The sequence below is a fragment of the Dipteris shenzhenensis genome, chromosome 1 (assembly GCF_047967505.1).
Source record: "Dipteris shenzhenensis isolate YYH24624 ecotype China chromosome 1, Dip_SZ_1.0, whole genome shotgun sequence".
Classification (NCBI taxonomy): domain Eukaryota; kingdom Viridiplantae; phylum Streptophyta; class Polypodiopsida; order Gleicheniales; family Dipteridaceae; genus Dipteris; species Dipteris shenzhenensis.
Genome location: NC_141596.1, coordinates 69,862,617 through 69,923,564, shown reverse-complemented (window position 1 = coordinate 69,923,564; position 60,948 = coordinate 69,862,617). Strand labels below are relative to the sequence as shown.

General features: G+C 43.0%; 1 protein-coding gene across 5 annotated transcripts; it reads left to right on the top strand.

The window, feature by feature from the left end:
• The first annotated feature begins 319 nt into the window (after positions 1-319).
• Positions 320-38,456, top strand: LOC147906297 (elongator complex protein). Of its 5 annotated transcripts, none has more exons than XM_087384123.1 (9): positions 320-692; positions 777-881; positions 9,806-9,957; positions 10,053-10,099; positions 31,964-32,033; positions 36,624-36,850; positions 36,932-37,021; positions 37,107-37,182; positions 37,369-38,456. In XM_087384123.1, exons 1-9 carry the CDS (start codon positions 526-528, stop codon positions 37,575-37,577), a joined length of 1,143 nt encoding a protein of 380 aa, XP_087240249.1. In that variant the 5' UTR covers positions 320-525; the 3' UTR covers positions 37,578-38,456. The 5 variants fall into 5 exon arrangements, with proteins under 5 accessions (XP_087240249.1, XP_087240262.1, XP_087240254.1 ...); XM_087384136.1 differs by having other exon boundaries at positions 10,050-10,099; positions 37,125-37,182; XM_087384128.1 differs by having other exon boundaries at positions 10,050-10,099; positions 37,113-37,182.
• The last annotated feature ends 22,492 nt before the right edge of the window (positions 38,457-60,948 follow it).

The window sequence follows — 60,948 nt, the reverse complement described above, 5'->3', positions numbered from 1 at the left end:
GTTGAGACGTGGTCATGGGATCTAATCCTGGACGGATATTTTGATTGGCTACGTGAAGGCGGACGCTCACTTGGGCACCGCGACTAGGCTACCCAAGAATTCATGCATGCTCGGGCGTGACTAGGATCACACGTCACTTTTTTTAAATTCACGGGCGATTAGGTGTGAAGGCGTTTAATAGGCGGGGCTCACACCATCCGCCCATTTGCAGGCAGACCCTCCTTAGCGGTGGGTGACTTCAAGAGAGCTACCTCTCAAAAAAACACTACAATCAACAAATCTAAAACCAGGATGGACTACTTTAGCTTTAACTTAGAATTCAGACTTACTCATTCCATATTGGACATACCATTGCATACATTTACGTATAATGCACACTAACACTTAACAGCTACAAAAGGCATGGTGGTTTCCCACCTCGTTGGTTTTCATTTGTCTGCGATGACATGAGAGCAGTGCTAAACATGTGTCATAACTTATCACGAGGAAGAGAAGGCCAAGAATAGTGACGAGACCAGGGAAAACATGGTAGACAGCGTAGCGAGAAACCTGAGAGATGGGGTTGTCGAAGGAGAATGTGCACCTGCAATCATGATTTATGATTCCCTACAAATCATAGGAGGAACCGCAACTTTCCTCTACTTCCTTCACTCCCTTGCTTCCAACATTGCCGCTGGCAGAGCTCAGTCCAAGTAAGGAAGTTGCGGTTCTTCTTCTTTTTTCGGACTAAGCTGGTCCATAAGCGATTATGTTTACAAATCTACGATTGAATGCAGAGTTTTAGTGCTGATTGCTACCGATAGGCGCCCGGAATGCTATCGATCCCTTCTTGAAATCGGGAGAAAAGAACCTTCGTGGTTTGTTTTTCTTTTGATTCTTTTGTGAGTTCATTCAAGGTGTAACGGAATTAAACATATTCGCTGTTGACAGTCTTTTGATTCTCTTCCTAGTTAACTTTTAAAATACTTTTGAACGTGTCTCGTTTTGCCAACTGACTCGTAATCCTTGTTGTGTGCCTCTCACCGACGAATAAACCAAATTTGGCAAATAGCTGTACAAATAGATTGCAGACCTCCATTGCTAGAGGTTGCAAATCCCTAAACATCGCTTCTATGTGTCGGATGTTTGTTTGTTGTCCCTAATTCAAGGATCCCTTAGAAGCAAGAGAGCTCTCAAACCATGCACGTTTTAGCTCATTAACGTTAACACTTTATGCCGTGGGAGGGTCCAAAGTGCTCTTTGCATTCCAGCTGGAATTTGCTAATTAAAGTATAGAGATGATTGAGAGTTTCAAATGGGTGGGTGATATTGTTGATGTTGTTGGAGAACACTCGCGTAGCAGTTTACTTAAACTATGAGCAATGATGTTCACATTCTCAAGGAATATAGATAGATAGATAGATAGATAGAGAGAGAGAGAGAGAGAGAGAGAGAGAGAGAGAGAGAGAGAGATTAACGTCTTTGGGAGGCTCACGAGCAAGGTACAGTCGGGAAAGTAACTCATACAAGCCACTATAGGTTGAAGCGAGGTCTCGCTTTGCTGAGTGCTATTCTAAGAAGCTGAAGAACTAGAGCTAGGCTTTAAAAATCAAAACCCAAAAATCGTGAGAGAGTAGGAGATGTGATTGACTATCAACTATGATCTTGGTGCCATGGCAGTCCTCCACTGGGATATGAAGATGTGCCTTGTGTGTGGTCAGTGTGTCTTTGGATCCACAACTCCACGTCGTCTCATCCCACTAATTTGCTCAAGCCCTCATATAAGCTAGCTCCTCCTCCTCCACTCCACGGCGTCCTAGGTCTGACTCGAATGTGTAAAAGTCTATGACATGTCGCTATGTCTGGTCTAGCTCTATCCCTTGTCTTACCGTTGCCTCCTGTTGTTTGATCTATCTCAGCAGGGTCTCTTTGCATTGCCACATCTCGATCAAGTAGAGACCAATGCAAACCTAGTCAAGAAAGTGGCTTAAAACTGTGTCCCTCTTGAAAGGGCAGTGGTATTGTCCACAAATCTCATATTAGATTGGGCATGTACATAAGAACTACTCCTCTGTCTCCACCTCCTCTAGGGAGCATAGCTTGAAGATTTATTGCTGTCTAGGTGTGCCTGTGGCTCCCCTGTCTCGATCCCTTGACCTCAACTAGTAAGACGATGCCTGTAACTACCTAATGGCTATCCTCGGGTACTCTCAAGAATTGCTCGTGATAGAATTGGATTTTGGTGGGGAAGGTTTGGTTCCCCCAAGCCTGTGAGGTATAGAGCTGGAGTAGATCCAACTGTATGATACGTTTGATCTTATCTCATGGGACCAGGGTGGACGAGGCATCTAGATTGTATTGAAATTAGGGGAGTCGATCCATCTGAATACCCTGACTAGCAAACCATCTGGATATACGTGCATACCAGGCCGTACTAACCTTCTATTTGCCAGTCGTATGGATGATAGTAGTGCCAATCTTAGTAGCCTAGCTAGACAAAGCCCAAACCCCATGAAGGTATGCCAGTGTCTGAAAGTGGCAACGATTCATGGGTTTAGGCTGTGTCTAGCTAGTCTCAGATTCGGAATGGTGTCATGGCAAGCTCTGCGTGTACCAATTGAGGGCTTACTGATCTATGGGACTGGTGATCAATATTTACATCCGGTAAAAGAAAATACTATTTACTTGCTATGTAGCTAGTACTTGTTGAGCTAGCTTGTGTGCTAGTCCAAGTACCTTGTTGCGGTGATGCAAAACTTCTTTTAGGTAACTTCCTAGCTTTGTAGCTGGCTGCTCTAATAGATTTTTCAGATTACCTCTGTTGTCATCTTACTTTCCCCGATGTATGTAGGCATGACATCTTAGGAGTAAATGCTGCTCATTTTCCGTCTCCCCTGTGGGGAAGGTTTTGCATATTCTTTTGGGACCCTAGGTCTTGCCCACCTTCCCTTATCTGCTTCTAGATCATGTGAACTGGTTCTCAATTTGCATATTAGATGCCTTTTAAACATTCATATGTCTTCCCCAAGGTTATTTTGCATTCCATCGCTTTCCATTGGATAGATTTCCTGCTAGTAGAACTGCATCTTTGCCCCTGGGTCTTGCCATAATTTTTGTAGCATCTTATGTGTCACTAACTCCCTGCTCGCACATGTATCCTCTGGTATATCAGCAGCTGTTATACTCCATAATTCCATCCATTTCATCTGGTCTCGATGCCATCCGATGGTTTGTATAGCTTTCAATGCCTTTTGAGTAATCCTGCTGGTCTCCTTCTTCTCAACTTTATTGAGGCAAGCCATGAATTGGCATAATGGTTCCCCTTCGAGAGGTATCATGCTCGTGTCTCAGCCAATAGGGGGGGGAGAGAGAGAGAGAGAGAGAGAGAGAGAGAGAGAGAGAGAGTCTATTAACGTCCACTGGAGACCAAAAGGTCTATGGGACAGCAATAAACCTTCTAGTACATTTGCTTTAGGGAGGGCGCATGGCAGCTCCCAATGAGTGCAAAAGCAACCCCAATTTATTTATAGTACCTACATTGAAACCAGCCTTAACAACGTAAAGGGTGGTAGGATCCATTTAATTACAACAAACACAGTAAATTGACAAATAATTATGCACCATAGATTAAATCACAAGGGAGCAAGAGCGCTCCTACCCAGATACAAGGACACTGATTGGCCCCAAACGTTGGCGCCCCTTGCGGTATTTATTTAACATTCATTTGAAGCCAAGCGGCTAGGTCTGTGGGAAGCTGCACCATAGGCAAACCAACGCCCGCAGACTCCCTGTCCAGCCCATCTTGTAATTCCTTGCTCAACTCCAAATGGTGAAATGGTATCCAATTACTAGACAACCCTGTGTCCTCAGCCAACCAAAGCATGCAATAGAGACCCCAAAAGCATCCAATGTCTCTGCCACACCTGCAATTGCACAACTAAGTGCCCAACCAGCTAGACACGGCTGCACAGCTGTAAGACAGCTCCCACACAGCTAGATTCTGGTGCAATCAAACCAAATGGCTATCCCAAAACAAGTGGAAATCAACCTGGAGCCTTCCTGGCCACAAACCACCGCATAAATCCACCTTCCCCATGAGGAATCAATTCCAAACGCAATAACCAGCCAACAACAAGTCCAGGAACGGCAAAAGCAAGCAAAGAAGAGCCTTCCTTCGCCAAGAATCCTCTGAAAACAGGTCACCGGGGCTGGAAAACCCTAAATCCAGCGAGAAATAGTAGATCCAGCTTTGGCCCAGCCTAGAAACAGCGCAGGAGAAGTCTTTCAAGCTTGGAGAACAGAAAAACCAGCGACAACAGCCCAAAAAGCAAGCAGAAAACAGGTCGAAATCCCTGAGCAGCTCCTGCTCAGCTCCAAAACAGCCCGCAACACCTGCAGTAGCTCTTGTTGGAAAGGTCACCTCCCCATCTGTAAGCCCCCATATGAGGAGATCATGGGGGAGGGAGACCTAGGGCATGTGCCCAAAAGAAAAGGTAAGGGAGGGGGCTGCCACATGGGCAGCACCTCACAAGTAAAGGACAGCCACTGTGTGTATGGGCTGGAACAGGCCCCTAACAGAGGCACATAGGAGGCCGGACTGAGGCGGCATGTGGTGCAGCAAAGGTGCACACGTGTGGGCAGGACAGGGTATTGGAAAGGGGCGCAGCAGAGGCGGGTGTACTAGTAGGAGGGTCGGCCATCTTGGAGGGGCTGGTTGGAGCCAGCCAACCAAGCCTTATATAGGCAGACAAAAGGGGCTGGGATCCTGCCTTGGAAGGAGAGCTAAAGCCCTTGGAATGTGGGCCAAAGGCTCTGGAAAAGAGAGAACCCCAAAAGGGGCATTTTGGGGCAGTAAAGTTGGTCAAGGAGGGGCTGAGTGGGTCGGCCAGATCTCCCCCTCCTGGTCGGTTTTTGCAGAAAGGCCTTGGGCCTATAAGAGGAGAGGCTCTGGGCCTCATTCATCATCCAACCATCTAGCAAGAGTAGGAGCAGACAGGAGCAGCCAGAAGCCACTCCCTTGGGCCTCACACTGGGGGTGAAGGAGAGTGAAAGGTGTGCTGCAGACTGAGTTCCCTAGAGGCTAGACCTTGGCTGTCTTCTAGGGCAGCAAGGTGTTGTGATCTGGACGGAAAGTCTACTTACGCTCGAGGTGGAGCACGCGGGCTCGAGTCTAAAGATAACCGGCAGATAGGAGAAGGACCTTGTGGTAAGATCAGAGGACCACACCATTGGTGGGACTTTGGATCTATCTCTTTTGTATTGTGTCTATAGCTTTGGACGGAAATATATTATTTTGGTGGTTTCTCTATCTGGCTGGTTCATGTCTATTGATGAGTCTACACATCTATTGTATGCACTTAAGTTAAGAAGTTTGTGATTCCACACCCCACACCACACTGTGTGAGCTTCTGGGCAATTCTATCAGTCTTCCGCTGTGCGTACCCTGTGTTGGTCCATTTCTAAACAGCTCCTGGTTAGCCTAAAAGTAAATCGCATCAGCCTGGACAGCTCTTGGACCACTGCAAAACTCCCTTGTAGGCTCTTGGACAAATCACAATTCCTTCTACAGATCCTTGGCAGTCGCCGTCAACCCCTGGTAGATGGCAATTTCCTGTGGCAGCTCCTGGTAGCTCCTAGCAGGTGGCGAATTCTGTTCTCTCTCCTCCTGCTCTGAATTTGGCCTCCTGTGCCCAAAAGGCCCTTTGCCCTTTTTGGAGTCTAGTGCTAAAAAGCAATTTTTGATTGCACCACTCTTTTGGCCCCCTGTTGCACACTTTGGCCCTAGGAATTAATTGCCTAGTAATTGGGCGCACATTCACAATTCCCAAGGGCCCACTAGGGAATTTTAATTCCCCAAGTCCCGCACACATGGCCGGACCCTCGTGCCCCAGAGGCTCAAGGTAGTCACGCGCAAATTTCGGGAGTCGCAAATCAAAAGTCCCATAATTTCACGTCCTCGTGACATACATAATAGTCTGAAAGAGTAATCAATCATACATCAGTTTAAGACTGAGAGTCTTTTGGTTTTGATTAAAACTCTCTGATTAGGGCTACACCTTAACGGTAAACTGCCCGTTTTCCATCCTTTCTGGCAGCCCCGACTTTAGCTAATTTAGTTGCCTTATTCTTGAGTTGAGCTTGTGTAAGCTCCTCAACTATTCATACTTTGGTACCCTTCAGCTTGTAACATTGTCGAAGAAGTTTGATTCGCATATCTTTTGACTTCAGTGTAAGGATTGCATGACCTTTAGAGTGCGTAATAGAAGCTGGCCTGGAGTTGTCATCAAGGAGCTCATTATCATCCGTCCATTCAATGTTGGGCAAGCCTTGCTTTGATCTTTGTCAATATTTCACTATAAGTGTCCTCCTCTTTGTACCAATCTTTTGGGAGTCCCCCTATTCTAATCTAGCTTTGTGTTCTTTAATCTTTGCTTGAATATCAGACTTACTTGCTTTGGTATCCACTTCTACAATCACTTCCTTCTTAGCAGTTTGTACTTCAACGTGAACAAGATCTTTGACTGTAGAGACTAGCTGTGGGATAGGGGGGGATCCTTACAAGATTTTATAGCCTCATCAATTACTGCCTGCTCGCTAGGCCCTTCCAGAATGTGAAGTCGAGCCTTACTTCTGCCAGTTCCAATTGTAGCTCTCTCATTGCTTGCTGTAGATAAAAAATCCGATCCTGTTGCCCAAGGATGGGTCGTTTTGAGCCTTCTTGTTGGTAATTGCGTGCATACAGAGAGGCTGTCATGGTTGCAACTGTAGAGTACCGAGTCCTAATGGAGGTTGAAGGAGTTGAGGGGGACTTGGAGGAGAGGGTAGGCCAGTCCATAATCGGCCATTTGTAGAACCCCCTAGCTGAACCTAACGCCCCGGGTCGGTTGGGGGTTTAGCCTAACTCGGGGTTAGGGTTAGGGTTAGTTTGTTGTTTGAAGAAAACAAGGGGGGGTTTTTTGTTGTTGACGACAGGACTGGGGGGTTGGCGGTTGATGGCTAGCGGCTACTGGTTGTCGGGGGCTTTTGGCTGCTGGTGGCAGCCCTGCTAGTTAGTTAGCTAGGTGCAGCTAAAGCTGCTGATGGGAAGGTGGGGTGGTAGGCGATAGGAGCGATGGGATGAAGCGACGAGGGGTTGGGGCGACGGAGGGGATGGCGACGAGTGACGACAGCTTGAGCGACCGGACGGGCGACGGGGGGGAGAGAGAGAGAGAGAGAGAGAGAGAGAGAGAGAGAGAGAGAGAGAGGCCAAATTCATCGTCTTAATCTCATGGCAGTTACCCACAAGGTTTTAAATTGTATACTCCATCACGCTTAGCAGGGACTAGGTGCAATGATATTCCCTGCTAATTCTGTTGTGAGACAGATGAATCCAAAAAGTGAGCGAACGAATCGTCACAATGAGTCAATGCAGATTTCAGCAGAGAGAGAGAGAGAGAGAGAGAGAGAGAGAGAGAGAGAGGCCAAATTGAGAGAGAGAGAGAGAGAGAGAGAGAGAGAGAGAGAGAGAGGCCAAATTCATCGTCTTAATCTCATAGAGAGAGAGAGAGAGAGAGAGAAGAAGAAGAAGAAGAAGAAGAATATATTATCGTCCTCTGAAGACCAAAAAATCGGCCTATGGGACCTGAGCAATACAAAATCCTCGTACACAAAGACTCCTCCCTTGGAGGGGAGGGTATTAAGAGAAACTACCTTTATGTCTTAGGTGAGTTCCTGTGCTTGAAAAGCTTATAGACAAACGTTCCTAAAGCTGGGGGTGACCCGCTATGTAGCATATCAGCCAGTCTGTTATGTCCCTCGAGAAGAGAGCTAAATGCTTTCCGGATGTGAGTATAGTAAGGGCATATCATTACCATGTGTTCTTCAGTTTCTGCCATTCCCTGGTCACATAATTGGCATATTCTGCTCTCTTTTGGCATATCTTTCCATCCTCCTATTTCAATCTGCAGCTGGTGTGATCGGGTGCGAAGTGAGGCCAAAGCTCTTCGCTTATGTATTGCCATAGGTGTGCAAATGTACTTCTGCGTGGCTGTTTCTCTTCCTGTATAAGTAGCCCAATATTCGGGGTTAATAAATGTACGGTAGTACTCAAACTTATCTCTGTTTTCAGCTGTTTGCCATTTCCTGTGTAGTGCATTCAGCAGGTCATGCTGAAAGGCATCCTCATCTACTTCCTGTGGAGAGTAGTCCAAGTACCTCTCTACCTCCCATTTTGAGGTAAGAGAGTACGCCTCAGATTGGTCACAACTATCCAAGATCTGCTGGAGACTGTGCAAAAGACTGCCCAAGATCTGCTGAATAACTGACACCAACCATGGGCTGGAACTGCGCTACAATGTGTACAACACCAGGGCCGAATGGCCCTATATATAGGGGGAAATACCTGCTGAAATGGTCCGCCAGACAGACTGATCTGATCGACTGGGCCGACCAGGTCTGGTTGGCTGACTGGACCTGGTCTGGTCAGGTTGGCTGACTCAGCCCTGGTCAGGGCCCCAAACCAGCTTCAAACGGGCCTGTATACTTGCCCATACCGTGGGCTCATACCAGGCCTAAACCCAGCCACAACCAGGCTCAACTGCTCAGCCTCTAACCCTGGCATTGTGCCCTGGCTAGGCCCCTATCTAACCTGCAGAAACACAGTGAGAAGGACCAAATACTGGTCCTCTCTCTGTTGGTCCCAAAGCTCAACTCTGGTTTTTCCTCCCTGGGATTCTGGTGCAGTGCTATGTACTCTCTCTCTCTCTCTCTCTCTCTCTCTATGTTATCACGTAGGTACTTTAAATAATATGGACCTGCCTTTGCGCTCCTTGGGAGCTGCCCTGTGCCCTCCCTAAGCTGATGTACTAGTTGGTTTTCAAGTTGTCTCATAGACCTCTTGGTCTCCCGTGGACGTTAATAGACTTTCTTTCTCTCTCTCTCTCTCTCTCGATATAGCTATGCTCAATTATGACACCATTGCTTGAGGTCTGGAAGGGAAGATGTTGAGATGTCACACCTCGATGCCAAATCACTCTCAAGACATTCTCACCTTGATGTTGGTAATGGAAGATTGTCCCTTTGTCTCTTGGCTCTTCTTTTTGTGCCTCCTATTAGTTGGCCATCTTCGCATCAAAGCTCCTCGATTAGATGGGTGTCCTTTGGTAGTGCCATTTGATTAGCCCATGATACCGTTGGTGTCACAAAATGTAATTTATCATGACCATAGTAGGAGTGTAACCTATACCCGCCACATTTCTAGAGGCTACGATATTTTCAATTGCCCCTAGAATTGCAGCTCATTAGCAATTGCTTTGTAGGAACCATTATAGGTGCATTGACTATAGCCATTACTCATTTTAAAAATTGATTATCATAACAGCAAGACTCTCAGTGTGCTCTAAGGTTTTTAATGTTTAGGCTCTTTGTAAATGCCAAGGGTGCCTCCTTCTAGTTTTACTTTTCTAATTGCTACGCTTTTATTGTCATGACATTATCTATGTGGCATTTGGCATTCATATTTCTTTGCTCAGTTGGTGCTATAGTCATCTTTGGTTTCATATCATCGATTGTCTTTTATTATTATTATTATGTCATTGATTATGGCCTCCCAACATTGTTGGCATTCCATTCCATTTTACTTATTTGCTCTGTTCAATCTCTTGTTGTATAGACACAGCTTTTCTTTGAGTAAGATTCTCATCCAGAAAGATTTTTTTAATGAGCTTAACTTTTGTAAAATATTCTATCCCATTAGTCGTAAAAATGGCTCTTTGCTTTCTTAAAACTGTTAATTTCATTAGCTCAAAAGGAAGACTCATATTTTCTTCCATTTTTCATCATTTTTCAGGCTGCAATTGGTGGACTGTTTCAATGATCCTCTTGGGTGGGCGAAGGTTGTTGATGAGGACCAAGGTGTCAAGGAAATCAAGCAAGGCTTGCCCTCTCATGAAGTGGGAAATTTGAAATGCTTGATGTCAACTATATTCAAGCTAGGCCGTGGTAAGTTTGTACTATTTTTTTGTGACTTTTATGACATTTTTGCGAAGGTGATTATTGATGTTGATCTTGGTATTGGGATTTTTGATTTGCAGTAGGGTGTGGCAGCGGCAAAAAGGCCTGCTTTTCAATTGCAATAGATTCGGTGTAGTGCATCTCTACATGCTTTTCTTCTTTAGAGAGTAGATCAAAGATTTCAAGTGTTCATTTTGCTACTAGTTAATTTCTTGATTAAAGAAACTGAGTTCTTTTTCCCGGCCCTACCCTTTATTGTTTACAATGAAAATCAATACAGTATCAGCTATCCATGAGAAACTAGCCATAGTTACCTGTAACTATGAAGGAAAATTGGTTCTTTGGTAACTTTGAAACTAGCTGCCTTGCATCCTGCATGCCACAACCAATGTGGTGGGCCATACTGCCCAACGGATTTCTTGATCTGTGAAAAAAAAAACATATAGGCTAGGCCTTGCAGAAATATGCATGATGCATAGGAGTCTTCTTGGAACCTGTGTACCTTACGTCCAAATAGTTACATATACCATAGTCGCAAGGCATATATAACCTCCCAGCATATGTTGACCAAATTGGCAACATTTTGAAACCCTCCTCAATAGCTACAATGTGCCAGCTCGATGTTCCTATCAATAACAGTCTCCCAAACAATTGTCCTCTAGAATATTTGAGGTACGGTTTCTATTTCTCTTGGCATATATCTCCCTAGTCGCCAAGTGGGCAAGGGATATCATCTCTATATAGAAAGTGTGCCCTCCCACACAGGAAATTGCGCTAGTGCGCACCAAGTGCCTGAGCTGCCCCATGCATCCCTTGTGAAAACAGAAGCAAGAGGCTATGTTCTATGCTGTGGCCAGGAGGACTTGGTTGGCCACGAAGGCTCACCTTGCTAAGGAGACTTTGTCCGAACTCCAATGGCTATCTGCTACTCAACTGAAATGTTAATGCCCATGCTCACGTAACAGCCTAAGTACCATGCTGTCTGCCCCCGCAGGCTCTAGTGGGAGCCAAGAGAGGTAAGCCTTTGCCACGAAGAGGAATAAGAAGGGAGTGAGAAGATGGCCATGGCGAATTGAGTGGCAAAGAGAAAAGGCCTCCTCCAAGAAGTATAGACCCACAATAAGCATCTGTTTGGTACTCCTCTTATATAGGGTCCCGGAATCCACTAGTCTGAGAAACCCTCCTTTGCATACTGCTCCCCAAAAATCCCACTCCACCTTGTCGTAAGCCATCTGGAAATCCAAGAGAAGGACTGCGATAGGCTGAGACTCCTCTCGGGCCCAATCCAGTCTCCCAAAAGGTGGAGATGTTTTCCAAGGTGCTGCGTTCTTGGACAAAATCTGTCTGAGTATGGTGAATAATGTCACCGAGGTGGGAATGTAACCACAAACTCAAGTCCTTAGCTAAGATATTTTATGTGGTGTCTAGAAGGGTGATCGAAGAATGGGCTGCTTCATAGGAAGCTAGAACAGTCCTTAGATGGCTGTTATAGACTCTGCAGGACATTACACTTTCAGCCCCTCTCTCCAGTAGGACAAGGGTTGGTTCATGACAGGAGGATCAAACTTTGTTAATTCAGCTTGGATGAGTTCACTGTATGATACAGAAGAACCAAGCAGTTTTGAGGATGCACAAGACAGCGAGCATTTGATGAAGGCCATGCAATAGATGGGAACTGGGCAAATTTGCCCATAGGGAAGAAAGGTATTGCGACAAAGCGGGTTTACAAGATTAGAAGAAGATTTGATGGTACCATTGACAGGTGCAAGGCAAGGTTGGTTGGATGAGTTCACCGTATGATACAAAAGAAATGAGTTCAGTGTATGCTGTAGAAGAACCAAGTAGTTTTGAGGATGGGCTTCGTATGAGAAAATTCATACATTTTTAAACCAATCAGGGTCTATAGAATAGTCCAACTGAGGGTACCCTTTATGTCAAGAAAGACACGAAGGATTTGTTGATTATCATCCTGTATGTGGACGAATGCTAGCTCACAGGCACAAATGAAGAGAAAATTGCAGAATTCTAGAAGGATCTTGAAGATTCATTTGAGATGTTTGATTTGGGTTTGTTGCACTATTTTTTTGGTATAAGACTTATGCAAACAGATGAAGGCATTGTGCTCAATTAGTCAAAATACATTCAGGGACTGTTACAAAGGTTCAATTTTCAGGACTGTCGAGCATATTTCAACTCCCATGGAGCTAGGGTTGAGGCTGTCTATTCAAGATGCAGGTGAACCATTTGATGCAGGCTGAATGGTAAATTGCAGAATAAGTATTCCTTGCCAGTGTTGGATTGCTCTTGCTGCCCGGCATGGCTAGAGCAGCACATCCCTGTATCACATGCTTGTTTTGGATGCTCTTGTTGCCCGGCATGGCTCGAGCAGTAAATCCATTTAGTACATGCCAGTTTGTGTTTGATTTGAACCATGAGGCAAGGATACCAATCTAGCATAGATTGGCTGAACTGATGGTGATGCAAGTCTGAAAGGACATCGCGTACCGGGATCTATGTTCCTAGGATCCATTATTGCCATGTGTGTGTGTGGTTCAAGTTATTGGAGGCGAGTGAACTAGCAGCTTTCACTCAGAGTGTTGTAGTCCACTTAGTTGTTCTGCTTTGAGCTGACTTCGGTCGTAGCTCCTTTAGGCTCAGCGGAGCATAGGTGTAGAGCATTGCTTGATGCTCAAGAGGGGGGTAGTTCCTCCACTCCCTTGTCAATAGACAGGCTCACGGTATCTAGAAGTCGCTTGGTGACACTGTATGTCTCACCCGAGGTATTGTTTGCTGACAATACATCTGCTATGGAACTTCTATGATGAGTGTACTAGTCACTCCACACGGATGAGGCAGTGATATATGGATGGACTTGTGCGCTCTCCTAGACCATATCATTATTGCTGGTGGTTTATGTTTATAGCAGCAAACTCGATAGTGCTGTTTCAAGAGGAGGGCATGTCACAGATTCGTGAATTTATGCACCGTGACTAACTTTGGCTTAGGGGACTAGCCCGGGGGAAGCGACACTTCCCAGAAGTCCCTAGGTGCACACACTAGGCCTACATGCTAGGGGCAAGGCAAGGTTTAGAGGGGTCATAAAGTTAGGCCCAAGGAAACCAATGTTTCATTGGTTAGAAGGGTTAGAACTCTATTGTGGGGGCAAACGAATGTTCCATTGGTTTTGTGGGGTTAGAGCATTAATGAGGGGGCCACATGGCAGGCTCTCATGCACACCTACCCCCTTCCTCTCCTTCCAAGACTAAGGTACGGGATGTTTTCTCTCGTCTTGTTTTTTTTCTTCACGCATTTTTCAAGATTGCCTTCCCCCCACGTTCCTCGTTGTTGCACGCATTTCGATCCAATCCGTATGGCTGTACGGACTGCAGGTGCTGATCCCAAGGTGGATGTACGGCTTTCTTGCTTTGAGTGGCATTTATTTTGAGGCATCTTCAAGGTTGTACGGGATAGTACAGTTGTCATGCATGCTTCCCAAGACGGGCTGTATGGGTAGAACGTTTGAATTGGCACACAAATCAAGGCAGCTGAATTGCAATAATTGCTGGCTGTACAAAAGAGGCACGAATCTTAAGGCTGCTTGTACGGACGATTGCACGCATATCGAAGTAGATTGGTGCTGATTTCGAGACTGATGTACGGCTGTTTTCTGCACATTGTTTCGAGGTGCAGCTTCCCTAGGCGGATCTTGCAGGTTGCGCTGATCTCTTCCTCCTTCTCCTGCACGCTCTCTTTCTCTCTCTGATTCCAGCCCGTTTTCTCTCTTCCTTCCCCTCTCTAAGCTGCCATCTCCTCCTGCTACCTCTTGCTTGCTGAGTCTGCTGCCCGTGGAGGTGTTCTGGACTGGATTGGAGCTCCTTGGAGCTGATCTGGGGCTGGATAAAAGTCGTTTGAAGCTGGTTTGAGTTCTCTTGTTGCTATCCCTTTCATGTTGATTGGTTGGTTTGAGTTCTCTTATCGCTATCCCTTTCATGTTGGTTGGAGCTCCTTGGAGCTGATCTAGGGCTGGATAGAAGTCGTTTGAAGCTGGTTTGAGTTCTCTTGCTTTCATGTTGATTGCATTGGGTCATTTTGGAAGCTTGTCGTTGCTCCATTTGATGTTGGAAGGCCCTCTTGGCCATTCAAGCAGTGAATAGGCACCCAGTCACAGAGGGTGTAACAAGATTGAATTCAAAGGGGCGATGTGTGGATTTTCTTTCTGTATTGAGGTCACTTGTTTAGTCTGAGATTTGTGTTGATGCTTGGTCACAGAGGCTGGTCATTGGGTTGTGAGTTTGCCAAACCTGTTGAGCAAGTTGGATGCTTTGTGGAATGCTTGGACACCTTTACAGTTGGTCATGGACAATGGTGAATGCCTTAGCCTTGCCTTGGCACTTGGGTACTAGTGTGTGCACTAGGATGGAATGCAGGTTATAGCCAAAGTTTGTCTTGGACAGTGGAATTGCTAGTGGGGTAGAGCACAAGGGTGAGCCCTTGTTGTACGTACAAATTTCATTCCTAAAGAAAGAAATAAATACCGGGAGGGTCGCCAAGTGTTTGGGGCCAGTGTGGTGTCTTGTACTTGGTTTCATTGAGCAGGGGCACTCTAGCCTCCATCCAGTTGTTCCTCAAGTTGTTTCTAAGTGGTATTGTTTCAAGTGAAGTGGCTAGAAATGATGGAATGTGGCTATGAATAATGAATATGCAATGATAGTTACGGTCTACTGCCCTTTAGGAAACTGAAGGCCGGTTACAGTGCTAGATCAAGGGAGAATGTTAAGAAATAGAAGATCATAGCGTCCAATACCAATTGGGCTATGTGTACCTGAGTGGAGTGGGTTGTCTAAGGTTCTAGTTGTGTGCTAGGCTTGTGACACATGTGGGTACTATGTGGCAATAATTGTAATCACCTCGTACATGTGAGACCCTTGGAGGTGGAGTGCTTAGTGTAGCACAGTTGGACTCTTCCATTGCCTATTTAAGGTCTTGTACGTGAGTGTGTGAGACATCTCCATGACTTGTATTTTTGTTGTGAACAATAGAAACTTTGTGCTGCTTTGTGACAATTCTCTCTCGCTTGGCCTGCAAGAGTCTTCTACATCTTCACTCTGCGAGGGATTCGCTGGTTGTATAGTCCCCCCGCTTGGCTTTTAGCCCCAGTGCCAGAGATTCCCTAGGCAGTGAGCTAGGTTTCTTTGGAATAGGCCGGTTTTTCTTTCAACCTTTTCCTAGTTTTTCCCCATACTCAGCACCTTCGGGGCTGTTGTTTTGTATGAAGTTTTTCAAGCATTAATAGAAGGTTCCTTTCTTTGAAAAAAAGAAGATGAAGATAAATCGTTTTAAAAATATGATAGAGGTTATGGATAAAAAAGAAACATATTCAGTTGAGCTTCTTTCATTGTCTAGCCTCTCCCTTCACTTTTTCCTTCAAGACAAGGTATGATCACCCTCGATGTAAACTATGGATTAAGAACCCTTAAAGTGATTTCTACATTCTGTATGAGCTTTTCTCTCTAGCACTCTCGCTCTAGCAGCTCCATCGTAACTCCGTCGTTGTTTCAGCCTTGTGCCATCGTAGCTACATTGTCGCTCCATTGTAGCTCCATCTCTCTCGCTTTCCAAGAGGGGGTTTTCATTGCTGATTGTCAGTTTGTTGCTGATCGTCGTTGAAGGGGGGTATTCGTTGCTGATCGTTGTTCAAGTCCAGCTCATCGTCCGCTAATGATCGCTGAAGGGGGTTCCTCCCTTGATGCTAATTGTTGCTTCATCGTGGCTTGCTGAAGGGGTTCTTCACTTAGGTTACCTTAGGCCTAGAAGTTCGTTGCTTAGCATAGGCTCAAATTTTGTTTCTTAGAGAGAAGGCTCAGATTTTGCTTCTCAGATAACAGTTTCCTTCTCCGTTCCCTAACCCCGAGCTGGGTTTGAACCCCCAGCGGGGAGAAGACAGAAGCTTTTCCCCTCCCCGGAATAATGTATTAGAAGGCAACGCTAGGCAAAGCGGTTCCCCTGGGGATGGAGTAATGTTGCCTCCATCTCAAGTTTTTATCGCATCGCTAGTTTAATAACCGCTGAAGAACCCAACCTAGAGTGGAATCGTAGGAACCTAGAGCTTTTCCTGGAACCTAGAGCTTTCCCTCGGCAATATGAAGCTTCCTTCTCTCGGAACCTAGAGCTTCTCCCTCAACGAACCTAGAGCGGAAGCGCTGGAACCGGCAAGCAAGCGTCTTTTCCTCCCTTCAAGCGTCTATTCCTCCCTTGAAGCAATCGTCTATTCCTCCCTTGAAGTAGCGTTGCGATACTAAGATTTTCGTAAAAGCTATGAATATAATATGGAAAAACTTCAAGCCCATAGCCCGGGGTAGCCTCAGCCAAGGGGTGACGTTTAGATATGGCTCAAATGGGATGGCCTCTCTTAGAGATCTCCTCTACTGTAACTTAAACACTAGCAACTTCTATCAGGAAACCTCTTTATTCCTCAGTTGCATGGACACCCTCTCCCTATGCATCGGGGTGGTTTTGACTGATTCACAGTACGATCAGATTTATTTTCTACAACAACACGTGAGAGATCTACAGTGACAAGTGGACGAACGTGCAGCTCGAGTCTAGGCTCTCGAGGGGCCTGGCAAATAGGCTGTGATTGACGAGGTAATGCTGACATGCAAGGCTTCCCCTCCTAACCCTCAACTAGTCTCTACAGTCAAGGATCTTGTACAAGCTGAGGTACAAAACATTAAAAAAGAAGTGATTGTAGAGGTAGACACAAAGGCAAGCAAGATTGATATTCAAGCAGAAATCAAGGAGCATGAAGCCAAATGAGATAATGCATTGAAAATTGTAATGAAGGGGAGAAAGGGGCTCTTTAGAGGACCTTTAGAGGCCTCTTAGGTGGGAAATGTGGAGGGACTATATAAGTCCCCATACACCCCTATTTGTACACTTTTTTGATGTGACATCTAATCCTATCTACTCCCACCTCCTTCCTCCTATGTGCTCTTTACACTCTCTCCCAATCTCTCTCTATCCCTCTTTCTCTCACCCCTTTTCTCTCTCTTCCTCTTCCTCTATCCCTTTTCCTCCTCTCTCTCTCTCCCCTTCTCCTCTCCCTTACCCTCTTCCCCCTTTTCTGCCATTCTTGGCCTTTCCCCTCCTCCTTTGTTACATTGGTATCAGAGCCCTTTCTTGGGCCTGCTATTCAAAAGAGCAGGGATACATTGCTACGTGTGGTATCAAAGGAGCGGGATAATCTCAACAATCTTCATTCGGAGTTGGTGGAGGCTCCAATTGGTCTCATGAACGCTGTTTGTCAAGCCATCAAACTTGAGATGTCCTTCTTTGATTATGTGAACTTCAAGCGTGATGATGCCTGCACTTCCGGAGGTTACACACACATGAATTATGGAGCAAAGGATATCAAGGACAAACTCATAGTGCATAAGTTCAAAGGGGACACTCGCACACCTAATGAGTTGGAGGAGTGGCTTACGAAGTTTGAAGATTATTTCAGCTTCCCCAAAGTAGGATGAGGACCGCATAATCTTTGCGGGTATACACATGCAGGATTATGCACATACTTGGTGGCGTTATATGAGGGACTTGCCTCAAAGGCCAGCCTCATGGAAGGAGTTCAAGGAGTTGATGATCACCACATTTGTATCCCCGCTCATACTGGAGCAATATCTGGCTGAATTCTATGCATTGTTGCAGATTGGTACCGTCCAAGAAAGAAAGAGTTTATTAAAGTCTTCGGAAGACCGATGGGTCTATGAGATTGTGAAAAAACCTGATACAATGAGTTGTGGTAGTGGAGCTACTAAACGAGCATCCACACCAATGAAGAATGCGAAAAATGCAAAATGGCAGTACTAAGTCCGAAGTACAACATAGTACAACATAGTCATGTCGATAGTCGACTATATATCATTCTCAACATCATCATCAACATCATCATCATCATCAGTAGCAGGACATCAGGATGGATGAGGCAGTGTAGGCATGAGGTCAGCACTAGAGTGTTGTTGGCCCCTCAAGGGTGCAGTCTTGGTACGTCTCCTGGTCGTAGCTCTGTGTCTAACCAGGGCCACTGTGACCCCCGTCGGTCGGGCTCTAACTCAAAGAGGGATGTCCCCAAGTATGATTTGTGTGTCAACTGTCTGTCTGAGCTGTCAGGTCACAGGGTCCGGGTCACGGTCATCTCGAGGTCTTGTCTTGTGGGGGTCTATGTGATCTGGTTGAAAGAATTGCGTGATAGAGCTCTGAGAGGTATCAGTCGATGAAGAAGTCTGCTCTTGTCTCTGTGCTCGGAGTATCCTCTCGTGGTGTCTAAGCACCTCATGAATGAAACCAGCCAAACACTGCCCGTTTGGGTAGGAGAGGAAACGGGCCAAAACCCCATAACTATCTTTGAAGAGGTAGTAGAAATGCCCTCGGATCTCATAGTAAACAGGACACCTAAAGAGGAAATGCTCCTCTGTCTCAACCTCCTGCATGTCAGACAGTGTGCATATGCGCCTCTTCCTGGTAACCGCTCTGCTCTGCCGCTCTCGATACAAAGTCTGTGTGAAGAGACCCGGAACTGCCCAAGAGAGATCCTCAGCGAGTTGAATCTGCGTGTATCTTGGTGGATCAATGAAACCTTCCATTGTGATATGTAAGAATTGATCTCTGTAGAAGCCCAGCTTCACTAGAAGATCACTCGGGCCCAACCAAGTCCGGAATGTGTGTAGCTGTAGTAGATCCTCACGAATAACTTGGTTGACCTCGTGTGATAGGAGGGGAGAGAACGGAGCATTCATGCTATACTAGAATGGAGGTAGTCTTTCCATGTGGAGCCCTAGTTCCTCAAACCATCTCTCTGTGCATGCATACCAACACCTCTGGTCTCCCCCTGCTGCAAGTGCTATAGAAGAGGACAGTGCTAGCCATGGTATCCTTCTATGCCCAGAGATGTAATCCCCATACTCCTTGACTCGGTACATATATGTGATGACCTGAAATGCAGCATCTAGCTGTAATGGGGGTGACCGAAACTCCGCCTGAATGATCTGGTGAGGAACGGATGGCTCACCACGGATCATCCGTGATAACATGAGAACCTGTAGCCACTCCACCCTGACCCACTCTGTATCCGACACGTCTGGTCCCTAGCATGGACTGCCATACATCCCTGTTGGGCGGACCAAGGAGTCAAAAAGCAACCCTATTAGTCGTGCATGCATCACGGGTCTCATAGTGAAGATGGGTCCGAAAAAGAGGACCCCAAGATAAGTGTATGATGAGACTACCTCGACAGGGGACCCATCAAATGCAAACTGCTCTTGGCGCATGACGGCTTGAGATGTATTGAAGATCATAACCTTGGTTTTACCCAAGTTGACCTTCAAATCATGAGACTCACAAAAGGACTGTAGTGTGTCAAGGTGTCTTCGAGCTCCTCTGCTAAGGAAGACAAGAGAGCCACGTCATTTGCGTAAAGCAAGATCCGGATCAGCGTGTCCGCGAGAGAGCAACCTACCCCCCCTGTGTCTGCATCATTGTCTTGACCTCGTCAATGTAGAGGCCAAACAAGGTAGGTGATAATGAACACCCTTGTTTGACCCCGATAGTGCTCATGATCTCGTCTGTCTATCCAGATCATGTCCAGACTCTGCTTGAAACTCGCTCATAAAGTGCCATGACAGTCCAAATGATCTCCTAGTCGTAACCCAAATCTTGTAGGCATCATATGAGGTGGGCTCTCTACACCGTGTCAAATGCCTTGCGGAAATCCACAAAGCAACAATAAACCTTCTACTTCCGTGCCCTCTCCTCCTCAATGATACATATGAGCGCGAGAATGTGGTCCATGGTTCCATGATCACGCCTGAAACCGGCTTGTTCTGCTGTTCTAAGTCCTCGACACTCCGCAAATCTGCTGATCTCAGAATCAAGTATTGATGCATAAATCTTGGACATGACATGTCCGATCATAATGGTCTTGTAGTTCTCCGGGCTCATGGGATCCCCTGCCTTGTGAATGGGTGAGATAGTGTTAAGGTGCGTGGAAACCCCAAGCAAATAGCTTCATTAAATAGCTTTGCTAAGATTGGGGCTAGGAGGTTAATCCCATATGCAATGAACTGAGTGCATAGTCCCTTATGATCCTTTGCTCGGCCATTATGAAGTTTCATTACGGCATCCTTTACCCCTCCCCCCCCCCTACTGAAGAGTACTTGCAGCGCTTTTGGAGACTTTCCTTGTTTGTACAAGACGTATCTGAGAGAGGGAAGTTGCTGCGTTTCATCCAGGGATTGAGTCCTTCTCTCGCTGCAGATGTGAAGGCACATAACCCTCAAACAATTGAGCATGCAGATTAATTGGCAGAGGTGTTTGAGCCCAAATATGCCAGCAAGTATAAGATGGCAGTGGGCAGCGCTATGGGAATGCAAATGAGGCTGAGAAGAAGCCCAAGGTGGCTGATTGGTATGATAGGAAATTAGTAGCAGCACCATTTCCAAGGTTTCCCATTGTTACAGGCAGCAAGATGCCATATGCTAAGCCATGCATGTCATTTGATGCTAAGCCAGGAGCTAAGCCAAGTGTTGGAAATGAAAATCAGAATTTAAACAACACACTAGGGCTATTATGGACAGCAGAAAGCAGGCAAACTTATGCTTTAAGTGTGGTGAGAAGTGGACTCTGAGCATTGGGAAGTTTGCAAAATGCGTAACAGTTGTATTGCAAAACTCAGCATGATTATTGAGATATTGGATGATGAGGATTTAATGGATGCTTTTGAGACTTTGGATGCCACTCATGATGATTCAGAGGGTGCACAAGACGTGGAAGAAGCTCTAGGTTTTGGATCATGAAGGGGGCTGATTTCCCCTTTGATCCCGGTGGTGCTAATGAACATAATATGCATGGTATACAATCTGATGACACTCAGCCCACATGTAACATGTGAGGTTGTTGGCCTAAAGTCTTTCATGTCGAGCATCAGGTTGCTATGCCTTTTCATGCGCGAAAGGATGCAAGTGGAAATGCTCCTGTAGAAGAGGAGGAGATCTATTGGGATGCGTAGCTATCTCTTTTCATGCCTTGATGGGTGCCAAAAGTGGTGAAACTATTAGATTGAAAGGGCAAATTAATGGCAAGACTGTTCACATGCTTGCGGACAGCGGTAGCACTCATGGTTGCATCAATTCTAAGACATTACAGAAGGTCGGCTTGATTGCTAGTGAGATTGATCATGGGCTGAGAGTAGAGGTGGCAAATGGACAGCATTTGATCAGTAAATTTTGTTGCCAAGATGCAAGGATCAAGCTCTTTGCAGATTATGAATTTACTGGGGATCTCTTGGCACTGGACATCGGCCCAGTAGATGCTGTCTTGGGATGTGATTGGTTGAAGTCATTGGGCGAAATCAGCATGGACTTAAATGTCCTGTCACTCAGCTTTGTCCACGAGGGTGGAATTGTAGCATTGAATGGCATTGCCACTCCTAAATTGTAGGTCATTTCAGCAAGGCAGTCGGCCAAAGAGCTCAGGAAGGAGCATGCCCTCTATGCATTGAATGTGTCGGTATCTCAAGGGGGTAGCATTCCCCGTGTTGAGGATTGTAATATGCAGCAGTTGCTCTCAGAGTTTTGCTGATGTATTTGCTGATATGCCATCCCAGTTGCCTCCCAAGAGGGATGTGGATCATGTCATTGTTCTAGAGCTTGGCAGTAAGCCCATAAACAAATCCCCATACCGTCTCTCTAAGGTTGAGTAGGCCGAAGTGGCAGTACAGGTGCAGGAATTGCTTGAGAAGAACTTCATCTCTCATAGCAATTCTCCTTTTGCCTCCCCAGTGCTTCTTGTGAAGAAGAAAGATGGATCGTACCACATGTGCATTGATTACAGGGATATAAATAAGGCCACTATCAAGTAGTTTTCCAACCCCTAGGATAGATGACTTGTTGGATGAACTCAAGCGTGCTCAATTTTTCACGAAGATAGATTTGAGGTTTGGTTACCATCAAATCAGGGTGAAAGAAGAAGATGAGCACAAGACGGCCTTCTTCATAGAACGGGGCTTGTATGAATTCAAGGTGATTGTTGGAGCTATCGGAGTCCTAGCGTGTGTGGTCCTAGAGTCCTAGGAGTGTCCTACAGTTGTGTGAGTGTGAAGAGCCTTGAGGCCACTTGTGCCACCTCATGTGGTAGGTGTGATTCCTCCCCTAGATTATAGGATCTAGATTCTCTTGTGTGTCACCTCATCTATGAGGTGTCAGTGTGGGAAGATAAGGCTTGCCCAGCCTATAAATGAGGCCATGTACTCGCTACGATTAATCCATCTATCAACATCAGCTATTGTGCGTCAGCTCTCGTCTCCAATCATGTGATGAGTGTCTCTCACCCTCTCCCCATTTTCAACAAATGGTATCAGAGCTCGGGTAGCTCCACGTACTATTTCTGCCCGCCATCGCTCAGCCGTTGAGAGTATCCTGCACCACGATTTTGGAAGAGCAACACGCTGTCACGATTTCTTCTTTTGCCATGGAGAAAGTCCATGCGCATTTCTACATGCTCCCCTTCTCAGTTTGTCGCCTGCTTCTACAACTGCGTCTTGTGGAGATGAAGCCACATTGAAGCAGTCGGCCTCCCTCGCAATCTGCTCACGCATCCATCTCGGCCAGGAATTCTGCCCGCCATCTTCACGTTGCTGTCCAGCAGGCCGTTCCAGTTTTGCCCGCAGTCTCTATCCCAAGATTCATGATGGCCGCTTCAGTTCTGTGTTGGGGAACTGAAGGGAAAGCATGAAGTGAACACAAAATGAGAATGCTTGCTTATAGAATGAAGAAAGGTGAGGTCCTTATGTAGGCACCTCTTACATGATCACTGACAACACTGATGACCTCTGAGCTCCACAATCATCTCCTCAATCTGCTCCTAGATTCTCTCAATCATCCTATGTGGCATCTACCACCACCTAACAATGCTTATGGGCACCTTACTGTGCCTCTAGCGCACACACACATAGAAACCAAGGTGTGCCTAGGGCATACACCTTGAGATATCCCATCATACCCCCCCTCAAGGGAATGCCTCAGGCTATGTCAAGGATACATCTAGTCTCATAGTTTCTCATGCCATCTCATGGTGGTCAAGGATAAATCTATGGCTAGGTTCTCATGCTAGCAAGGGGTTCCCAAGGGTGTGAAGTAAACAAAAGGGATACAAAAGACCTTCCAATGGTTATCTCCCCTGCATGTACATGCACAGTGTGAAAGCCTTTACCATTGAACTTATCCATATTCAAGATGGTAGCCATGAGAGGGTCTAACCCAGAATGGGCAGTGTCTACTCTCTTACAAGGGTAGAAAGAGTTGAAGAGCTTCAAAATACAAGCATTTAGAGTAACAAAGGCTTGCAACCAAATTCCATGCTACAAAACATAATGGAAATGATGTTTTCATTTGCATGCTTCATAGAGGTGGCTAAATGAAAGCATTCCAAGCAAATCCAGGTATAGCAACTTAAAGCAAAGCTGTAGCCACAGTTGTACTGACGCTATTCAACACTTTAAAACATCAGAAATGCTAAAGTAGCATCTAATGTAGCATCAAACACACAACCTTGTCAAAACTGTCCAAAACAGAGGCCTGAACTTGGAGGGATTGTATCTCACTCTTCAAAGCAAAGAAAACAGGGCTTTCTGAAGCAAAAGAAAGCTCATATACCAGAGAAGATCCACTGAGGAGGAGAGGCGCAATTCCACGTCACGTCGCCATAGCTAGCTGCTTCAAAGTTGACTGGTTTTTCCTTGTTTTCTCCTTGAATATGCAGCCATTGCTGCTCAAATTTCAACACAAGATAGCCCAAGGTATGGAGAAGCTTCCCCTAAAAGGAATTAGAGAAAGATGGAGTTGAAACAGAGAAAACGCAGAAGAAAGGTTCGACGATTTTCAGGAAATGGCGACCAGCAGGTGAAGGTTCGCCCATTCGAGAGGTATCTCCAGCAGGAAGGGCTTGGAGAATGGCGGAGAAACGAGGGAGAACAAGCTCTAGCAAGATTTGGGAAGAAAGGGAAGAAATGGTGAAGATGGAGAAGAAGAAGATGATGTGGCACAAATGGGCTCAAGGAGGATCAAAGTGCTCTGATACCATGTTGGGGAACTGAAGGGAAAGCATGAAGTGAACACAAAATGAGAATGCTTGCCTATAGAATGAAGAAAGGTGAGGTCCTTATGTAGGCACCTCTTACATGATCATTGACATCACTGATGACTTGTGAGCTCCACAATCATCTCCTCAATCTGCTCCTAGATTCTCTCAATCATCCTATGTGGCATCTACCACCACCTAACAGTGCTTATGGGCACCTTACTGTGCCTCTAGCGCACACACACATAGAAACCAAGGTGTGCCTAGGGCATACACCTTGAGATATCCCATCATTCTGCCCATTGCTGCTGTCGCCTCTCAGCTCTCCTCCTTCCGCCCCTGATCTGCGCAATCTCCAGCAGCAGCATTCTGCCCCAATGCCCTGCAAACAGCCCGCCGTTCTTTGCTACGATTTGCTGCCCTGACTGCTCGAACTGAAGTCAGGCCCTTTTACTGCTGCTGTTGTTCGTGATCAAATGTCTGCTCCAGCTTCATGCCCACGATTTGCTCCAGCAATCTGCCCCTGGTCTCTTGATCGGTTCACGAATTATCTTGCTCCAATTCATGGCTGCCCGTGGATTTAGTTCGTGGCTCCCTGCTTCATTGGTTGCTGCTCATTTCCTGCACGAGGTATTGACTTTCACAAGGTTCCACCTTTGAATTTACTTGTTGACCCGATTCTCTACTATGATGTTTGCGCCACGCTGAAGCTCTTATGACGGGCGACTCTCTCACGTTGCTATATACCTACGCCATGCCATGCTTTCTGAAGACGCTATCCAAGTCTGCATTTTTCAGCCACGATTAGCCTAGCTACAGCATCACCTACAGAGGCATCTTCTCCTCTTAATGCCGCTTCTGCTGGATCGAACACTGAAGTGTTGACCGTGAACTGAAGAAGGTGCTGTTTTTAAGCTATTGACGAAGCATGTATCTAGTATAGCTCCATGTCTTCCAAATCCATTCCTGAAGTTATGCTTCTGAAGGCTGAAATCAGCATTCTTTCTTGATAATCTGAGGTCTCCTTTGTGCCTTTTTTTTTTTTTGAGTAAACATTGTAAGGGATTTAGACACTGGCTGTAATAACAGCTAAGACCTTCCCACCAATGGATAGCATAAAAATCTCCTCGTTCATCGAGAAATTCTCATGGATCAATTTCCCAACTTGGCAGACGAAACTACGGCTTCTTCTTATGCGAGAAGGCATATGGAATATCACCAATGGCAAGGAGCCAAAACCCCAAAGTGATGATGCTAGAATCAGTTGGTGGGAAAACCAAAATGATAAAGCAATGGCTATCATTGGCCTAGCTTTAGCTGACAACCTTATCCACCATGTGGATTTTGATAAGACTGCAAATGACGTTTGGGAAAAATTAGAGAATTTGTTTGGAAATAAGATCAATAATTCCAAAGTCTTTCTCAAACAAAAACTCTTCAAGCTCAAGATGAAGGAAACTGAAACCCTCAATGAACACTTGAGCAATCTTGGGTCAATTCTCCAACAATTATCTGCCATCCGAGCCATTGTTGAAGATGATGATCAAGTTGCTGTACTTCTCTCAAGTATTGAAGACATTTCCAAGTACAGTGAGATCCTTGCTGTCCTAAGAATCAGCCGCAATATGAGCTTTAAGGATATGGTAGCTCATCTCATTGATGAGGACCGTAGGCTTACAGAGAAAGCAGAATCTTCCTTTGAACCTGACAAAGCATTCTTTCTCAAGAATAAGCCCAAGAAGAAAGGAAAACCTCTTAAATGTAATTACAGTCAGAAGCTTGGCCATACAGAGGATCGTTGCTTCAAGAAGATGGCAAAGGTACAAGCCAAAGAACATGCCACTCTGGTTGCGGAGCAGAGCGAGGACGAAGACGATGAAGCTACACCTTCTGGACCTGAGGAACAAGCCTGCACTGTTGCTGTTTTTGGTCTATCCCTCCATGAGGTGATAGATGAAGAGTGGGCTTTCTAGAGTCATGTGTGTGTTAGGTACTCTGCCTTGGGTAGTCCCCCTAAAATGATGTAATAATTTGTCATTTTGTGTGTCTCGTCCTATAAAAGGCTCCACTTATTTCCATGTACCCAGTTAGGAGACAGGGGGGTTGTTATGTCTTTCCTTTATTAGGCCTAGTCGAGTTCTAGGATGTTGGTGTACTCTCTAGACCTATGAGTTGGTCATGCATCCATGCTTAGATTTGAGTCTCTGATCACGTTGACACCTAAGCCATGAGAGTGCTTGGTTCAACCTCTGAATTATGCTCAGCTGTTAGCCTCTGAGATTGCCTGGGATGCACACTCTGGATGATGTCATAGTTTCTCACCCTAGCTCCGAAGGGGGGTTTGTTGGAGCTATCGGAGTCCTAGTGTGTGTGGTCCTAGAGTCCTAGGAGTGTCCTACAGTTGTGTGAGTGTGAAGAGTCTTGAGGCCACTTGTGCCACAGGCCATGTACTCGCTACGATTAACCCATATATCAACATCAGCTATTGTTCCTCAGCTCTTGTCTCCAATCATGTGATGAGTGTCTCTCACTCTCTCCCCATTTTCAACAGTGATGCCTTTTGGATTGATTAATGCACCGGCCACTTTCTAGGCGCTGATGAACAAGATATTGCAGCCTCTTCTTTTCAGATGTGTGCTGGTTTTCTTTGACGATATCCTCATTTACAGCAAAGATAGACAGGTTCACATTAAGCATGTGAAGTAGGTGTTGGAAATTTTGAGGATGCATCAGCTTTATGCAAAAGCCAGCAAATGCACTTTTATGGCAAAGGAGGTTGAGTACCTGGGGCATATTCTGAGTAGACGTGGCATTTGGGTGGATCTTGCAAAGGTGAAATGCATCAAAGATTGGCCACAGCCACAAAATCCCACCCATTTGATAGGATTTTTATGTCTTGCTTCCTTCTACAGGTGCTTATTCGCAAATTTGCCAAGAGGGCAGCTCCTGTGACTGACCTCTTGAAGACGGATGCTTTAAGGTGGTCAAAGGAAGCACAATGCAGCGGTCATGCGGGATTCTAATTGCATAACGGGCTGTTGTGGTGCCAGGATTTAGTGACAGAGTCAAAATATAGACAGCTGGTTTTGCAAGAAATGCACTCCTCTCCCATGGCTGGACATACGGGTGTCACTAAAACATACGACACAATCAAGCCGAGCTTTACGTGGGAAGGCATGTGGAGGGATGTGGTTAAATACGTGGCTGAATGCTTGCCTTGCCAACCGAATAAAGTGGACAGCTAGTTACCCGTAGGTCTCTTGCAGCCATTACCCATTCCCGAGGGCAAATGGACGCACATAGCAATAAATTTCATCACAGGATTGCCTTCTACAGAGAGGGGATGGGACAGCATCTTAGGATGACAAAACAAGCCCATTTCATACTCACTAAGACCCGGTATTCAGCATCACAGGTTGCTTGGCAATTCATTGAGCATGTCTTTAAGCATCATGGTTTCCCTCAGGCAATTGTTAGTGACAGAGATGCAAAATTTATGGGTCACTTTTGGCAGGAGTTATTTACAGCAGTGGGTACGTTACTCACACCTAGCATTGCTTACCATCCTGAGACTGAGTAAGTGCCTCAAATATTCCTCCACCCATTTGTTCACCCTTTCCAACTGTCCATCATAAGTCTTGGGATAAATGGTTGGCACTTGCCGAATTTTGCTACAAGAGTACCAAGCATCTCTCCATTGGCATGAGCCCGTTCGAGGCAATGTACCGATGCACTGCAGGGATGCCTTCTTTAATTGCTGACATGGCTGTGAAAAATCAGCAAGCACGGAATGACTTGGAGAGGATGGATGCCCTTCTGTAGTTGGCAAAAAAGAATATGCAGGATGCCTAAGCCAAGCAGAAGATATATGCGGATGAACGCAGGAGATATTTGACTTTCAAAGAGGGAGATTATGTATATTTGCATACAGATATTTGGGCTGCCAGGTCGACATGGGTTCTCTCCTTTGTAGCAGTTTGCTCATGTGCTGGAGTGTATCATGAGAAAACTCCTTTTTAGGATTTCAGCTAGACTTGACCTTTCTTCCAGGGTGATAGTTGTTAACCAGGTGCTGCTGGCCATGGCCTAGTTTATTTGTTATTGTTTGCAGGGTACACATCTTTTGTATCAAAAGACCTATAAGGAATTTCTTGTGGAGTGGGCTAGATGGTTTGGCAGAAATCAGAGCCGGAGTGGCCTTGGGAGACTTAGATTCTCCCCACACAATAAGGGGGCCTCAATATTATTGATCTAGATTTGCAGTATAAAGCCTTGCTTTGCAAGGTTGTGGTGAGGGGGACTTTTGCCAGGTCTGGAGCCTTGGAAAGAATTCTTCATTCATTGTATATAGTCCTGCTCTCCTTATTCGGATGGGGATTGGATTGGTAGTACCAGGGGGATCTTGAACTCGACGCATATTAGGGTTTCTTCCTCCCCTCTTATGGGTGCCATCTAGCTTGGGGCAGCTTCAAGATTAATCTTCGGAGAATCCCTCAAACTTCTCTGGAAGAGATTGATAGGCAACTTGTCATGTAGAATGACAGCATACTTGATGATCATGGCAGACCTGTTGGTGAACTTCTAGTCACATGCAATGGTCCAGATGAGAGATAGGACCCTCTTCGTCAGTGGGTTCTGGAAAGGATTTCAAAAACCTTCCAGATGACGGCAAGCTTGAGTTGGCAAATCATCTCAAAGGAAAAGAAAGAAGAATTGAGTAGATTGATGCAGCCCTACCCCTATCTTGGATTTTCACGGATGACAGACCTTACCATCACTCTACATGGCTTGGAGCTTTTATGAGATCATGTATCCCACTTCAGGTCATAGGGGTTCGACGACGTTCATACGGGGATGCCTTGGTTTTTTATGTTCACTTTGGGTGTAAGTTGTCTAGGTCGAGGGATTAGGATATCCTTGTCGGTGTTGTTTTTGAGCGTGTCGGGGTTTTGGGTCATATAGACTAGTGTTCCTAGACTTCAGGTTGGTACCTATCCCAAACCTGGATCGCGTTCCCCTGGGTACATGGAGGGTTTATTTTTATGGAGATGCCCCCATAAAGTATTTGCAGTGGAACCTTGGGAAGTGGGGATGGATTGATGTAGGGAACCATGAGAAGAGCCTCCTCCCTTCTTTTGCTACACGGTTAGCAATGCTAGGAGGGTTCAGCTCAAACTTAGGGACTGAAAGCTCACTAGAGCTCCTCCTTGGGAGAATTGTCAGATTTCTACAATCTTGCAGAAATCTTTTGGAGAAGACTTTGGTTTCGCTTTCTATTCATGGAGGGATTGCAGTGAACTTTCGGAGTTCAAATTTGGATAAGCCCGTAATTGCCCTTGTTGCCTTTTTGCTAAGGAGTCCATTGAGCATTGTTTATGGGATTGTAGACAAGCGAGGTTTATTTGGAAGGGTTTTGCTAGAATTTTGAGTACTTCTGTTCCCTCCCCCCTTCTTCATGACCTTGGACTCCGTGGCCTAGCTCTCTCTCTTCGGGGTCTCGGATCTTTTATGAGAGGCATGACTCTTCTTGGGTTATTTCGGGTCGATGACATTTAGTTGAGTCATGCTCTCTAAAGAATGTTCCCAACTCTTCTTGCAGACTTGCACATGCCTCGGTGGATACTCTTTGTGAGATTTTAGCAAGCATTTCAATGTGGCATATTTGGAGCTCTAGATGCATACAGGCTCTTAGGTCCACCCTTCTCACAGATTAGCTAGTAGTTGGATAGACACTGTACACTGTTTGGTGGTCATTCGGGTGAGCACGTAGGGGTCTTCCTGTGCGGCATCTATCAAGAGGACTATTTTCCTCAAGGAGTGGAGTGGCTCTCCTTTATGAGATTCTCAGAGTCACCACAGGTTTGAGGTGGTACATCTCAGCCTCAGCCTTGGTGCTTCACTAGCTCTTCTGATGAGCATGTTGTTTCTCCAATCAGGGTATTTTGTTTTTCATGCTATGCATGATGTATTTCTGCTATGAGCATTCCTCTTGGGTTTTTTTCGATACTTAATAGAACTCTTTTTATTGAAAAAGAAAAAGCTTTGACTTGCGTTCTTATAATTGGTAAATCCGACTTACCAACATGAGTACCCTACCTCCTTTCCAAACCCAACCCCACCCCCTACCTAAGTTTTTGAAGGACAATCGAACAAGCCTTGAGGTGTCACCAAAGTTCAAGTGTCTATAATGCCTCTGATGCCTCTAAATGTAAGGGGCGTGTTTCAGGTCCAACTATGGGTTCCGGGTTGGGCTAGTAAACCCATGTCACACAGTTGGGGGGGGGGAGCCCACAAGAGGAGGTACATGCATAGGTGAAGGGAACCCTGCAGCCCAGGGGTGGCGCAAGGGGGAAAGTTTGAGGGAAGCCGTTTTGGCTTGGGTCGAATAAATGTTTTTGGTTGTCCTTCTAATGTGGATAACATGTTGAAGGTTCTCATTGAAAATCTTTACGGATGATCAATTATGAGTGGCATAGAATCAAATCTCAATACCAAACATTATGTGCTTAAGCAACAGACAGCAAAGAAGACCTTGAAATGAGGTGGAAGAAAGAGTGTCAGTTTGCTAGAGACAGCAGCCCAAGACTGTGCATTCCTTGTATCAAATGATTGGTAAAGTGGGAGCAAGCCTACAAAAGAAGGAAATGGTTTCAGAGGGTGGCTCTGAGATTGCTGCTCCTGGGGCAAGGGGGGGAATGTGGCCATTTGCGACAGGCAGAGGGGGGCCAAGGGGGCACATCCAGGCATGGAGGACGAGGGATAACTTCTGTACTTGAAGGCATAGTCGTTTTTGCAGTTACAACTCCCCATTCTTCAGTAGCAGTATATTAATGCAGTTAATATGCTTCCCAAAAGTATGCTTTCAACAGGCTGTATTTGACTTCAATTTTGAACATATGGACCGCCTCACACATAGACAAAAAGGACAAATTAGGTGTATCGGCCTTAGGTATGTTTAGAATGATTGAACATAAGCTGAAAACAAAAAGTGGGGAGCTGAATAGCCCGTTTTTCTTTTAGTTTCAACAGTATGCTTGTGCTTTATGTATTTTTGCCTCTTTGTAGAAACGATACTTAAGTGTAAAGGGCCATTTAGCTTTTTATGTTTTAAATAAGAGAAAGAGAGAGAGAGAGAGAGAGAGAGAGAGAGAGAGAGTTTTTTGGAAGATTTTGTTTCTTGACTTGCTTGTTTATTTTTGCTTAGTCACCTGCTTCGTTTCTTCTCTTTTGTTTATTTGATGTATTTTAGTAAGCACTGGGTTTGCCCAAGAGACTCCGCGGGTCTTTAGAAACCCACTATAGCTGCTTATGCTTGGGCACTGATGACGACATAAGTGTTGCTTTGCTTGCTAAGTATGTCTTCCTTTTGTTTTTTTGTTTACCTCTTTTTTCTTCTCTTTCATTTTCTCTTTTATATTCTTTGTAGATTTTTTATCTTTAGAACAACAAAAAAGCTAAATTTGTATGATTGGACTTATTCTAGTCTTACAAAGGTATATTTCTTCGATCATTGTCACAAATCCATAATTGTCCAGCTTATGTCTGATTTCTTGGATTACTGAACTTGTTGGACGAAACATCTCAAAATGATCATACCAAAAACCAAAGAAACACAACATGTTTTATCGATTGGAATTGTCTGGCTACTTTAAGTCTATAAGCATGTCCTTTAATTTTGAGATCTAGTAGCTAACTCTTATGCAATGCTCACGACATTTAGATGATGAGCAACGAAAGTTGCCAGCTTTTGATGAGAAGAGTGAGACAAGAAGAAACTGTGCAAGAAAGGGAATCAAATTGTGCTTTTTCTTTGTGGCTTGCGTTCTGGTTCTGGTATTGGTGATTTAAATGTGCTTCTGTTTTGCAGATTAGCTCACTTCTACGACAGAATTCTGTGCAGGCAATTGCAACATTTCTTAGCAATCTTCGATCTCATGGTTAGCACATGTGAATGCAAATGATAATCATATTGTTTGTACCATACAATCTCTTAATTGCATGAAAAGCTGAGTGCTCGTATCATCACTGTGTGTTGCTATTGAATACGTTCCGGAACTATATTGGCAAAAAAGGAGGTAGAATTTAAAATCGTCTTTCTAGCAGATTTTCCGTTCCTTCAGCTTTTGGAGAGCAATGTTTGAAGGTGTGAGTGCATAAGCAACACCTTGATGTCACATAAGACTCCAACGTACATTGCAAAACTGCATGTAAAACCAAGGAGAAGGTGAAGATCTCTATCATAGGGTTAAATTTTTTAGAGGATATGGTGCACATATCTTGTGCATCTAGCTTAAAGTATTATTGTTAGTAGGGGTTTGATGTGGGCAATATCCAGATTAAAAACTTGGAGCTCCTTTTGGCCTTAAGAGTTCGCAGAGCAATACGTTTTATGGGAGAAAAACAGTAATGGGAGTATTGGTTAAGTTCATCCATGTTGATTGCAACCAATCTACACCTTCAAGAATGGTGGAGATCTCATAGGTTCATTGATGGTGAATCCAATGTGTGTTCAGGACGTTTGTTAGAATGTGTGGGTGATGAAGAGACTAGTAAGGGTACATGTTAATAAGAATTTGTTTAATTTAGTGTCGGAAGTACCTGATGTTTGCTTGGAAGATCCTGGAGCTATGTCCCCATAAAAGAGCTCTTTTCACAAGAATCTAGCTAGGTGACACACCAGAATGGAAGTAGTTTGGGCTACATGTGCTCCTTTGTTTTGGCTCTCAAGGCAATATCTAGAAAGATCTCCTAATGGCATGCCCCTTTTTTTTGTGGAGGGCAGAAAAAGTGACCTTCTATACTAAGATTTGAAAACATTATACAAGATCGTGAGGTGTGTAGTAATAAAAAAGCTGTCTTACAATGTGCTTGTCCAGGCTCGGGCTCAATGCCTATGTAACCCAAGAGCATGTGCCCACAACCAGTGGGGTGGGCTAACAACCTATGGATTCTTTGGTCTGTGAAACAAAAATTATCTACAGGCCAGGCCTTAAGAAATGCTAATGAGGCTCGCGATACCAGATCAAGCACAAAGTACATAAATGATGACCCAGCCATATGTTGACGACGGTGGCAGGTGGTTGAGTCTGTTGTCCTCACATCACAAGGCTGATGTGTAGTACATATCTCTCAGTCATTATCCTCGAAAAAACTGGATTAGGATGTTGCTTCGAGGATGGAGTGGCTTGGTGGCAATCCCGCAGTTACTTTTTTTAGAGTTTGGAGAGGATCTCCTTTCTTCTCTGAGTCTCCCTCAGGGCTGAGGTGGCAATTTCAGCCTCCGCCTTGGTTTTTTATTAGCTTCTTTTGAGCTGTTTTTTTCCCTCATGCATTGCATGGTGTACTCCTGCATTTGAGCTTGCTCTCGCGGTTTTCATTCATACTTAATGAAGTAATTTTCTTGAAAAAAAGAAGAAGATATGGACACATGAGCTATGGCAGCTTGATGACACTTCAGAAGCCTACTATGGTTGATGCATTGCCTCCTTTGGAATCACCTCCTCCTCATGCCTGTGAAGGATGCATCCTCGGTAAGATGCATAGATTTCCCTTTAAAAAGGATGGTGTAGTACGAGCTATCCGGAAATTACAGCTCATACATAGTGATGTTTGTGGTCCCATGAGGACACCTGCTTTGGGTGGTTATCTGTATTATGTCACATTTATAGATGACTACACAAAATACGCTTGGGTCTATGGCGTGAAGAAAAAATTAGATGTGTTTATGCATTTCAAACACTTTGTGGACAAGGTTGAAAATGAGACAGGACTCAAGGTGCAGACACTTCGCACTGACAGAGGGGGGAGTATATGTCTCATGAATTTGAGGCATTTTTGAAGGAGAAAGGCATCACACATCAGCTTATAGTGAGACTTACCCCTTAGCAAAATGGCAAAGCTGAGCGGAAAAATAGAACTCTCATGGAGATGGAAGAAGTTGCCTCACAGATTTTGGCTCGAAGGGCTCATGTGTGCCAATTATGTTTTGAATCGGGCTCCCACAAAGGCTTTGAAGACAATCACTCCCTATGAGGCTTGGCATGGGAGAAAGCCTTCATTGGATCATTTTTCGTGTTTTTGGATATGTTACACATGTTCACGTGCCTGTGGAGTTTCGACCATAAGTTGTTAGATAAGGCACTCAAGTGTATCTTTGTTGGGTATAGTGCCAAAAGCAAAGGCTATCGTCTCTATAATCTTGCCACACGTAAGATTTTTGTGAGTAGAGATGTGATTTTTTCAGAGAATTCAGCTCATACACATGCTGAATTCACTATTCCAGCTTTTTCAAATGATGTTTTTAAGGGGTTTCTTCCTATTGCTTTTGGTTCCCCAGCTGATGCTCATGCTGAAAATCAGCATTTACAGCAGCCTCCACTTGCTCCACATGCCCCGATTGAGCCACATGCTGATTTTGTTCCTCCACAGGCAGTGGATGATGTTGTTAGGCAAGTGATTCAAGAGATACATGCAGCAAAAACAGTTCCGAACTGGTTGCTACAGACTCTCAGGGAGAGTAGACTTGAGGCACCTTTGCCTGGCAGGACTCCTATTGCAGCAAGGCACGTAGGAGGGGCACTTTTTGTTGAATCAGCTTATGTAGGTATTCTTCTTGATGAAGAAGAACCTGATACTTTCGAAGAAGCCAAGGATAATGTGCACTGGATGAATGCCATGCACAATGAATTGCAGTTCATTGAGAAAAATCAGACTTGGGATGTTGTGGATTTACCATCAGGGAAAACATGCCATTGGTACCAAATGGGTTTTCAAAGTGAAAAGGAAGCCAGATGGCTCTATTGTTAGATACAAGGCACGACTGGTTGCCAAAGGCCATGCTTAGAAAAATGGCATAATTATGAGGAGACTTTTGCTCCTACATCTTGGATGACAACTATCAGATCGGTTATTGCCATGGCTGCAAAAGCTCTTGGATAGATTCAACATGCAAGACTGTAAGCCTACAACCACTTCCATGGAGCCAGGGCTGAAGCTTACTATGTATGATGTAGGTGAATCAATGGATGCCACACTTTACAACCAAGCTGTTGGATGCCTCATTTATTTGTGCAATACAGGGCCCAATATTCAGTATGCAGTATCTCATGTGAGCAGGTATATGCACAGCCCAAAGACAACACATTGACAGGCTGTAAAACACATCTTCCGTTACTTGCAAGGCACAAAGTCTTATGGCTTGTTTTTTCCCAAGGGGGGTGACTTGCAGATGTAGGCTTACAGTGACTCAGATTGGGTTGGAGACTATGACACTAGACAATCCACAAGTGGTAATTGTTTCTTTTTGGGCAAAGCTTGCAATTTTTGGCTAAGCAAGAAACAATCTACTGTGGCTACTTCCTCATGTGAAGCTGAGTACATGGAAGCTTTCACAGTGACAATTGAATGTGTTTGGCTGCATCGTTTGTTTGTTGATCTTCATCTCTTATTGGAGGGTCCTTCTCTGATTCTCATTGATAGTCAGAGTGCTATAGCAGTGGCAAAGAATCCTGTGTTTCATGCTCGCATGAAGCACATTGAGGTTCATTATCATTATGTCAGAGAGAAGTTGCATGCAGGAGAGATTAGTATGATCTATGTGTCAACAGTTGCAAACATCTTCACCAAAGCACTTCCACGTGATAAGTTTGATTTCGCAGTGCCTTGAACTTATCTCCTTTTGGTGATTGATCACTTTCTTGTACATCATCACATTGGCACTGTAGGGGGTGTTAGAATTATTGACATATTCTAGGCAGTGACCAATGTAATCCATAAGTGAGTTAGGGGCACTTTTCCCTCACTAGAGGTTTCCTCCCCTAACCACAGTTAGTGGGTTAGTGTGGTTTTGTCACTTAGACAAAACCACCTCCACTGTTGTAGTTTCTTATCTTATCTATTGCACACTACGTTTTGCTCTCTGCTCCCTTGCATCCTTCTTGCTCCCGTCTTACAGGGCTGCTTTGTGGGTGTGGCTGCCCAATGAGAGGATAGATCAATGTAGGACAGGAAGGGGGTGGACCCGTACCAGGGTAACTACCTCGCTAGAGTACCATGAATGAGTTTGGCCAGGGGTCCATTTGACCTGTTTTGGCAGGTTTGGGCTGTTTTGGGGTACTTGAGGGGCGCACTTGACCTGTGATCAGGCCGCCCTAGGAGCTGGCCAGGACGGGGCTGGGTTGGGGGCTAATCATGTCCCCAACTTGATCGGATTAACTCGACCCGACCCGACCCTGTTTGTTGGGTTAGGTCGACCTATGTGTTGTGTTTTTAGAGGATGAGTTTGGGCATATTCCATATTTAGATATGATTAAGCTCTAGAAATCATGTTCTCATTGAACGGACTCCCAAGAACCTTTGTGAATGGTTTGGATCAGTATGGTTCTGCATGTTCTGCATGGTGAAGGAGATGGTTTCCTCGGATCGCAGATGCAGAACCAACCAGTCCTCTTTTCACTATAGATGCAATTTATTATACCACTATATTTTTTGTCCATTAGGAATCATCCTGACATTTTTTTTGGGTGCAGGTGAAGTGTCATCTGTATTGTGGTTGATGCATTCTGATCTGCATGATTCAAGAACTGTGAGTGTTCTTGAGTACATATCAAGCACAGTCGTGTCTATAGAACAACTGGGGAGTTTGGAATCTCAGAAGGATTCTCATGAGATTACTTTTGATGCTCCTTCAAATATTTCAAACACAGGAGTTGTACGAATACGACAAAAGCGGAGAAATGGGAGAGTGCGTGAGCAGGTGATTTCCTTTCCAGATGCAAGGTTTGAACTTTGCACATTGAACGCTTTTAAAGGCTATGGATATTGTGCCTATCAACAGGTTGAGGAGTTCAAGACAGAGGGCTTTAAAGTGAAATTCTTCCCCAGGACAATGTGGACACAAGTTGAAAATTGGAAAATAATACCACAGGTAAATACAAACTAGTTCAGGCGTTTCCTGTGCAATTGTGAAATTTGAAAAGTTGAGCTGCATTCTTGATGCCATGATGGAGCAGGTGCAGTTCAATTTGCAGCTTACTGACAAGGAACGGGAGGATAGAGCAAATGTTGTCCTGCCATTTGAGCACCAAGGTGAGTTCATTTCATGTTATTTATGTCCTTTGCCTTCCTTTTGTATCCTTGTTATAAAAGTAAAACTTGAGTTGTATCCTGCCATTTGAGGACCAAGGTGAGGTCATTTCATGTCTTTTGTGTCATTTGCCTTCGTTTTGTATCCTTGTTATAAAAGTAAAACCTGAGTTGCATTTTGTATCACAGGAGATGGTAGAGAATCTCACATATACAATGGTAGACCAGACATGCGGTCGACTCTCATTGATGTTGGTGTGGTTGAGAGGGATCTTGCTAAGTTGAATATAGATAATAGGTCATCCTCTAGTGGAGCAGGAGCCATAAACTATGTAAGGGATTCAGATGATGAACGACCAGATTCTGATGAAGATCCCGATGATGATTTGGATATCTGAAGCACAAGCTGCACATATTTATAGCATTTCTAAACTGTAGCGTAGACCATGTACAGAAGATTTAAATTTCATTGACATTGATGAAGCATCAATTTTGCAGAATCCTCTTGCAGGTATGGAAGAATTAGCAGGTTGATAATCTTTATGGTTTGCTTACAGTTGCCACATCAGGTCGGGGGGGGGGGGGTCTTAAAAAGAGAGTAGGAAATGTCATCAAATTACAAAATCTGAGGGTCAGCTACTCCGGAATACTAGACAGCTAAAATTATTTGGAGACATTGTCTGCAGAAATGCCTTTGGTGATAGTTAGAGCTGAGGTAGAAGCACTAACATGCCTTACACAGCATTTCACATCTCTAAAAGGGGGCTAGACCTTCATATGAATTTGCACGGGGTAGCACACACGATGTACACCTGAGTTGAAAAGCTGTATCAACTGAATCGTTCAAGAGCAAGGTACAAGCACTAGTGCGGGTAGAAAACTGAGAAAGAAGTGCAGAAGGCAAAGGAACAAGATTTTCCAGTACATGAAAAACTTGTCATGACCTTCAGGTTAAAAAGATTTTACCTTCCATAGAGATTGATATCTTGCTGCTTTGGGACAGGGTGGAAATAGTGCGTATTTTGGAGCACAAAAGAATGTTGGTAGACAATCACTGTGACATTAGTCTTTGTTAGTGGACTGGCATGGCTATGGAAAGGATTGCTTCCAAGGTTTGTAACTTGGTCTGTGTACTCATCACTGTAATCAGAAATTTGTCTCTAAGCCTCTTCTAATGCTATTGTTGCAATGGAAGGGTGCTAGTATCAATTAATTTGGCCTACTTATCATAAAATATTATGATGCATACCAAAGAAGGCAGAGGAAGCTGGTCAACAAAGGACTACAAGAATGAGCCCTCTTAATGAAGCAGTGAGACTTATTTGGGGCCTCATGTCAAAGAACATTCAAATTCATTTCTTTTCCTTTGCATAAGAAATGGCTCATAGGCCAGCCTTGCCATCCTCATTCTTAGGGGATACATTACGAAATATTCACAAAATTTAAGCTTGATATTGCAATAATCACTTGCTATGAGCAATGTGTGCTTAAGACATCTATGAGCTATGTGTGTGCAACTCCGAGTTGAGGTATCTCACTTAGATCGCTAGCGGAAAATTTTATGTCGAGGTATCTCATTTAGACTGCTAGTGGTAAAATTTATTGTGTACCATTCTTTCTTCCACGTATCCCTTTAGCTATTTGAAATTGAACTTACATTCTTGTATGTTGTCCATAGAATTATCCTCTTTATTTTGTTTGTTTGGTAAAAGAAGACATTGACTGCAGAGTAGTTGTTGAATAAATAATTCTAGATTTCAATGTGTTATCTGCCTCCCTAAGAGAACAGCATTGTAGGTGGTTCATAACAGAATTAACCATACCACAACCAAAGTTTTATATTTTGATTCACAAAACCATCTATAGCTCTTAATGGGCACTTTCCCTCCTACAAGGTCAAGCCAGTTAGAGGGCATCCAAGCCCTATAAAAGTCCCTAATCAGGGGCAGATCATCAGTTCAGATTGCAGGCAGCCCTCACTCACCGAGGAGACCAGCTCTCGATTGTGCGCTTGAGCTGACTCAGACGTATAGAAGTGTGTGTGTGCGTGCGTGTGCGTGTGTGTGTGAGAGAGAGAGAGAGAGAGAGAGAGAGAGAGAGAGAGAGAGAGGATTAAAGGAAGAGAAGGGGAGAGAAGGTGGAGATACAAGGGGTACATACAGAAGATGTAATTTGGCACTCGGGTGAAACAATCTCAGGGATGCCCAAGGGACTTGGCCAGGTCCACCCTTGAAAGGAGGAATCAAATTGGCCATGGAAAATCACTTATTTTGAGCCAAAGATTTGATAATTCACCAGAATGTCATTCTAAATAGGAGAAGGATGCGAGAAAGCTCTTCAGGAGTATCAAGTTCCAGACAATCTTGACAGGGATCAGTCTTCTGGCCTGTTATTTTTAGCCAGTGACCAGGGCATTTTGCACTAACACGCTTCTCCAGAGTAGATGAAGAGGCATTAGAGCTACTCAAATCTTGGGTGGATCCTTCAAAGTTTGCAATACGGTGTGTGTTGGTGCAGCTAGGAGAGTATAACATGGACTATCCTATATGCTTTGCAAGTCACGCCAACTGAATGATGCAAAGGTGAACTATACAACTACGAAGAGGGAAGCCCTTGCAATGGTCTACATCATTCAGAAATTACTTCATTCTCTTGTGTTGCCATCAAGGATGGGTGTGTAGTGATCTAATTCATGCAACAATCATTTTGTAAGTGCTAAAACCATCAAACTTGAGTTTACTTCAACTTATGCTTGAAGAGCTATGCTAGTTTGTGGAGAATTCCTTTCTCCTTTAAAATGTCGTATGCTTAATCTCAAAATGCAAATATTCATATTGGTTCTCCATTTTGAAATGGGAGATATGGATTGAAGTTTAGGGGAAAGAAGTTATTTGAAGAGTTCCTAAGTTGCAAACAAGGGAGCGTGAACCTTTCCTGTCCTTGCAGCAATGCGTCATTGCTAGTAGTAATTGCCTTCCTTACGGGGCTTGTGACTGTCTCTCTCTTCGCTCCATTGTGGGTGATTCTTTAGCATTCCTCTCAGCTCCAGCCGGCATGATGGGCATTCCTCTAGTTTAGGTGGCACTATTTACCTCTTCTAGTTATGCTCACCTTACATTGATGCCATGTACTCACAGCTTCCCTTTATGCATTACTATCAATGTCAATGGCTTGTCTTCAAATAAACTTGCTTGTCTACTTCATTGAGCCACTTATTTTGCCTCCAACAATTCCTGGTTTCACTTGTCTTCTTAAATTGTTCATGGGGTCATTTTTTGTAGAGTTTGGCTACTTGACCCCTTAACCTTTTTATCTTCAAGGCTTAGCTTTGGACCTCTTAGTCCTTTACGCTCTATTTAGTTATTTGCAAGGTGAGAATGGCACATTAGAAAAAAAGGGAGCTCATTTGGGGGCCTTTTAGAAGAGAGAGAAAATAGGCTCTCAACCAATCAGGAGTGGGCCAACGTAACGTTGAAAATTCAGCAAAAGAAGATGACAATAAGAAAAAGAAATAGTACTATATGTTCGTAGAAGCATGTCACATTAATAAGGTGATCTAATTTGAATCTTTAAAAATTTATTTTCTGTGCAGAATTTGGTGACCAAATCGCGTTTTTTTGCAAATCTCACTTTTCGACCTTTTTTGTCCGTTTTCGAGCCTCCGGATGTTCGATTTCAGTGTTTCCAATGCCGTTCTTGAAGTTTTGGACTGTTCCGGACGCGTCTGCGGTGTCAGAATCACCACCAAATCGTGTTTTTTTGCAAATCTCACTTTTCGACCTTTTTTGGCCGTTTTCGGGCCTCCAGATGTTCGATTCCAGCGTTTCCAGTGTCGTTCTTGAGGTTTTGGGCCGTTCCGGACGCGTCTGCGGTGTCAGAATCACCAAATTTTGCACAGAAAAGTGTTGCTCTTATATGAACATTGAATGTAAAGCATGGGAAAGAGTATATTTATTCCTTTTCACACTGACATTTCTCACGCAAGTATCCATATTTTCTTGCTTTTGTAGAGAGAGAAAAGAGAAAATAGTGAATTTCTTACAGGGTCCCAAAATGAGCTCCCTTTTTTCCTAATGATGGATATTAAAAGCGGATAGGCTAGTTGGAGATGGAGGCACTAAAGGAGGCAGCTCTATAGGCTTGTTTGAGGGTTGCAAGTGGCTATCCTTTCATCAAGTGGTTGACTTGAATGCTTTAAGAACCTTGGTGATATCCACATTTTGAAGGAAGGTTTGAGTGTTTAGGGCTTATATTTTGCATTCAATTTGCCTTGCCCATGGGTAGACATCGTATTTTAATTTAGCATTTAATTTAGCACTAATAGATTAGATTTGGTCAGTCATTAAGTGAAGGCGCTTTTGAGTTTGGAGTTTTGTCTTCTCTCTTGTAATTGGGGGAAGATATGTTTCTATTTTTGAGTTTTTTTAATTTGTTGGTTTATCATAGGTAGTCCTTGGTGCTTGTTTTGTCAAGATAAGAAGCTCCTTTGCTTCATAATATTTTGCAAAGAGAGATTCCAACGTATGTTAGAAGCTAGTCTAGTAAGGAGCAAGCCACAATGGCACTATCTCTGACGCTAGGATTGCTTGTGAAGCTATATGGCTTAGATGGCTCCTTGAGGGGAAGCTACAATGATCTTTCGTGATAAGCAGAGGATCATGGACGTGGCAAAGATTACAAAAGATCATCAGGGTTCCAAGAACATTAATATTTGGTACCCCTTGGACTTAAGGATTGTTCATCTAATCCAACAAAGTGTTTACTAAGTCCCTACCTTGAGAGAAGTTTACAAAGTTTAAGCATCTAATTCTTTGATTATGAGACCATCCAATTGATGTAAGGGCTTTAGATTGTACAAACTTGCCTACTAAGTCCCTACCTTTGGGAGCAAAGTTTAAGCATCTTCCTTGTTGTTCGATTGTGAGACCATCCAATGACAAGGAATTTTGATGTACGGGCTCTAGACCATCAAATTGAGCTTTGGTTACCCACTTATGATGACTTTTTCAACATGGAAATTTTGCATGCTAAGAGGTCAAGATTGGGAGTCCAAAGAGGATGGTGCACTTGAGAAGAAAACCATTAGGTTCAGTAGATTCTCTTTCTCTATCTTTTTGCTTATTTCATTATGGATGTGTTAATGGTGCCATCCCTCATTTGAGCACCAAGAATACCGAGTTTCCAAGGGAATGTCCATATTTTCTAAATGGCACACTCTTGCCCTCCTCTCCCTTCTCTTTTTGCTCATGATCCTTTGTCTCCTATCCCTGCCAGAGGCATGTTCTCAATAAAGTCAGTTTCTGGATGTGCAACAACTAGCTAGCCTACTAGGTCTTGGAGGTGATGGAACAAAAAGTTGTGACAAACTTCTAAAGGGAAGTCAATGGTGGAAGAGAAGGCCATAGATGGGAATAACTTGGAATTGATGAACGAGGTTGAGGAAATAGTGAATAAGGTTCATCATGGGGTACATCACTCTTATAAAAAGAACTCACATCAATCTCATCATCTTAATCCATGGAAAGATGTTCAACTAGTAAGTTGATAAAAATCCAATACCAAAAATTACCACAAGAAGAAGGTTTTGAATAAGAATGAATTGTGAGGAATCCAAAATATCTAGGATATGAGAGGAAACAATTCCCTAGAAAGAAAGGTGAGATGAGTGATTGCACTTACTGGTGGTAGTGGTGCAAATAAAACCTAAAAAATAGATCATTTTGGCAAATTTTTTTTGCTTCATTTAATTTAAATTTGATGTATATTGATTTTACCCCTTAAGTCAAGCACCTTTACCTTTTGCGAGTAGTGAGGATTGTGCAAGACATCCATCATTGTGGACAAACTTGATTACTAGAGCTTTATCCTTTTGCATATATAGTTCCATGGTCTTTCTTGGTTTGTCTAATAATATAGTACACTTTGAAATCTTCAGTGGTAGCGCTGTAGTTGTGGACTTTCGCATGATACTTATGCTCTAGGTCGGAATCCTTGACAATAAATTTTAAAGCACTTGGAGTCTTGAGAAACATCTCTTAAGGTCATGAGGCAACTCTTGATTGACTTGTATGCTTTACCACTAGAACCATTACCAAAGATGCCATAGAAGAACTCATTGCAACATCATGTCCTAGTTGATTATCTTATCTGCAAAATTGGACAAGTCACTATGGAAGTATGAGCTTACCCCTAAGGGCCTCCTTGTCCACTTCTTATAATTTTAAATGATTAGTAATGGAAGGCATACCTTGAGGACCATGCCTTCACCTCTTTCGTGACCATATACATGAGGAATTTCCTAGCTTGTAAATTCATGAGGAATACATGATTTTTTTTTTGAGGGAATCCTATGTGTAAGGATAGATAAATCTGTCCTAGCTATGGGCAGTTCAATGGTACCTGTGCAGACATTAATACTACATGATGGGAAGTACACGGTGGGGAAATTCATGTGGCGGCCGGCAATAACTCTTGTGTGTACAAGATGGCATTGGCTCTCTCCATCATGCTCTCCATCACACTCTCTTGCTCCATTTGAGCCTCACCTCATCAGTGCCTCTAACCCCTTTCAGTCCTCTCCTACCTTCTGCTTACTTGCCTCCAGCACCTCTCCACAATGCAAGACTATAGCCACACTGTGAGGGAGCAACATGAAAAGCGAATTCCTATTTCTTCCATAGTGTTGGACTCGAGACAAACTGTGGAGTGGAGTAAATGGTGAACGACATGATCGAGGCTTGCTTCAACCTAGCTCACAACAATGGAGGAACACTAGATCATTATGGCCTTCTCTCGCCTGGCTTCCTTTCATCTTTGCATCTAGGAAGAAATCACGTATTCTATTAAAACTGTGTGTACTCTGGTCCTAGTTGTTGGTGGAATGCTAGATCCATACGCAACTAGAGAAGATGCGTGACTTGCTACCATTACCTAACTCGTTCTTAGTAGGATGAGTGAAGCCTACACAGTCTGAACCATTTGCTGCTCTAGAATAGCAAAGAAGCAGCTCTGGAATAGCTCTATAATAGAGCTTCTCACAGTAGATTAGTAGTCGTGAGGGAGCAGGTATACTAGTGCATGTTAGACACACACATGCACACACACACACACACACGCACGTGCACACACACACACACATGTTTAATGTCTTGCCAAGAACACACATGTTTAATATCTTGGCAAGCTTCATATTGTTTAGGTTAGGGTAGCATAGATCCCCAACTAGACACTCACACACTACATCTATTAGCACTCACATGCTTTTTTGAGCACGCATACACACACATACATTACATGAGAGTTTTCATTATCTCCTCTCAATGCCAACATCGTCCACTTCATACCATCATTCTGATAGAAGCTCACCATCCCTTCTCGTTTCCCTTTTTTTGCAATTCACAAAAGCATGCTCTCATGGCTTGGATTGTCTCCAAATGTCTACCTATGCCTTTACCAATTTGGTTGATGAGGCTACTAGTATTCTTGAGGGATTAAATATCAACCTACTCCTGAAATACTAGTTCTGTGTGAGGCACATCACGGAAATGGCCCTTCATTACGATGAGACTACGAAGGACAATCTTTTGGAATGACTCTGTGTACCCCCTGTCAGGATTGTTTCTAGCATAATTTATCCTAGAAATCAAGAAAAATGGGATACATTCAGATTGCCGAATGAGTTTCTTATTGACTACATGCAACAAGTTCCAAACATCAACGCTCATGGTGGAATGGTCCAACAACAAGACTGATGCAAATCTTTTTAGTGTATATTGGGGCTAGAATAGCTCCAATCAATTGTGAGGCACATTAGGGAGATGGCCCTTCATTACGATGAGACTACGAAGGATAATCTTTTGAAATGACTCTGTGTACCCCCTGTCAGGATTGCTTCTAGCATAATTTGTCCTAGAAATCAAGAAGAATGGGATACATTTAGACTTTCGGATGAGTTTCTTATTGACTACATGTAGCAAGTTCCAAACATCAACGCTCATGGTGGAATGGTCCAACAACAAGATTGATGCAAATCTTTATAGTGTATATTAGGGCTAGAATAGCTCCAGTCGATCCTAAAATTGTGTGTGTGTGTGTGTGTGTGTGTGTGTGTCCAATCTCTCAGTCTCGATCTTAACATGGTGTGTGGGGGGGCGGGGGGGGGGGGAGCAAGTAAATGGAAAAATGAATGTGTGTGTGTGTCCCACCCCCAACGCAGAGGTAAGACCACATGGTGGGGAGTAAGCCCACCATGTGGAACTTACTCCCCACCTAATAGTAAATGCAAAAAAAAAATGGATCTCTATGATAAGTGTAAAAAGTGATATAAAGCACAATGCCATCAGTAGATGCATAATCCAATTTCTGGAGCGAGTGTTTCTACACATAAAATGTAATCATTAGTAAACAGAGGAAAGGGACACAAAATAATTCCAATGAAAAACATTTGACCATGCTTAAAATTATCCTATGATTATGAATTAATTGTATGGTACTAGCCCAACCAAAGGCTAGTTGGGAGATTAGTGTGTGTGCTTAGATTTAATATTCCCATCAATAAATGTACCATACAATTAATTCAATCATTTGGATAATTATAAAAAGATGTATATGAGAATTGGATTGAAATTCTTTATGAAAACTAAATTGAAGTAACTTTTGACAATATTGTAATCCAAAATTTTGGTACGGAAAACAAGAGGATTGGCAATAGAATTTTTCTTTATATTGATTTTGCAAACTTAAGCAAAGAATCAATACAACAATGTCAAATCTGTCAAGTAGTCTAGGCTTCGAGGTCAGGGTCTACTCACCTGCCACCATCCAAACCAACCATTTGTTAGAGCAATAAAGTTGAGCTTGGGTAGACAGGTAATGCCTGTATTCCCTGGCTTGTTATCGCTTTACCTAAGAACCTAACCTTTCAGATCCTATAAGAAAGATGAATCCAATAGATCGATTTAAGAATGACAAAAGTGTTTTTTGTCCATGAAGAGAGGAGAAAAGGTTGGAAATAGTTTAAAGTATTAAAATGTACATAAATTGCTTGAATGGGAAATTCTAAATTAGAGCAAAAAACTAAGGGGGGTAGTCCACACCCTTAACAAAACACAATGGGGGGTAAACTACACCTTTAGACAATAAGCTTAGCACAAATATTATCAATATGAAAATAAGACATAGTAAATGGGATAAGGGCTAAGCGGGTTAGAATTTTTTAAAAAAGAAAGCGATCCTAAAGGTTGGAAGAGAATTAAATGAAAACAATACCTAAAAAGTAAGACCAAAATGAATATAAAAAGAACAATTGAATAAATACAATGAATAAAGCACTTGGGGTTATGAGTGAAAAGGTTACAAGGGGACAAACACAAATTAGAAAACAAGAAATGATTAAGAGATAAATGGGGTAACACACAAGAATTAGAAAAAATGACAAAAGAAATTAATCTGACTTACTTCTTGACTATTAAATAAATGCACCATAATTACACATCAAATTAAGGTGTTATCAATTGTAGCAACTTGCAACAATTATATACTAGTTAAAGAGCTAATGGCAATGTAGAAGAGAGCCTTTCAACAATAATATTATAATAGAAAATTGAGATATAGCACAATATATAAGCACATATAAAGGATGAAAAAATTAATTGTATGGTACTAGCATATATAATATATATATATATAGGTATATATATAAAAGCACAAAAAGATAATAAGTACTTATACCCTTAAGTACGATTTAGGGGGGACACATGTATGAGTGTGTATATGAGTGTATGTGTGTGCTAATAAACATGCTTGGGGCTAATAAAGTAGCTTGGGATACTAAGATTAAGCAATAAAAAAATAAAGTACGATAAAAGATAAGGTAGGAATTTTTTTTAAACTCTAACTATTGAGGGGGGTGAAAGTTTTGCCACCATAAAAAATAGGGGGAAAAAAGTGGGAGGCGGAGGGAAGCAAGTAAATGGAAAAATGAATGTGTGTGTGTGCGTGTGTGTGTGTGTGTGTGTGTGAGAGAGAGAGAGAGAGAGAGAGAGAGAGAGAGAGAGAGAGAGGGAGGGAGAGGGAGAGGGAGAGGGAGAGGGCGGGAGAGAGAGAGAGAGAGAGAGAGAGAGAGCTAAATTATTTAAGCAAAATTAACGGAAAAGTTTGTACAAGTCGGTGAATCCCTGTTTATAAAGGAAACTAGCAATGGGCCATTTTATAGAAATGACTGTGGAAACTGTATAGAAGTTGAGCTTGGATAAGTCCTAGCAAGCATCACTTTTATTGAAGAGGGGAGTCTACCTATACCTGCCACCATCCAACAAGAAAGACAGGTGAGAATTAGCTTAGCTTTAATTGGGAAGATAGGTGTCCTAAACACCCCTCCCTTGTTATCGACGTCACAGTAAAACCATATGAGTCTGTTATGTAAAGGTAATTTAAAAATCATAGGTGGAAGAAATTCTTAAAATATAATGGAAAAATTAATATTTGAGGGTTAGTAAAATGTAGTCTAAAAGGGATAGAAAGGGGTAAAGTCATATTATGAAATTCTTTAAAATATAATGAAAAAATTAATATTTGAGGGTTAGTAAAAAGTAGTGTAAAAGAGATAGAGGGGGTAAAGTCATATTAGAGGGGTTAATAGAAAAGAAAAAGATAGTAGGAAAAATCTAAAAAGGTTTTAGGGAAGGTTAGAAGTAGGTCGGAATAAAGGTGGAGTGGGAGAGAAAATGGATAAAAGGATAAATAATTAGGAAGGGTGTTGGAGAGAGAGAAGGGTTTGAGGTGGTGATGTAGGTGGAGCCCAAGGGTGGCACAGAGCTTTCGGGTAGCAAGGATAGTAGTAAAGCTCGGGGGCAACAAGGACACCAACAGTACGAGCATTGTGAATCGAGGGGTTACGTGTATAGTGCAATCAACTCAGTTTGGGCAACGCGAGAGTAAATGCAGCAGATCGTGGCAAAATGAGTAGCAGGACAGCCAAGGAAGAAAGGCAACAGGCTAAGGCTAAGCTGTAATAGGGACTATATGGAACAACAGCCGAGGGTGTGAGGGGATCAACAAAGCCTAGTTTGTGTAGGAGCCATAGTAGCAAAGAGCAGTAGCTATAGGCGGTGTGTGGGAGAGAAGGGCTCATAGCAACGAGGGAAGGTTTAAATAGTTGAAAGAGAAAGTAGTTGGGGGGGTCAGGAGACAATTAGTCAGGTAGTCGGTTGATAGTCATGCAGGGCAAAACCTCAGTTGTCGAGGGGCAAGGGGGGGTAAGTTAGGGAGAGAGAGAGAGAGACTAGTTTGGGGTGGGGTATAGTTAGGTCGGGTAAGTTAGGGAGCGAAACAAAAAAAGATAGAGAAAATAATAACAAAAGGGAAAAGGGGGGTTTCGAATAGGACCAATTTGGAAAAAAAATTAGGCTTAAATGGGGAAGAATTTTGAAAAAAGCTTAGAAATTAGGAAGAGAATAAAGAAAAAATAGGGAATTTTAAAAAAAGGGGATAATAGGAAAAATTAGGGGGAATGGGAAAATGGGAGAGGGAAATTAGGGAAGATAAAATTAGAAAAAGAGGTATTAAGTAAGAGAGGGGGGGAAAAGATTTATTAGGAAAAAATAGAAAAAATAACAGGAAAGAAAACAAAGCAGGGAAAAATAAGGAAAATATAATAAACAATTTTTTAGGAAATTTGAGAAAAATAAGGAAGACTAAGGTACAAGAAGGGGGGTAAATAATTAAAATTTTATTTGAAGAATTTAGAAATGTAGAGAGAGAGAGAGAGAGAGAGAGAGAGAGAGAGAGAGAGAGAGAGAGAGAGAGAGAATGTAGGGAAAAAAAGGCAAAATTTTTTAGAAAATTTAGAAAACTATTTAGGAAAAATATAGGAAGAACTAGGGGAAAATAGGGGAGAATAGAAAAAATTAGGAGAAAACTATGAAAATTAAAAAAGGTACTAGAATGGGGTAAACGGAGAGGTTTTAGGGGAGTTTAGGAGAGAGGGGAGAAAAGAGTACAGAGAGAGTGAGGGAAAAAATCTAGAGAGAGGGAGAAAGGGGGAAAGGTAGTATAAAAGGGTTTTCAAGGGATTATAAAGGGAAGAAAAACAATTAGTATCTTCAAGAGGAAAAAAGAGGATAGTAAGTGTGTGTGTGTGTGTGTCCAATCTCTCAGTCTCGACCTTAACAATCTCTATAGGAGCTTCCTAGGTGCATCTAGCCTCTCACCACCCTTTCTTTTCCTACTCCTTGGACCTTCTCTTGACATCAACTTGTAACACTTTTCCTTCACCTCCTCATTTGGCACAGCCAAAAACCCTCCTACCAACTTGCTCCCAATAGTTTGTGCATTGGACAAAGGGCATCCTTCTTGTCTCTTTCTTGTCATAGAATGTCAACATATCCCTTGCACTACCTCCTTTACTACCTTATTCATGGCCTTCCTCGACCATCAATCTTAGCTCTACATTCGCCTCAAAAAGACCACTCTCAAAACACATGAATCTTACCCACTCCCTTGGAGTAATCAACAGGCTAGCTGAACCACATAGGATGGTGGTCATGCACTAGGGTAGACACTCATAATTCTGAGAGACCCAAAACTCTATAGTTAGATAGTAAAATGTTTTTAATTAATATTATGCATAAGTAGATCCTATAGAAGTTTGAATTAGAACTTAAAATTAGTTTTTAAAGGCTTCACTCAAAGAGAGGACTTCTTTTGCCGCATAAGATGCAAATGAAAATTAGCCATGGCAAAATGATTTGGAAAGAAAAATATATCAGTATGCAACATTGGAAGTTTGGCTATTGACCTACATTGTGTCAAGCATGTGTATGAAGTGCTTGTAATACTAGTTGCATCCCCTCTATGCCTTACAGATGTCCTTCTTATTTGGAGAAACTCTCATGTTATTGTGCCAAAGTAATGTCACTAGAGAGACGACTTCCTCAATTAAGATGTCTCTCCTTTTCTTGCATTGTGTTGATTCCCATAGGCTTCTCTCATCAAGCTGAATTACTTCCACTCACCTGCCAATCGCTAGAATGATGTTGGTCATTCTAATGGAAAACATCTTTGATTTTCTGCACCTAAGCTATATTATGTTCTTCTTAGAGGAAAATAACTTAGCTAATGTCACTCTCTTTGCATCTAGTTGATCTAAGCTATGCACCCCTTTCACATTTTAGAGGTCCTCTCTTACGGCATGCAACTCTTGGGGTGTTGGAAGAGTGGAGTATCGATTAATCCTTGGGTGCAGAGTAAAGTTTTTGAGGACACAAGTCTGGTAGTCCCTCAAATGACGTGATGTTGTTGCCTTGAATGCTCCCACCATTTTTGAGACCACTACTCATGTTCTTCATTTTGATAGCACTTCAAGGCTATTTGCTCTGCAAGGAGGTATTTTCCTTGGCATTTTCTTTGCTTCTGCATTAGTTTTGCAAAAGTATCCGATGTTGCTATTTGGATATTGTATCTTTGGTTTCCATGGGCTTTGACCTCCTCCTCGTACCATGACCGAGTATATAAAATTTCCCGTCTATCTAGTTCCCTTGCAACCATGACAAATTGCATTGCACCATGTGTTAGTTAAAAAATAAAGCAAACCGAGAAACAAGATATTATTTATGTTAGACCAACTAGCTTGTGAAGAGAAAGAACTTGCCTAAGCCTTTGTGATGGGTATAAAAAATTGTGCATGTTCTAAGAGACCTTGAGGAGCAAAGACAGCGTACTGGGGAATGAAAGGAAGAAAACAAGATACATACGGCGAGGAAAATAATTTTCAAATAGAAGTGAAAAGTTAAGACTTGTCACAGATGGGAAAAAGCCAAGAGCATTGGAGCATGATAGAGAAAGTTTTGGGATAGGTGCATAGGTTACAACCCAACAGTGATAGAATGGGACATGAGTGTGTAGTTTATATAGGGTCTACTAGTGCAAGAGAAATGAAATTTTGAATGCAAGTGCATGTGATGTCGAACATTGGGGAAATGGTGGTTGTGTTTTGTCACCTCGAGCTATACACTTCACCAACTTTCACCCCCTAAATGAGTGCAAACAAAATGGATGAAAAAGAAAAAGGCAAAATGACTTGCTAATAGGTTTGATGCTGTGGACTAAGAAATGCAACCACCTTTGACATGCGTATGGGCCTCATTTCAAGGAAGTGAGTGGAAAAGGAACCAATGCAAAATGATAGTTAATGTTGGATTTATTCAAACAGCATTGCACATATATGAATTGAGTTTTTTCTAGTGCATCCATTTATGGTTGAATTAAGCTACAAATACCACCCATGCTTAAAGTTTTAAGACATGTAGTAGCTCCATAATAATAGAATGCCTTTCTTCCAAAATTTTACCTTTCCAACCAAATAAGAAAAAGTCAAGTGAGAGTAATTGAGACCAATATTTTCAAGACTGCTTTTAGCACCCAAACTGATCACTACGGATTCCTTGTTATGCCTTTTGGCCTAACTAATGGACCTGCCACATTTAGTTGGATGATGAACTATATTTTCCTACCCTATCAAGACATTATGGTAGTTTTCTTCAATGATATCATGGTTTATAGTAGCAAGAGTTAAGAGGAACATGAGAAACACTTGGATCTTGTTTTTTCCCTCCTGCGCGAGAACCAACTATATGCCAACCTAGAGAAAAGTTCATTTTTCCAATCTAAAATTGAATATCTTGGTCACATCATTTAAGCTAAAGGTATTCGACTATATCCCAAGAAAGTAGAGGCAATAGTGAACTAGCCATAGCCTAAAGATATTCATGAGTTACGATCTTTTCTAGGTCTATGTAGTTTTTATCGAAGATTTGTTATGAATTTCGCACACAAGGCACATCCATTGACTAAATTTCTATGTAAGACTCGTGCTTTCTCTTGGGAAGAAAAACACACTTTAGCCTTCTAGCGACTTAAAGGGGCAATGTCCTAAACACTAGTTTTGACCATGCCAGACTTCACAAGACCTTTCTTTGTCATGGTCATTGATCCCAGTGGGTAGGGTTTTGGGGCTGTTTTTATGCAAGATAACCATTCGATTGCCTTTGAGTCACGTAAGTTGAAACTAACAGAGCTGAACTATTCCACATATGATAAAGAATTAGCTACTGTAGTCCATGCCCTTAAACTTTGGAGGCATTGTCTTATGGGTTTTTTATTACTTATTAAGATTGATCACCAAAGCCTTAGACATCTCCTTACTCAATCAGTGATCTCTGATAGACACATAAAATGGGTTACATTTATTGATTGTTTTAAACTGATGATCCAATACCAACCAGGCAAAGACAATGTAGTTGCCAATGCACTAAGCCGACGACCTAGCTTATATAATATCTCAGTCATCGAGGGAGACCCTTTTGAACCTATGAAGGATGCCTATGCTAATGATCGAGTCTTTTAAAAAATTTGGCATAAAATTAAGCAAGCCAATGGTACCCCTATTGCCTCATATTCCATTCATGATGATTACCTTTTCTATGAAAAGCACTTGTGCATCACTGCCTCATTTCGTCATTTGGTACTAGAAGAGGTACATCAACCACACTACATGGGGCATAGATGTATCGCTACAAGGTACCAAACTGTATTTCAAGATTTTTTTGGCCCAAGCTTAATGTCGATGTTGCATCGTTTGTTGCACAATGCCTTATTTGCAAGAAAGTCAAGAGTTACAAGGGCAAATATCAAGGTTTTCTTATGCCTTTACCCATTCCTGTTGGTCCATGGGAATAAATATCTATGGATTTCATTACTGGATTTCCTACAACTAGCTAAGGTTTTTATATGATTTGGACTATCATAGATAGATTTAGCAAACATGCTTATGTGTAAAAAGACTTTGACAGCAGTTCAAGCTGCTCATTTGTTCATCAACCACATATTTTCTCACCACGTCCTTACGAAAATAATCATGTTAGACTGAGAAAGTAAATTCTATAGTAGCTTCTGGACATCACTTTTTGATAATCTTGGTACGAAGTTAGACTTCTCCACTACTTTTCATCTGAAATCCAAAGGTCAAACAGAAGTCACACAAAATACTATTTGTGAAATGCTGTGTGCTTATGTATCGGGTCAGCTAGGCAAATGGGACAAATATTTACACATTTTACAGTTTGTCTACAACACTACGCACTATGCTACATGCAAATCACCATTTCAAGTTGTCTATGGCAAGACTATTCCGAGTCCATTGACCTGTCTTAAGCATCAAGTAGAGGCTGTTGACTGATTCCCTAAGGACTTCTCTACGATTTTGACTATTGTTTGTAAGAACATAGAGCACGCTCAATCTATCTATACTAAACGCACCAACAAGGGGAGAAAAAGAGTTATATTTGAAAAAAGCTACCTAGTAATGTTACAATTGAAAAGCGTTGACTTAAGAGTATTGAGACACATCCTATTGTAAAGTTGGCCCCTAAATCCTATGGTCCCTTTAACATTTTAGAGCGTATCAATGACAGTGCCTATCGGTTAGAATTATCGCCACATTGGATGAATGTTGTAGTCTGTAGAATTACCGCCACATTGGAAAATTCATAATTCTTTTCATGCACATCTCTTGAAACCTTTTCTTGGAAACCCACCGATTCGCCTATTGTCGAGGAGCCACCTTTACTTCAAGGAGAGACCTAGATATTAGAGCCATACCATATCATTGATACACAAATCACTTAGACAAGACGTGGAAATTGATATCCCATTTATCTTGTTACATTCAAGAACCACCCTGTAGAGGATGCCAAGTGGATGCCTGCAAGATATTTTTGCCATTACCCTGAGTTTTTGACTACCTTTCTATCATGTAGTTGAGGTCAATTATGATATCAAGCAAGAGGGATGTTACAAGAATTGGGATTATCTCATGAGTTTTTAAATCTTTCAATATTTAGTTGTTGGATCTAGCATTTTGTCGCACAGCTGATGCAGTGTGTGCTTGTTGTTTGTGTGAGTGTGTAGCAGTGTGTGCACCACTTATGTGATGAGTGTGTAGTAGTGTGTGCACCATCCGTACCCATGGCTGGATATATATGGCTATGGCCATATAAGGACTTTAAATGATGGAGGTAAACTCTATGTATGTGCTTTACAAATTTAGAGTAAACTCTAACATTAGGTGAGCTATGAGAGTGCTCTCAACGGAAGCAAGAATGGAAGAAGGAGAGAGAGCGAGAGAGAGAGACAGAGAGCCACACAAGTTTTGGTGGGTGCAGAACCACCCTAATCTTCTTTTTCATTCATTTATATATGTGTTTGAGTATTGTACATAACTGGGGTAAAGGCACAGTGACCTTTAACCCCCACAACCTCCCACTTAAAGGACAATGTGCCTTTAAGGGAGAACAACCAGTGAGCATACTATCCAATGCCCATCAATACATGACAATACTCAAACCGCTGACTAGGTAGACTCTTCGTCAGCATATCTGCAGGGTTATCATCTGTATGAACCTTGACAAGCTCTATGCGCTTGTCCTCAAGTACCTCCCTGATGAAATGGTACCTGACCTCAATGTGTTTGGTCTTTGCATGAAAGACCGGATTCCGTGCTAGCTGAATAGCACTCATGGAATCACTATGCAATGTCGGTACACCTGTATGAATCCCCAAATCTCCCACTAGCCGATCAAGCCATATAGCCTCCTTGCAACCCTCTGTGGCTACAACATACTCAGCCTCTGTGGTAGACAAAGCCACGCACTTTGGTGCACGAGACATCCACGACACTGCACCACCTGCAAAGGTGAACACATAACCAGAAGTGGATCTCCTACTATCCACATGCCCTGCATAGTCTCAAACTGTGTACACAAGTACACACATGTCTCCTTTACCAAAGCAGATGCACATCTCCTTGGTACCCTTCATGTACCTACTCAGTTTCACATATGGAGGCAATGGAGTACTCACTGCCTTCCCCCCCTCCATATTGAAACGTTGCAATACTTTTGTAACATACTCTTTTTGTGAAAGCCAAAGGAGTTTCCTACTCCGATCACGCGTGATGCGCATACCAAGAATATGACCTGCAAGTCCCAAATCCTTCATATCAAAGGCCTCATGCAACTTGGCCTTTAATGCATCTAGCTCATAAGTATTCTTGCTAGCCAATAGCATATCATCCACATATAGTGCCAGGATTATCAGGCTACTATCCTTAGCCCTTTTAGTGTAGAGGCAGTGATCAATTTCACTCCTTCTAAAACCCTGGGACCGAATGAAAGCATCAAACTTCTGATACCATTCTCTAGGTGCTTGCTTAAGACCATAGAGACTCTTCTTCAGCTTGCAAACTAAATGCTCTTTTCCCTTTTCTTCAAAGCCTTCCGGCTTCACCATGTAAATTTCCTCATGCAAATCCCCATGCAAGAAAGCTGTCTTGACATCCATTTGCATAAGCTCCATATCCTCTACTGCCACTAGTCTAAGCATGCATCTAAGTGTGGTCATCTTCACAACTGGAGAGAATATCTCATCAAAGTCCACACCCTTCTCTTGCTTGAACCCTTTAGCAACCAAACGGGCCTTGTACCTAGGCACATCATCACCTGTGACCTTCATTTTATAGACCCATTTACAGGGCAATGCTTTCTTTCCATGTGGCAAAGAAACCAAGTCCCAAGTCTTATTCTTCATAAGTGAACTCATCTCTGATTGCATAGCATACTCCCACTTGCATTGATCCTCACGCATCATAGCTTCTCTGTAGCAAGAAGGCTCCCCGCAATCAGTAAGCATCACATAGTCTATCCCTGGAACAAACCTATCAGGCGGTCTAGACACTCTAGATGATCTTCTCAAGGGCATTTCAGCTTGCTGTCCCACTTGCATATCAGCCACATTTGGCTCATCATTTCCACCAATAGATGATCCATCATCTACCCTTGATTGTATACCTATGGGAGTACTTGGTTGTACCATTTCTTGTACATTTGGTGCATGGACAGCTTGCTGTCTATCAACATATGCAGGTGGATTCACATCCTGGAAAGTGATTCTCCTCATTTCCACATCCCTCATGGGTGCCTTATGCATCTTCTTCTCATTGAAGACCACATCATGGCTGCGTATGATCTTCTTTGCTTCTGGATCCCAGAGACGATAGCCCATCTCTCCACTTTCACCATAACCCAGAAAGATGCATTTCCTAGACTTAGGATCTAGCTTCTTTCGAAGCTCTTTTGGCACATGTGCATATGCCTCACACCTAAATATACGCAAATGAGAGTAAGAGGGCTTCTTGCCACTCCATGCCTCTTCAGGAATACCACCATCCAAACTCTTACTAGGTGATCTATTGATCACATGCACTGCAGTCTTCATTGCCTCAGCCCAAAAACCACCAGAAAGACTTGCATTGGAAAGCATGCATTGCAACCTTTCTTGAATGGTACGATTCATCTTTTCTGCAACTGGATTTTGCTCTGGAGTACGAGGGGATGTGAGCTCCCTCTTAATCCCACGTGTATCACAGAAATGCTGAAAGTCATGAGAGAGATACTCTCCACCATTGTCAATCCATAGGCATTTAAGCGTTCTACCTGGCTGATTCTCAACCAAGGCCAGCCATTTCTGAAATACCTGGAGCACATCACTCTTTCGAGCTATAGCATAAGCCCATACTTTCCTAGTTGCATCATCAATGAATGTCACATAGTATTCAGCCCCGCCTAATGACCGTGTAGGCATGGGACCACATACGTCTGAATGCACCAAATCAAGCATTTCAAACTCTTTCTTTACTTTTCTTTTATGGGCTGATTTAGTCTGCTTCCCATAGAGACAGTGCTCACAAAATTCAAAATCAGAGAAACTCAAATGCGGTACATAACCCAAACGGCATAAGAGTTTCATTCCATTCTGGCTCATGTGCCCCAACCTGCAATGCCACAAAGAAGTGCTTGGCTGCTCGGTTATTGCAACAACATGATCAAATACCCCTGATACATGTAAGGGATACAAAGTCCCACACTTGGCACCCCTGGACAAAAGCATAGAGCCCTTTTGAATTTTCCAACTCTGAAAGCCAAAAGTGGTGTGAAAACCAGCATCATCTAGCTGACCCACTGAAATAAGACTCTTGGTCAACTTAGGCACATGTCTCACATGTTTCAAAACAAATGCAGACCCATTTGCAAAAGAAAACTTTATGTCACCTGCTCCCACTATGTCACATGCATAGTCATTTCCAAGATGCACACAACCTGTCTTTCCACTATCATAAGTGGAGAACCATTCCCTATGGGGAGTAACATGGAATGAAGCACCAGAATCCAAAATCCAATCCTGGGAATATGCATCATCTGAAGTGGTAAGCAACTCTGCAGATAAACTAGACATGAAGAGAATGTCATTGTCACTATCATGTGTGACTGCATTGATCTCCTCGATCTTCACTTTTCCTTTGTCCTCCCTTGGACTCTCTTCCTTTTGATTTGCACCCCAATTTGCATTCTTTTTCTTATTCTTTTGCTCTCTTTTCAGCTTGTAGCAATCCTTTTTCATATGGCCCTTCTTGCCACAGTGGTAACACTCAATGTTTCGTGCCCTGGATTTGCTACGAGACTTCCCTCTTTCTTGGGACTTCCCCCTGAACTGTGATCTACCCCTTTGCACATTTAAGGCTGCATCCTGCTTGTTGCCATCCATAGACTTCCTTCTAATCTCCTCGGCCAACAAGCTACCCACAACATCATCAAATTTCAGTACTCCACCAGGTGCAGAGTTACTAACAGCTGTACGGAAGGTATCCCATGAGGATGGCAATGAACATAAGAGAAATATTGCCTTAGTCTCCGCATCAAAATTCATTTTCTGAGCCTGAAGCTGACTGAAAATAATATTGAATTCATTCAAGTGAGAAGCAATGGAGATCCCTTCCTTCATCTGCAGCTCAAACAACCTCTTCATGAGGTAAACTTTATTAGAGGCAGTTTCCTTCTCATAAGTGGCACACAGTTTCTTCCACAGATCTTCCGTAGTCTGCTCATTTACTACTGTGAAATAAACTGACTCTGCAAGATGAAGTCTAATAGTAGACTTTGCTAATGCATCCAACTCATTCCAATCATCCTCAGACATATCCGCAGGCTTAGCTTCAATCCCTGCCAAGGATTTAATCTGCTTCTTTTGAATAAGCACATCCCTTATTTGTTCTTTCCACAAAGAAAAGTTTGTCCCATCAAACTTTTTAATGCTGAAAAACTCCTTTTCAGACATGGAAGAGGATGCCATGATGCAAATAAAGCAAAATCCCAAATGCTAGTGCCTGCAGGAGAGAATCACACCAAATACTAGGTGCACCCAAATGTGTATGCCACAATAGACTGAAATATCACAAAAAACTCAAAGCTCAAAGCATCAAAAGATGCATCTGACTCATGTGCATATACTATGCATCCATATGAGCAAATCTGACCCAAAAGAAAATGCCAATAAGTGCCAAATGACTCAAGCATAAACACCGTCCACTGGCATATGCATCAATAATATCTCATCCAAGAGAGCATAGCACTATCAGTGCATCACCAGCAATGTGTCAAAGCTGTCCCTCAGCATAAAATAGCATCCATGTGCAAAGCGTCCATAAAAAAATAGCATCCCACAAGGCAATTTGGGCCTATCAGCGCATCCAACAAGGACCGCAATGCATCCAAATGGCCTATAAATCATCCATTGCAACCCAATGCATACCACGAATGAGCGCACACTGCTCAAACTGCAACCAGAGTGATCTGCATAAGGTATGCTCAAGAAATCATAGTCCCACGGTAATGAGCGCTACTGAAAATAGAACCTGAGATGCTTCAAAACATGGGCGCCATTGCATAATCGGACTCAGCAAGAAAATCTGCAAATATCTCTCTTCTGCCAGAACTCCAAAATCCCAACCGATGAGTGAGAAATGGGAGTCAACACTTATCCACTGCCATGTGGCATAAATCTAAGGTTTCAAAACCTTAGTATGAAAAATGCATAACAGAGAGACGAAATCGATTACACACAGATTTATAACTCTGAAAATCCTCCACCGAATCACGCAAGAGCTGATAGGTAGGGGTTTTTGGGCGTCCGGAACGCAATGGGACAGACGGTTTTGGAAACCGTGGTCTCAATCACTAGGTCCAACACACGAACTGAAAAACGTTTTTTTGAAACAGAGCTGTTTGTAAACTCCACCGGAGTGCGAATGATGAGCAACATAGAAGTTTTAGGACCTCTTGAGTCCACCGGAACTGACAGATCTGCAAATGGTTGCTCCAAACTTGAGTTCCAACACCCGGGAAAAAAACGCAGGAACTGACACAATGACTCAGAAATCCACTGAAATGATCCCAGATTCAAGAATGAAGGTGTTTCCAAGCTCCTGAAGTAATGTGGACACCAAAAGCAAGCAATAGTTGCCTCTACAAGTCAATACGGAGTCTCTGTCATCGAACAGAACAGGAAAAAGCTCAAAAAACGATTTTTTCTTTCAAACCACTTAACAGGCTCTCAAAACCACTTTGCAAAGCCAAAGTGACTTTTCCAAAGGTTCCTCCAAGGTCTCTGCACACTCGGATGCAAGTAAAGTCGCCCACAAAGCTTCCCACAGAGCTTCTCCTTCCTCTTACAGAGCTGCTGAGCTTCTAGCATTCATGCACGCTTAGCTAGATCACTCGGGCTCTGATACTAGTTGAGAGTGCTCTCAACGAAAGCAAGAACGGAAGAAGGAGAGAGAGCGAGAGAGAGAGACAGAGAGCCACACAAGTTTTGGTGGGTGTAGAACCACCCTAATCTTCTTTTTCATTCATTTATATATGTATTTGAGAATTGTACATAACCGGGGTAAAGGCACAGTGACCTTTAACCCCCACAGAGCTATAGTATGTACTATAAAGTATGCCAAATCCATTTTCACTGACTCTTCCTTTGAGCAATTTCATCATTTTTACAAAATTTGAGATTGACGAATTCTTTAGATTGAGGCATGTCATCAAGAGATTTTCCCTCATAGATGAAAACTAGCATCTTCCATACCTCTGATACGTTTGTTAGATAGATCATTCGGGGAAAGAATTCTTTCTTTAGACATGCTAGTAAAAATGTCAATGGATATAGCATTTAGCTCATCATAGGCATCTTTATCCACTTGCATTTTCATTATGTGCTACTACATTCATTTTTCCTTCAACCAATGGACACAACTTTCATCAGATGAAATATCCTTTATCCGAGATTTCCAAATATGGAAATTGTTCTCATTAAAGGCCAAGGTGCCTGGTATCCTAAACTTTGTAATTGGCACTATCCTTGTGGTCTCATGCAATTGGGTAAGGCAAGACGCAAAAATAATGCTTGATGCATTGACAATTGCTGTGTGAAATTTTCTCTCATGCTAGTTATTTGAATGGGCAATGCATTGCATAGAGCAAAATTTTATCTTTGATTCACTTAAATGGATCCCAAATCCAAATAAAACAACAAGAATTTATAACCAATTAAAGATTGCCTCTTTTTATGGCAAAATATTCCCATGCATGCCGTAAAATTTGCAATTTCTATGAATGAAAATTCCAAAATTTTTGACCCTACATGATCAATGATTCTATATGTCAATTGATTTACCCTTGGGTTTGCTGAGTTCCTTTTGTCTCATTGGAGCCTCTAGCTAGCTCAAAATTACCTCACTGCCATGTATACTTGGCTTATGTCGCTTCTATTGATGTGGCTTCAATACTCACATGGTAGGGTTTCATTTCTCTATTGAAGATCTCGAGGGTG

Coding starts and splice junctions, on each gene's coding strand:
- LOC147906297 (XM_087384114.1), top strand. CDS start 526: ATGGTAGACAGCGTAGCGAGAAACCTGAGAGATGGGGTTGTCGAAGGA. Junction 9,958..10,049: donor TATATTCAAGCTAGGCCGTG/GTAAGTTTGTAC, acceptor TTTGATTTGCAG/TAGGGTGTGGCAGCGGCAAA. Junction 37,022..37,106: donor ATTGGAAAATAATACCACAG/GTAAATACAAAC, acceptor ATGATGGAGCAG/GTGCAGTTCAATTTGCAGCT.